General features: G+C 45.9%; 2 protein-coding genes across 6 annotated transcripts; one reads left to right on the top strand and one right to left on the bottom strand.

The window, feature by feature from the left end:
* Positions 1–20,712: 20,712 nt before the first annotated feature.
* LOC147614039 (serine/threonine-protein kinase VIK-like) lies at positions 20,713–59,667 on the bottom strand. 5 transcript variants are annotated; one of them, XM_086780575.1, is made up of 11 exons: positions 59,286–59,667; positions 27,779–27,853; positions 27,123–27,239; positions 26,875–26,969; positions 22,670–22,790; positions 22,447–22,526; positions 22,258–22,317; positions 22,016–22,131; positions 21,726–21,811; positions 21,504–21,619; positions 20,713–21,419 (listed from the first exon to the last, which is right to left on the bottom strand). In XM_086780575.1, the coding sequence occupies exons 1-11, from the start codon at positions 59,613–59,615 to the stop codon at positions 21,263–21,265; spliced, it is 1,353 nt and encodes a 450-aa protein (XP_086636701.1). In that variant the 5' UTR covers positions 59,616–59,667; the 3' UTR covers positions 20,713–21,262. The 5 variants fall into 5 exon arrangements, with proteins under 5 accessions (XP_086636701.1, XP_086636700.1, XP_086636704.1 ...); XM_086780574.1 differs by having other exon boundaries at positions 21,726–21,841; XM_086780576.1 differs by having other exon boundaries at positions 21,251–21,408; positions 21,726–21,841.
* LOC147614040 (uncharacterized) lies at positions 38,403–39,469 on the top strand. The gene has a single exon (XM_086780580.1). It carries the CDS (start codon positions 38,530–38,532, stop codon positions 39,370–39,372), a length of 843 nt encoding a protein of 280 aa, XP_086636706.1. The 5' UTR covers positions 38,403–38,529; the 3' UTR covers positions 39,373–39,469.
* Positions 59,668–69,473: the final 9,806 nt, after the last annotated feature.

Here is a 69,473-nt window from a genome sequence, read left to right on the forward strand (position 1 = left end):
GAAATACTCATTTCTTGTAAAGGTACTTTTTCTTCACACTCATCTCCCTCGCTCCCTGCTAGCTTTCTCCATCTTTCAAGGTGTTTGAGGTCTTGGGACAGAGGGTAACTAAAGCGCATATTGCTTACTTGCATGGTACATGAAGCTTACATCTTCATGCTACCCAAATGGATTAAGGATCGCAAAGTTGTATTGTAAAAAGGAAGAAAGCTCTATAATACAAATTCCTTTGGAGGGGGGATCGGCTCCAAGAGAATCCCGGTCCTCTCTGTGTGTCACGTGCATTGCTATTTTCTTTCTCTTGTCTTGTAAAGTTGTTAGCCTTGTTGTTAAGTATAAGGTTCTTTGTAGACTCCAACCCAGCACTTTGTCTAGCTTAGATAATATAGAAATGAATAAGTTAACTCAACTTTGCCTATTAAAGCAACCAAGAAGTTAACTAATTAGTGTAGCCATAACAATATTGGCCAAGCATGAAAGCCGAGGTGCACCTCTACATCCACGGATGATGCGAGGTTTGCCAAGCCAAATCACCCATTCCTAACGCCATGCTATTCCAAGTTGCTATAGCACCCAAGTGGAGCACGTATATCGTAGAATACTTAACGAATCACACCTTTCCTAAGGATGCGAATAAGGCTCGACAAAGGTCTATTGCAATTGAAGCAAAAGAATACACCATACTTGAAAATCAATTCTACAAGAGAGGCAAGGATACAAACTTACGGCTATGTGCTGCGAAATCAGAATATGTTCCGCTATTAGAGCAAGCACATTTAGGACAGTCGGTGGGAGGCCATTTTTCAGCAGCCACCACTGCTAAGACCATTATTCAATCAGGGATATGGTGGCCCCAATACTGTTCCAAGATGCAAATAAATACGTGAGACGATGCAATGAGTGCCAAAGAACGAAGGCACTAGTGCGGCGAGATAATATGCCACTACGACCTATGATGGGGGCTAGAGCCTTTGTTAAGTGGGGACTAGACTATGTAGGACCCATATACCCACCAGCTGCTAGGACACATGCCCAATACATAATAGTAGCAACATACTATTTGACCAAATGGGTAGAAGCCTCAGCAAACCACCAAGAACGATGCGCGTACGATAGCTATATTCCTCTATGAGCAAGTTTTCACTAGATACGGATTGCCAATCAAACTTGTCAGTGATAGGGGGACCCACTTCATAAACGAGGTCATTGAGCACCTCTTGAGCAAATTCATGGTTATCCACCGAAAGTTGGCCACATATCACCCGCAAGCGAATGGGCAAGCTGAAAGTACAAACAATATCCTTTGTACTATTCTCACAAAGATAGTGAATACAAACCGCTTGAATTGGGACCTAAAATTGCATTCAGCTATATGGGCCTATAGCACCGTGGCTTACAAAACTGCTATTGGTACCAGGCCATACAACATGGTCTATAGTATGAATGCCATCTTACCCATCGAATTCTTGGTTCCTACATTGAGAGTTGCGAAAGAAATCAAGTGGAATGGGAACATCTTCTCTCAACACCTAGAGCAGTTGGAAAAGTTGGAAGAGGTTCGATTAAAGGCCGTAGCAGGCATGTATGCTAAGAGATGCCGACAAAAACAGTTCCATGATTCTCATGTAAAATCCAAAAACTTGAAGCCAAGGGATGAACTGCTTGTGTACACCCTCAAACAACATGCTCTCAAACTCAAAAAAAGGGGAGTCGGACCATTCCTAGTGCACGAGATATCTAGCAGTGGTGTCGTTTGACTGGCTAGTCTAGATGGCGAAGTCATGCCTAACTGGATGAGCGGATGTCGCATAAAAAAATATCAATTGCCGCTAACACATGAAATGCTAGAAAGAGTTCATGCAGCTAAGAACAGGGCTAGAGTAAAGGAACGGACAATCCAAGAGGCATTGGAGGAGTCCAAGAAAAAGAGACGAAGGCTACAACACATGTGCACAATGCAAGGGCCCAACAAATGACAGGAGTTGGAATCCAAGATGGAGAGAGAGGTTTTCTCTCTATTCATCTCATGAGAGCAGTGCACTTCGGTCAGAGAATAGTGATGATGAACTTGATCCATATATATGCATCCACTTGGGAACGAACAACTACCCCACAATTTGCCCTCATTGATTCAGGAGCCCACAAAAACTGCATGAGCTTTTCAGTATACAGCAGCCATCTCAAAGAGGCAGTATTAGTCAAGGAGGAACTCACCTTTGTGGGATTTTCTTCTGAGACAACCACCACGCTAGGCTATGTGTGTGTTCCAGTTGTGATTAACGGCCTAAACTGATTAGACAAGTTCTATGCCTTGCCTCAAAATGTCAAAGGAATGGATCTTGTCTTGGGACAGGTGTGGCAGCGCCCAAATACAATGCCTTCAATGATTGGACACATGATAGGTTGTACTTTGGGACCCAAGTCACAAGAATGTACATCCTATTTGCCAAAATTAACCCCTTAGCAGAAGAAGCGGAAACGTTAGAGGACCAGGACAATGTCACCCAACCCATGGTACAAGAGCTCACCTCTATGGACACCCCACAAGCCAACAAGGAGGACTCCACTCCAATGGATAATTCACCCATGATGAACTATCTCCTAAAAATACCTGCTGGTGCTCAATCGCCAGACCATTCAGTCACATCGAGCCTAAGAAAATCTTGATCGTACAGGATGAACCAGTATTGGCAAAAGGTCTGCAAAGAGGGGCACCTAACTTGGTAAAAACGTAGCCACACATCAAACCACGACCCAAACAGGTATGGGTTCCGAAGGGTTAAAAAACTACGGCCACGACTAATCTAAGTAAGCCAAGGATCAAACAAGTTTGGGTACCAAAAAAGGTGTTGGAGGCTCAGAGAACGAACCAAACCATTTGGATCCCAAAGAGCTCTAGGCCTAGGTCCATGATCCCTCAAGCTAAACCAATCACCACAAACAAGAAATCAAAACCCACCGAACCTACTCTGGTTAGCAAGCCCAAGTTCAAACAAGTTTGGGTACCAAAGAAAGTGATTGAGGCACAAAGGAAGAACAAAGCCATTTGGATCCCAAAAACCGTTCCTAGAACCTCTGATGTGCCGTTCCCCACCCAACCGACAAAAAGCCGTCACACCAACAGCCCTAGGAAGCAAAAATGGGTCCAAAGAAGCCAAAAGGAGGGAAGGATCAATCACTAATCACTCCAAAACTTCTTCCAACCCATCAGTCCAAACAAACATGGCATCGCAAATCCCCACAGGATACTCACGAACAGACATCGTTTGCAGTCACCAGCCAATCCAACTCAACAGATGCCAAGATTGATGATCAATTTTTGTTGGAGCTAACCAAAGGGCTTCAAGCACCACCATGTCAGGTAATCAAGACCTACCAACTGAATCATAAAGATAACATCTCCAGCAAAAGCCATTGAGCACCTCGCTCAAATCCCTCTTGCACAGCATGTTGGTTTTGCATATTTATTGTGATATCATGCGTAGGGCCACCCTACAAGGCCATGCACAGGCACACTTGTTTCTCCCAGGCACATACACAAGCAAGTACCATGTATTCGTCCAGAGGACTCAAACAAGGAAGGGGGGAGGCAATGTTGCAACTTAAATCCAGGCACAACACAAAATATTAAGGGCATCGTTTTGAACGGACCTTATGCTCAATTTTTGAGCACTTGCTCATAAATTTGAGTTTTAATGCCCTTAAATAACTTATAGATTGGGGATACAAGCCATATAAAAAATCCCATAGGTGTGAGTCACCCTGTGTACATAAGTTAAGTACTATATATAGAAAACCTTAAAAAAATAGCCAATTCTAGGCCACTATTGGCTCAACAAGGACCAACCACCCTTAGAAAATCACAAAAAGAAGAAGTACTAGAATCTCCTAGCATTTTACTATTTTTGTATCTTTTTTTAGCAAAATTTTGGCCAATTATAAAATTTTTACGTAATTTTCTTATTTTTTGCCCAAATAATTATTTTTGCCCTCCCAAAAGCCCAAAAAACCCAACGGATATCAAACGTTGCATCAAGGAGTCATCACGTATAGGCAAAAAAAAATTGGTTCCAATCGGAGCAGGTCAAATTTTTAAGCTTAAATGCTTAAATTCGGTAGGTCGACGAGATAAAAAGGTCAAAAAATGGAGTACATGTGTCCAAATTGGATAATCAGCAAACCATGGAGCTTCTAAAGGCCCCTTTGGAAAGGTAGGTATGATCATTTCACTTAGCAAACCGGGCTCGAGGTGAGCTAATAGAGTTCTACGCTATAATGAGCCCCTCATTTGCATTCGAGCCCGAGGAAGAGCACTAGAGAGCGAGTGACAGACTCCTTCTCCTACACGCACATAGGAGCACCACTGACATATGAACTTCAAGGTTAGCTTAATATGATCAACCCTCATCACTCAGGAAGGGCAAGGCCCAAGAAAAACGGGGCGAGGAAGTGCCGGCGAAGGCTACGAAGGAAAAAGGCCCGTGGAGTCCCTGTGGCACAAAATTTCACACAACAAAGCACATTACGGCACTCAAGGCACAAAGGCAACCTCACCAATTGAAGCACTTGCTAAAATGCCAATTGTAAGCCACATCGCAATGTAGCTGCTACATCGCGATGTAGCTACTACATCACGATGTAGCTAGAGAGTTGGCATCAATCATCCTCAAAGCATAAAGAGGATCCAAAGTTATCATTGTAGGTGTATGGACGCTGGCGTTTAGGTTTGGCATCTGCCTTCATAGGAATGGTATGCTGGCATACTTCAGGATCTTCTCCTTTTAAGTCTTTGTATGACCAAGGAAAGACATCCCTATAATCCCTAAGTGTGGCAACAAGCTTAGCTTCTTCTTCTGGTGATAAATCATCTGCTATGTAAGCTAGCTTGGGATCCTCTCCAGGATTTGCTAAATCGATCTTCTTTGCATATTTTGGACCCTCAAATGATTGATTTGGAGCCATTTGCTATCGGATTGGTTGTTGAAGAACAATTTTTTCGTTCTTGGGCTGTGTACTTCTTATAATGAGATGGTACACTAATCCCATCTGCATGTTGTTCTTCTTCACTCATCTTGAATTCTGTGCTCCAATCATGTTGAAGCGTCTTCTTCAACTCTTTATACTTTTGGTTATGCTCCAAACATGACAGTTTTGGAGTGTCTATCTGCTGTGATGTAGATTTCTCACTTAACTCCTCTCGTATGGCTTTAATGGACCTTGTTTTCTGGCATTTGGTTTGAGAGGGTTCTTTGTTTGGCTTAAAGATTCCAGAGATCTTGTCCTTGATGCAGTCATACATCAAGAAGTGAGGTTTTCCCTCAAAATCTGGAGCTTTCGTCTCCTTTTGGTCTTCTTTTGCGAATTACACTCGTTTCTATGCTTATATCGCTGCTTAAGAGGAACTTTTTGATTTGGAAAATCAAAAAATCACTCTGCACCATCTCGTGTGAGAGTAAGCACTTCTTCACAAATTCTATTTTCTCTTCCGCCTCATCTGCTGAGACTTCTCACTTTTCTCATCGTCACCTAAGCTTAGGTCTGAAGAAGGACCTGATGTTCCACAAATGATCTCCTCGTCTATTTCGGTGCTTTTATCATCTCGTATAGAGATTTCATCCTCAGCACGTATCCATAGAACAGGAAGTTCATTGCTTTGCATTCTATCAAGGATAGAACAACTTGGAGTCCTTACTTCTTCTATCTCTTAAGCAGGTGTCTCGGTTGGTTCTAGAAGGTACCTACTACTAATCATCATGACAGGCATGATGTCATAGCCATTCTCATCACAAAACTTTGTGGGTGTTTCCTCTGAAGTGCAGACATCTAATGTAGCTAGGATGTGGCTCCATTCAAGAGGTTCAAACTCATCTTCTGGAAATGGCTCAGGCATGTACGCTTCATGCTCTATTGTGGGCAATTAAACACACATTCATCTAAATGTAGACTTCCCTGGTCAGATGCTCTGCACATTTAAAGAGGTGCTTTAACAGTTTTCCATGAAGGGATGTCTGATGTAGCTTGAGTCCCTGACTCAAAATCTTCTACTAGTGTCTTAGCTACATCTCTATAGGAGAGATCCTTTGTGTTTATTCACGTGGTTACTCCCTCTTGCTGTAGGTAGATATAATCATAGCCCCAATCTTGGATCAACTTAAGTTGTCGCATGAAAGGTCTACCAAGGATTACATCATAAGCAGATTTCTTGCACCGAAATCTACCACACAGCAAAAGTGTGCTCGTATTCAATGCCACATGAAGTGACAACTACACGTTCGAGCAGTCCTAGAGGTCCTTCAATGTAACCGTCTGCCAACTGCAACTTCATTTGCATTTTCCTCAAAGCATGTTTTCCCCACTTGATTCATATCTGCTTGGTGGCTATGGCAACACTTGCTTCGCTATCTAATATGGCCATGGTTTTAACATTACCATATTTGACAGGTAGAAGAGTGTTACCATCTTCTCCCTCGCATTATTCACCAACCTTGTTAATGGGAACTGGTTTGATCTCTTTATGAACGTGTGTATCCAACTCTTTTTTAAGATCTTGGATGTCATTTACCAATCCCATCTTTTCGAGGCTATTACCCACCTCATTCCAATGATTTGGCTTGACTTCTAGCGGCGGCAAAGTGCATTTGACTTGCGTTTCTAGCAACTCTTTCACATTGTTTGTGCCGTGGTGGCCGATGGCGTGGATCTCCATTGAGATGGGAGCTTTCGGATGATTGATGCATTCTCATATTCACCCAAATATGAAGGTAGGGTTCCAAGCATATCATCCTTGGATGGTTCGTAGTCTTCTGACCCTATATCTCCATAGGTGGATATTTGATCCATTTCAAAGCTCTGTGGACTCGCATCAAATTCGTGAAAAGGAGCGGATTCGAGCATTTGACTCTTGTCCTTTGCTTGTCTCACCTCATTCCACAATGTGTGAGGCCATCTATCTTGTACCTTAGGTACCATGGATGGGTTGTCATCCGTAGAGTTTTCTATACGAAGAGGAGTTTGCTTTGAAAGCATGTTTGCTTGTACTTCCTCTTGCATTCAGTGTTCCAACTCATCTACCAAGTCCTTTTGCATACTTGGTTGTTGTACTGTTTGGGGTATTATAGATGGAGGGTTAGTAGAGGTCTTCTCAATCCAAGCTTGGACTGCTTTGATCAATTGTGTGTACATGTCTAACCTCTGCTTTTTGAGAGTCGATTCAAGATATGCTCTCCATCTATCTTCTTGAGTTTGGCCTGGTTTCAATCGAGCTTCAAAGGCCTCGAGCATTGCATTTAATGGCTCAAAAACCTTGTCCACTAAGACTGATCCGCCTAATGTTTCGGTTTCGTCCTTGGATTACTGCACGTTTGGTTCAGGCAATTGAGTCTTGGGCACTTTAGGTGCCTAACTATTTGTCTCAACTGCTGTAGCAATTTTCTCTTTCTCAATGCTGGCTTTTCGTCTACTAGCACGCCTAGATTTCCAAGAACCACATCGGCTTTTAGATGTTTAACTACTATTCTCTCGAGGCTTCTCGTCGGTTGTATCCTTTACTTCCGCTTGCTTTTGAGCTTGTGCCCTCATTATCACATTGATAGGCACCGTTTGCTCACTCTTCGAAGTTTGTGGAGATCGAATCACCCCTATCATATTCAACGACATCTTATTTCTAAGTTCAGGGTGATTAGGGCAATCTGTAAACAGATGTTTGGTACCATAATCGATACAGTACCCCCTTGAGGCATGTTATTCTTTAATGCACAATCTCTAACCCAATGGTCACCATGACACTTGAAGCAACAGATTGGTTGCCGACCCACGTGTAGGCGGTCTAGCCCTTTGACTATTGTTTTGCAAACCTTCGCTTGCTATAAACATGAAGGTTTGATGGTCCATCGTGTACTGCTCTTGCGGCTTGGACCCAATACCTTGCATGTTCTGCGTTTGAGTTTGAGTGGTTGACCATGTTTCATGAGAAAGGTCTTCTTCATAATCAAGATCTTCCTCATAGTACGGCGTTGATGGTACTATGGCCAACTCATTTTCCTCTGCAGGTTGTACATATCTCACCATTGTTTGCTGGTTATTGGGCAACAGAGGTTGTTGACCCGATACCGGTTGCGCTTTATCTAATCTTGGCAAAGTTTGCACTTGCCCGGATTGATACCTAGGTGGTGGAGGCAATTGAAATTGTACTCCAGGCCTTGGATAATTCTGATTTACATTTTGATTTCTTGGTTGATAGTAACAATCTATTGCCTCATGATTTGTATAACACATACAGTTTGAGCACCACTTGCTAACACGGGGTGGTGGTGGATTTTTTTGCGTGGGGTAAGCCGTACATTGGTACATTGAATGCTCACCTCCGCACATGCCACATCTCTGAGGTCTGAGGACTCCTTGTCTCTGAACCGGGGTCTGTTGAGTTCTACTAGACAATCCTAGGTTTTTCAGATAATTTGCTAGCGCCTCAGCATCCATAGGGGGTGTATCTTGGGTTTCACTAGCCTCACTCTTATTGCTTTGGCTCATTGATCCAGATTTCTTACAAGGTTCCTCCTCCTTGTAGATATCATAGTTATCCACCAGATCAACAGTTTCCTTTGTGCAGCTCTCTATTGTAGTAAACCATTTGAGGTAAACATCTTTCTTCAGATGCGCATTTTGGATCAACAGTTCTCTATTGTAGTAAACCTTTTGAGGTAAACATCTTTCTTCATATGCGCATTTTGGAGTCCTTCCAAAAAGAGGGATACTAAGCGTTCTTGTGTGGGTAGCTCAGCTTCTGGACATGTAGTGATATATTTCTTAAACCTGTTGGCTGCATCTTTCACGCTTTCTTTCTCAGCCTGTTTAAAGCTGTGGATCATCCCAACTGTGTTGTGTTTGATTCCACTCTTGGTAAATTCCTCAACAAATTCCTTTGTGAGGTCCTCTATAGGTTGGAATCTATTGCAATCCAAAGTGTTAAACCAAGTTAAGGCTTTGCCTTCTAAGGTCAAGCCAAATCCCTCATATTGGACTTGAAAATACATAACCTGTTTAGCTCTAATTACTTGTATAAATAGGGCTACATGGTTATAGGGATCTCCATTGCCATTATATTTCTTTTTGACCCATTTTTGCACTTGCGAAGGTCTAATCACCCTAGGATAATGTGGCATTGGATAGTGCACATAGGGTGGTAGATACCCCACTACTTGTGGGTTCATATTATGCTCGACAAGTTGTGGTTGAATTAGTCCTGGCATGACCGGATAACCACCACTATAATTTGGCATTATTGGTTGCATGAAAGTGCTCCCTTGAGCCGGATATCCCATGCTTGGCATCATAGGTTGCACAACATTTGGCAAAGCTTGGTGGGTATGTCTGCTCTGCTATGATCCACCCATAGGTCTTGTGGTCGGAGGTATAGCCTGCACTCCCGTCGAATTAGCAAATCTAACTGCGGGTGATCTAGTAGTGGCTACACCTCTAGATTCTGTGGCTCTAAATCTCTCGTCCAGATTACCATACATATCTTGCGAAGCTTGTGTAGCTTGAGATTTTTCCTTTGGTAATGCTTTAATAGCTGGGATATAGTTATATGAATATTTCATTGCTTTGGTCTATGGTATAGCCTCAAAATTTTGTTTGTGTCTATCTTGAAATGTCACATTTGGAATGGGCGAATCATCGGCATACATGTACAAAATTTTGGTATCTGTCAGGGTGATTTCATCAGGATATATGGCTCAATAGAAGACTCTGACATGAGCCTCTTGATCATCCATATAGTAGAGCGCTATGGAGGTATCATCAGTCCTAGCACATTTGACATTTATCGTGTTGTTAAACTTTGAATGCTGACTAATTGGGGTGGGAGGTTCCATAGCCTGGTACATATCTGGTGTTTTCTCATTCATAGGCTGCTTGGATGCCATCCTGCCCAAGTTATCTACCTCGTTAGGTTTTATGGTGGTGACTAAATACATAGCACCATATCTACCAATATATCGATCTCCTTGATAATTGACCAAAGGTTCTAGCTGAAACTCAGTCGGATTATCCTCTATCTTGACACAATGTCTATCTAACGGATCCCCATAAATTTTTGCTCCTTGCACATTGCTATACAGATACGTAAGCGACATCTTGAAAGCCCTAGATCCCTGGAGAGAAGACTCAGCACCACTAGGTCCGAATTCTACGGCATTTTCTACGAACGAGTTAGTGCTGTGTGAAGCCATTTCGGATGAGGTATCCAAGGATTCTACTACAGATTCAAGTACGGTGTCTAATCCACCAAATTGGTGAACACTCTCCTCGGTGGATACTCTACTCTCTGTGTCTCGCTGACTTCTATTGCTTGATCTAATTTCTAAACGAGACCTTAAGTACATGAACACAATGTGAAGTACAGATTCTTACTTGCAAGGTCGATAGTGTGTTCTTCAACTCCAATATGCTTTGCTCCAAGCACACAACATGATTGCACTCTCGCACTCTCGTGCTCCAATCACTTGCACACTCAATACAATTGGTGAGATAGATTTATAAGACAATATGACAATTTCTTTTCCAAAAAATGTATTAAGACGTGTGATAGCGAAGTGAGCATCTCGCTCAGTATGTTTAGGTGCACTTTACAGCAAGTCGTTTGGCCAATCGAGGTGCCCGTAGTCCTTAAAATAGTAGTGTTCTATGTAGAGGAGTGGGGATTGTGACAATTGAAAAGAGAGGAAAAGGATTTTTGCCTTTATCCCATAGAGCTCCCTCCCCCCCAAGCCTCAAGCCTATATATAGAATGTCATAGTTACAGTTCACAATCAGAATAAGGTAAGGTACTGCACGGCATGGCATGGGCCCTTTTTCTTTTCAAATTTTTTTTTCAACAAAAAATTTCCCTCGTAGCTCTCTTTCTTGTTGAAAAAGCTCTCGCGTTGCGACCGCGGCCGAAACTGGAGTTCACGGCCGGATCTCACGTTTTGGTCGCCTCTGCTGATTACGATCGCAATCGAAACTGCTGGTCACGGTCGTTTCTCCTGTTTCGGCCGCCAATTTACGGCCGTGGCCGAAATTGGAGTTCACGTACGTTTTGCCTCTTTTGGCCGCGGCCAGAGCTACTGGTCATGACCAGAACAACTGGCCATGGCCGTTTTGCCTGTTTCGACCGCCAATTTATGGTTGCGATGGTCGGAACTGCTATTTTGGTTGCCTGTTATGGTTGGAAGTGATGTTCACGGCCGGAATTGCTGGTGACCAGTGGCCAAATCTTGTATAGATTTTCCTAACTTCTAAGGGGCTGAAATTTTACCTCCCAAAATGCATTTTGTTGTAAAACTAGTAAATAACATTTTTCATTTTGCATCCAAATCCCATTCTATCCATTACCTATGCTATAAAATCCCATTCTATCCATTACCTATGCTATAAAATCCCATTGAATTGCATCAAAGACTTTCACTATGTCCACCTATATAATGAGGATATCCTGGTGCGTGTTTTTGGAATATTCTATTCCAATATAAGCATTGGCTATATTGTCCATAATTTGCCTTCTTGGGACAAAACCATATTGATTTGGATGAAGACCAGCATGCAATGTACCTTTGATTCCATTCACAATCATCTTACTGACAAAGCTTGTACACCATAGGCATCAGAGAGATGAGACACCAATCCATTAAACCTTCACAAATGTATTTTTTGGGTAGTAATTTAATTAAGACTTCAGTGTATTCTTGTAGGGCTGATTTTTCCTAAGCCACCTACAACCTGGTTTACCCCATATGCCATCTACCGTAATCCTGAATGACAACTTGCATGTGCATCACAAAACTAAACTAAGAAAAATCCAAACCCTCTCTCATGTGGAGTGTAAGAGGATGGATAGAAACATGTACCATCTGTATAAAGAATCATGAGATAGATAACTGTTATTTAGCATCAACAATCTTTTGTCATGTAGAGCATGGTCATAAATGGACATACCCTTATACAGGCCCATGATCAAAAAGCCTTAGTGTATGATCAATCAAAATTTTTCATGTATATGCATTATATTGGGCAGCATAGAGAAGATACTATCTGTCCAGATGAGCCCAATAGTCTGTAAGTGCATTATGATGAAAAGTAAAGCCCAACTATTGAGGCATGAGATGTGTCAAGAGATCGGACGCATCCAAAAGAGTGAGGGTTTGATCCCACATTTGTTTCTCAAAGCACATCATATGAGAGAAACGAGACGAATTATCGGCATAGGCAAGTGAATTGTTAAAATCCCCTGTAAATAAAAGCATTAGACAACCATGGATATGTTTGAAGAGATCACCACAGTGTAACCCTGATGCTGAAGTTTGCAAGGCATAAACACTCGTCACTCGCAAATTCATACAGTTAATTAGTAATCATGCACAAAAATCCATCTGCTACCCATTGAGATCATTATATGCCAAATAAGGTTGAAGTATATCACCGTGAACATTATTTGTATGTAAAAGATTGCTAGAGCCAACATGCACATCGGGGTTTGACACAATGTGTGGAAACAAGGGGTCATCCCTCATAACTACAGCCCTATTCTACCCACACCTGTAACATCACCCGAGATATCAGGCATGCCAAACTTCTGCCCCATTGTGGAGGTTCCTTCAGTCCAATTACGAGATAGTACATGTCTTTGTCTAAGAGAGAAAGTTTTCTTGGGTGTTTGCCATGCATTGGGCTCCTATTTTTCCTTTTCTTTCCCTTTTGTAAAACAAGAGGGCTTGCCAGCCAATTTTTACTTTTCGCTTATCCAATGTAACATTTGGGGGCTACACTACATTTTTCCCTTTTTGTTGTTGTACAGGTACAATAGGGACAACCTCTAAAGGTGGCATTGCTGCTACCGAGGTGGCTGCAAAGAACCAAAGGACATTCCGAGGCCATTTCTATAAGAAAAATAGGAGCCAACAAAATTCCCCCATTTGAGCTTGAAAAAAGCTTCATGTATCTGAAGTCAAGGTAGGTCAATATCCAAAGCCACTCACAAGACTTGGGAGGGCAAACGACTTTGCCCAATGGTTCTACCGGAAAAGGTAAAGCAGGGTCCATATAAACAGGAAGCTCAACAACTTCAACCAACACAGGGCATCTGTGTTTGATGAAGCTTTGATAATCCTTTATAGGTAACCATGGGTATACATGCACCATCTACTGCCCAAAAAAGTGGTGACTTTTCCAAAACAATTTGTTTATGCTGCGGATCAGTAAGTAGAACCTCATAAAAGCCTCGAGCAGCAAAGTAGCAACCCTTAGCAAAGTATCCTCCAAACATGGCTTTAAGCCGTTGCTCAGCATATCAATAGCTACAAGCATCTTTCCAAGGAAAAAAGGATCACAACTCTCTACGCGAGTTTCATCCGTGACAGGGTCTAGTAATACTTGACCAAGAACCCACAAACAAAACTCGAGGATAGGTTCATCCCAAGCTCTCTTGATCTCAGTAAAACTTTCTTCAACAAAAATGCTGAAGATAAGGATTGAAGCAACGAAGAACGTAAAGAGTCTGGTCATGTGTTTCTTCTCTTGGATTCACTAGAGGGATCTATGAATTTGTAAACCTTAGTAGGAGAAGCCATTTGAGAGAAGAAGGTATTACAAAGATAGGCAAAATTAAGAGACACGAGTAAATACAAAGCAAAAAGAAAAGATGGTAGCGAGTAGGAGTAGGAGATAATAAACAAATGCAGGGGCAGCAAAAGTAGTACATACAGTCTCTCTCTCTCACACACACAGAGTTGCACCTAAAAAGATGATAAATGGAAGATTATGAGAGGGAGTACGCGACAAATGGCACGTATCAGGGCTGCAAAAATAGCGACTAACGGAAGTAGGCAAGGTAATCGACGATACAAAAGCAGCAGACAAGAGAAGGGCGACCAACGCTACAACGATGGTGACAAGTGCCCGGTGCTGTAGACATAGCGAAGGATAGCAAGTAGGGCTACACAAGCAGAAGGCGAAGGACAACCGGTAGGGCTACACATACAAAAGGCGAAGGAAATATATACACACTCTCTCTCTCTCTCTCTCTCTGTGCTGCACGCTAGTGGCCCTTGACGCGTTACGGCATGTGTCCCTTCAACGCTGCTCGGTTGTTGCGCCCTTGTTGTGCATGTGCTTACTGTGCTGCGCTACTCTACCCCGCTGACTCTCATGCATCGCACGTTGCCCCTCCGCCTCCCTGTTCCCACACGCACGTCCTTACTGGTTGTGCTGCCCCTCCACCTCCCTATTCCCACACGCAAGAAAGTGTCGGGAAAATAGAAGAAGGTAATCGACAGGGTCTTGAACCCAACATGAAAAATAGTTGGAAGGCCTCCCCAAGGAGACACAGGGCAAGAACAACAAGATTAAAGAATTGGCAGCATAGGTGAACCACGAGGAGGAGGTGATTCAGATGTTGAAAGAGAACAACATGAAATGCCAAAGGTTGCCCTAATGATAAGAGAACTCCAAGCAAAAATGGATGCCTTTAGACCCAGATGCAACAATAGGAAATGCAAGAGGTTGCCCTAATGATAAGAGAACTCCAAGCATAAATGGAAGCCCTAAAGGCTACGGTCAAGGACCACATTAATATACCTTTCTTCCTTTCTCTCTCTCTCTCTCTCTCACTCATTTTAAAAAAAACAAGAATAAAAAGAGAGGGGGTTTTGAATATATATAAAAAGCTAGCAAGGGTTAGTAAAAAGGGATAACTTAGTTACAAAGGCTAAAGTGGAAAGGGGGAAGGAAGGTAAGAATAAAATGGTTCTTCTCTTTCTTTTTTCCCCCTTTTTTTTAAAGATAAAAATCAAATTTAAGGGGGAGGCTAGGTTAAAAATAGAAGGGGAGAAGATTATAAGATACATATGTTTTTTTATTTTTTAAGATGGTTGTGACATAAAAATAAACTTGACTTACAAATGGAATAGGAGTCCACACAACTTAAAGAAATATCAACCTTTTTCAAATAAAAATTTATTTTATAAATTTAATGAATGAAAGGCACTTTTTTTAAATGGACCTTCTTTTGGAACAAATTCTACCATTGCATAAATATGCACATTATTTGATAAGTGCTCAAAAAATATTAGAATACATAACATTATAAGCTCCATAATTTATGAAAAATCCTACAAACATCCTTGAGTCTATTTCTAGACTCAAATAGCAAAGCCTCGAGTATATGCTTACCTTGACGGTTTGCATGACATAATTATTTGATCTATTATTTATAAGTAGGTAGTGGGCGTGATATACAACCAATGCTAAGGGTTTAAAAAGGTCAGCTTATAGGTGTGGAAATGTAGACTTCTATTTATATATATGTAGAAGATGGCAACTATGGAGGCTCTGAGTTAACCTAAGTATGTTAAAAGAGTAGAAAATTGATTTTTTTTTCGACAGGATAATTTTGGGGGGCGACAAATCATATAACCTATGGGTATAAATTTTGACCCAGGTAGGCATTTTTTAATGAAGGAGATGCTTGTTATTCAATATTATGATGGTGGGAAAAAATTGTAGCGTACATCATATATAGATATGTGGTGGTGACAAAAATTCATAGTATGCATATCTTGATGTTTGATCTAGATAGCTTTGTCCATTATTATGAACTTAGGCAATGGTATGCTTATTAAGGGTAGTGAAGAAATGAGCTATTTTTGCAATTATTTAGAGGACATGCAAAGGATTCTAAGATGTGGTATGTCTAAGGGTACTGTAGGAATAAACTCTGTGGTTACATTTATTTAGAGAACATGCAAAGGATGCTGAGAGATGCAATCTTCACTGACGACATTGTCTTTGTGTGCAGAGAGGAAACAAATGAGATTGGGGCTTCTTGAATGGTGGTAGATAGAAACTTGGTGTGAAAGAGAGAAGCTTGGAGATTTCACGATGATGGTAGCTTCAAGGTTCCTATGCGCTGGAGAGCATACTACTACACATAGGCATGGTAGAGTCTAGGCTCACATGCATCCCCCTCCCTAACATAGACGATACCAGCATGCGTATTTACTTGTAGTTCTTCAGCTTTAAAATTGAATTGTTGAACAAAATTCAGGGTTGGCAAATCAATTGACTCATGGTCATCCTAATCAATGGAGTCTTGGATGTCTGAATCAAAACTAATGGATTGTAGGTCATCACGGGTTGCCTCATCTAGCTCTTATGCTATCATGAAGTTTTGGCATCTACTATGCATCAATATTATTTATTGTATAAAGGCTACATGGATACATGAAGAAGTGTATTTTTTTAATGACTTCCTCCCAAATTTGTAGTCAAAGATTGCGACCATGTGTCTTTTTTGATCCTTACCCTCAAACCTATGTCACCTGATCCAATACATATTTTTTCTTTATTCTCTATGAGTTATAAGATTTTTTCTATTTTTTGAGATTTTATTGGCCATCATCTTCTACTATATTAAATGATTTTGTAAAGATTTGTTGGAGATATAAATAAAAAGTTTCTCATAAAAAATCTAAAAATATTTCAAAATTAGGGAAAAAAACCTCCAATGGTTGTTTTTTTCTTCTAAAAGTTGTTGTTCTACATCAAAGTTTATGCAAAACATTGACTTTTAGGCTAAGAGGATGATTTGTATCAAAGTTGATGCAAAACAACTTTACCCCACAAAACTTTATGTTTTGCATAAAGTTTCAAATGCTCCGAAGAAGAAAATTAGAGGATTGAAGGATGATTTTGACAAACGGTTTGATTTTGCAATTGCGTCCGTGCTAGCTTGCTCAGATGACCTGTTCCACAAAACTTGAGTACCAACAAGATCCTCTTTCGGTGGGATTTGCAAATGTTATAGAGTTGTCATGTTGGTGCTCCAAATTTGTGAAACAAGTCATCTGAGCAAGCCTACATGAATGGAAATGATCTCTGCGATCTTGGATGGTGATGTTAGTGTCAGCATGATCACCAAGGATTGTTAGGAGACCTAGGGTAGCCCGCCACTCGTAGGCACAAGCCTCATAGTGAAGCTTGTTGATGGGAATGCAACCAAAGCGATAAGGCACAAGCCTCATAGTGAAGCTTGTTGATGGGAATGCAACCAAACCGATAAGCATCGTGCAAGATGCAAAAATCAAGACCTTCAAATTAAGTTTCCACCAAGTGATGGATTTCCAAAGATGAGGGTCATACACAATAATCCTCGAAAGACCATAGATGATTAAAGTGACGTTGGTTTATGATTGGAAAACCAATCACATCTATATTCACAAAGGCAACAAGTCCTTGAAGATAAACCTAAAAATAGGAAAGACTCATTCCATGGTTCTCGCCAATGACTCTTGACACAAATACCTGGAGTACTTGGTCAACATCTATAAATGTTGCAACAAGTTTTTGGGTAGCGAAGATGAGAACCAAGACTACAAACCGGTCCACGCTCCTCCACGCCTCTCCCTCCAGTCAAGCCTGAGCTCCAACGTCAACTTCACGGCTCTAGGTCCAGCTCCTCCATGCATTTTATTTTTGTTTTTTTAATGTATTTTAGTATGTTTTTAAAATAATATATTTTATTTTATTTTTTAAATAAAATACATATTATTCTATATAGAGAGAGAAAGTGTAGAATAATTTGAGTTTTTAATTAAAAAATAATTTATTTTATTTTAAATTACTCCGAAATTTAAAAAAATATCTCCATTGCTCCAAAATTTAAAAAATTATATTTTATTATATGTCTGTGTGTGTATAAATCAAAACAAAATTTATTTATACATATATATATATATATATATATATATATATATATATATATGTATGTATGTATGTATGTATGTATGTATATAATATTTTATATAGCAATAAAAACCTACATAAATTAAAAAATAATTTATTTTATTTTAAAAAAATAAATAAATTTTTAATTTTTAATTATATATTTATATAGATGTCCTAAATATGTGTGTATACATACATATATATATATATATATATATATATATATATATAATATTTTATTTTATTTTTTAAAAAAATATAAATGAATGATAATATATATATATATATATATATATATATATATATATATATATATATATAGAGAGAGAGAGAGAGAGAGAGAGAGAGAGAGAGAGAGAGAGTAGAATGATTTGGGTTTTTTTATTTTGTTTTAAATAAAATAAATAAAGTTTTTATTTATAATATGTGTATATACATATATACGTTCACACACACACACATACATACATACATACATACATTTATATATATATATATATATATAACGACAATCCCACCTCCCTCCACGTGGGCAAAGGAGGTGGGGCTATTTCAAAATACCCACTCCTTCCGCAAGTGTGAAGTTCACGCTTGCATTTGAAAATACCCACTCCTCCCGCGACGTGACGCTCTTCCCGGGTCCAATCAGTTGCTTGCTATTCGAGTCATCCTGCTGCCGTTCCACTCGTTTCATCACCTCCAGGTCGCCTGCTGTTCCAGTCGTCTCATCACGTCAGGGTCGCCTCGAGCTCTACCTCCACAGGTATCAACTTATCACCTTCGTGTTGCCGTTTCACCTCCACAGGTATCAAGAGGTTTTGCCTCTGAAGCCATGTTGGCAAAGACCCTGTTGATCATGAGGATAGCCCCTTCGATAAGGGCAAGTAGGTTACCGCCCCCAGTTGACAAGGACCCTATTCTCAGCTTTTTGCTCACCCTGATTGTGCAACCTTTGAAGCCATGTTGGCAAGGACCCCGTTGATCATGAGGCCAACCCCTTCAATAAGGGCAAGCATGACACCGTCCCCAGTTGACAAGGACCCTGTTCTCAGCTTTTTGCTCACCCTAATTATATATTTATATAGATGCCCTAAATATGTATGTATATATATACATACATACATACATACATACATACATATATATATATATATATATATATCTATATATATATATATATATAATATTTTATGTAGCAATAAAAACCTACATAAATTTAAAAAAATATTTTATTTTAAATAAAATAAATAAATTTTTTATTTTTAATTATATATTTATATAGATGTCTTAAATATGTGTGTATATACATACATACATACATACATACATACATATATATATATATATATAATATTTTATTTTATTTTTTTAAAAAATATAAATGAATGATAAAAAGGTATCCACATGAATAGATATAGGTTTTTATTGATACATAAAACATTAGGTATCAATAAAAAACCTATATCTATTCATGTGGATATCTTTTTACCATTCATTTATATTTAAAAAAACAAAATAGAGAGAATAAATTTATATATATATATATATATATATATATATATATATATAGAGAGAGAGAGAGAGAGAGAGAGAGAGAGAGTAGAATGATTTGGGTTTGGAGGCGCAACCATCTCTCGTGCAGACCCAAGAGACGCTCTCCCTATTGATCATGAGACCAACCCACACGTGGCGCATTCATATGTCACAGTCCCCATGCAGAAGGCGCCCCGACATCGTCCAAAATCCTTTCCAGCGCAGCCATCTCTCGCGCAGACCAAGGAGGCGCTCCCCCTTGGGCGAGTTCTTCATGCCCTTGATGAGATGGAAGACGGAGCCGCCCACAGCTCCCATGCGCACGAAGGCGCCCCAGACTCCATCTGTCCGGGTGGCAAGGCTCCTGCGCAGCCATCTCTCGCGCAGAGCAGCCCCCTTCTTATTCCCCTCTGCTATACAGAGCTGAACTATGACTGAGAAAGTGGAGCTTTGCAACCTTGCTGAGAGAAATTTAGGACAAAATTACTGAATGAAAGCGTATTTTTCATGTTTCAAAACAAATCATTTTTTATTTTAAAAATCCAAAATCATATACATATATGTGTGTATGTAAATATATATGTCTCTCTCTCTATATATATAGAGAGAGATAGAGAGCTCTCTCTCTCTCTCTCTCTCTATATATATATATATATATATATATATATATGTGTGTGTGTGTGTGTGTGTGTGTGTGTGTGTGTGTGTGTATCAATACCAATAAAACTAAAACTAGAAACTGAAGGACATATATATATATATATATGAAATTGTAAGCCCCTTTTTGTTTAACGCACATGATATTTTTCATCCATCTTTTTAAGATGTGTAGTTATGTGCAGGTCCTTTTGAGATTTGATTCATCATTGTATCGTTTGTGCAAGTCCTTTGCATTCATCGATAGTAGAGCATGTGCAGGATGGATCACCGCTTTACAATAGAGAGCGTATTGTGAGGAGACAAATGAATGATCCTTCTCACAAGAGAAGAATTCAATTTGTTGATTCTGACATTACTGACTGAGAATACGTATTTTGTGATGCATTTTGAGAGTATGTAATATTGGTCCTTTTTTGCATCTTCGTATGCTACATTACTATGATATTTTTGTTTTCGCTATAAATCTACGAGACATGGATGTTATTTTGAAATATGTATATATGAAGTCACTTGAAATAATTTAGTGTTTACTTAAAACATGACCTAAATTGGAGAAACTGAGCCTATTTTTTTTGGAACTCTACCTGCCGCCGCAGCAACGCGCGGGTCCAATACTAGCATAATCTCATTAACATCAGCAAAGACTAATGCACACATGAAATAAAACGCTCTGGTAAGAAACCATGCAATGTGGGAACTCTCACAAAAATTTTGAAATGAAGAGAAACTTGAGATGTGTTAGCATGCATGGTAGCCTCAATATATAGTGACTAACAACACAACCAGTATTATTACCTTATGTTTGTGTACAGTTCAAAACCAACTATCATGCTTTGCTTGAATACCATTGGGAATGCCACTCATACAAACAAAGCCCTACCGTAACCATACTGCTGAAATTGACATGGAGGTTAATGTAGCTTTGTCTAACATCCTACTGCTATTAACATACATACATTAACCTCCAAGGCATGCAGATGACATTACATGTTATACACGCTTATGCAGTCGAATCTGCCCTGTCTTAGCCAAGAACACTGTTCTTACCAAATACACCGGATTGATTCGAAATGCATGACCAGACATGGAGCTTAGAGGTTTTAAAGCATCAAGATTCCCTGCGTGACTCCTCCAGCTCTGGGAATCTGCCATAGTGCTGAAGCAATGGTATGTTCAGTAAAGCAACTATCAAGATCTTAAAACAGAATTGTTTCCACACAAACCCGTCCATTCACTTTCTATCAGGGAGCTGACGATGAGCAGCCATTTAGTACCTTATTTTTACAGCTACTAATGAGTAGGGGCATAAGAACTATTCTTCTCTGATCACACGAGGGCTGTGGTGGAAAAATGATAGAACATGGGACTCGTGTTGAGGAAGCGCAGTCTGGATCTTCTCTAAAGCCTCCACGATGTCAATGAAGGTTGGCCTCAAGTCCTTATCCGAATGCCAACAATCTGTTATTAACCTTGAGCACAAATTGTATCCATTAAGAACAGAGAAGCTGAACTTGTATTCATTTGCATACCCAGAGAGTAAAAAGATGGCATACTTTTTCATCATTGGTGGATATGTCTTTGCATTCAAATCTGGGCGCTTTCTGTTGGAAGCGGCCTTTGCCGCTTCGTAAGGCTCCATACTAGAAAAAGGCCGTGATCCCTCCAACATCTACTCTTTGCAACATGCAGCAAAGCAGCTACTAGTAAAGGTGGAGCATGAAAGATCACAAGAGTATTCACTAACAAAAAAAATCTAAAAATACAAATCTACTTACCTCATATAGTATCATTCCAAATGAGAATACATCAACCTTGGTATCATAGGCTTTGTGCTTGAAGACCTCTGGAGCCATGTACCGGTCTAAGACAATAATAAGAGAGAAATCAAGGCCTGTGAGTACAATTAAAAATGAGAAAATTTAGTGTTGCTATCAAAATTTCCTTGCAAAATCAACATCCAAGGCTATTGCACCATGCAAAGAAAAAAACTGGGGAAAAGACTATTTTGGAGGGATAGGTGTGTGCATGTGGTGTGCACATGGGCATATGACTTAAGAATACTTACAGCTGCCAGTTTCCCCCGTTAGTTTGTATACTTCGTGCAAACTTTTCACCTTAAGTAGCTTGCTTAATCCAAAGTCTCCAACTTTTAGATGTTGATTCTCTACAAGCAAAACATTTCTGCAATAAAGGCCATGAAACAAAAATTGTAAAACTCACAGCAATGAAGACTTGCACTGACTCTTCATATGGGAAAACCAAGAATTTGTATATTATTCCACCAGGCATGGAGTTTAGGTGTCTCACCGAGGCTTCAAATCACGGTGTATTATGACATTTGGTCCATTGTGAAGATACGTCATTCCCCTGCATATGGTCCCAATATGAAAAAGGAAAACAGTTTTAGAAGAACAGAATGGAGGGGTGATATTGTATTAAGAGTGTTACATCATAAGTGTCAAAGAAAAACATAACATCTTTAGGTGTAACACCCACCTAGCAATGTCAAGAGCAAAGTCCACCGCTACTGCTGCCTGTAGAGCCCCCTTTGCTTTCATATAGCCATGCAAATCCCCCTACATCAACAACAAAAAATTTACAAGGGTTTCGCATTATCTTGAAGGCACGTGGTTAGCAAAAAAAAAAAAAAAAGGTCTCATTTGTGCATACCTAAGGGTAAGCATTCCAAAAGATAGAATTGATTACAGTAGCTACCGACCGATTGGAGATACTCGGTGACCAGCATGAGGGGTTTTCGGAGAGTAACAGCACCAAGAAATTGAACTATATTTGGATGTCGTAACTTAACCAGCAGGTCAACTTCGCGCTTGAAATCATCTCTGGCCCGAAGTGAAAAACCATCCAGAAGAGTACCCTCATTCAAACAGCCATATCTTGGGTTCAAAAACTTGGATGAACTGACAAAAAAACTCTTTTGTGATCCCCATACCAAAATTTGCACCCCAGTTGCCTATCCACTGATTTTCTGACAGATTACTAGCACCAGCTTCAGTGCAGCTTTCGGCCCTAGAAGATCACTCTTTTGCTATGTCCGTTGGCACGTTGCAGTCTTGTAATTGGCACGTGGTTGCCCATGAGGACTAAGCGGCATTGCCTTTGGGATTGTCCAAAGGCCTAGTAGGTTGGGTTGAGGATTCTCAGGCTATTTAAATCCTAACCCAAAACTCTCCCCTTCGTTACATGGGGTGCAATTGCATGGGCCATAAAGGTAGGTGCAGCTCTACCATATGAGGAGAATGGCACAGGCCTCGCCTAGCAGCTCACACTCTTTTGATCTCAGCTATTCCTACTTCCTCGATCCTGGTCATCCAATCGACCTGTCATGTGCAGGACATGTGCAGGCTAATTCTAGGACTAATCCTTGACGGGAAACTAGATAAAGAACCAGATTAGGACCAAAGTCAGGAACTGCAGCAGCTAGGTATGGACAGGGAAGACACTAGAGGAAACCAAGGAGCTGTCGGCCAGGATTTATGAAGACTGATCTGCATCGGCTGCAGCAAACGGAGGGGACTTGTCCAGGGATCTGGCCGACAGCAGGTCGGCCAGTTCATAGTGATTTTCCCAGGCTATAAATAGCATTGTGTTGAGTTCTTGTGATTCATTCAGTTCCCAATGAGCTGAGTCATAGATTAGGATGTAGACTAGGTATTTCTACCTTTTTGATGGGGCAGCCAATGGCTAGCCATGATGTACTTCCTTTTTGTACTAAAGAATATATTGAATACTCAGCTCTCTCTCTCCATGATGTACTTCCTTTTTGTACTATAGAATATACTGAATATACTTTCCAGGATCATGGACTTTCCGGATCAAAGATGCCTGGGACTTTTTCTTCTAAAGCTCCACAGACACAGGGAGTCCTTAGTGAGATCCAGATCAGCTGTACTTGCTCAAGGACCAACACAGAGAGCTCTCACCGACTTCTTCCAGACAATATCTAGACCACAAGCTAGTGCAGGAGCTCGGCCGAGAGGTGTGACACTCGACAGAGCCACTAAGTTATGCAAAGCTCGACGCCCAGACCCCATGGTCCTCGCCCATGGCCACACCACCACACAGGAGGATCCGGACCATCATCGCAGGACCTTCTCACGCCGGCACCTTGAGCACCATGTCACAGTGGCCCATGAGGGATATATTAGGGTGATATGAGAGCTCTCTGCTCATGTACCTAGATCAGATTTTATAGTACTAGATTTTTGTTATCTTTCTTTATTAATATTTTGTACCCAGGATGATGTACCTCATGGATATGATGTAACCTTTTGGTCTCATAGGTCATTTTGGCCTTTTAAAGACATTAATACAACTTTCTTTCTTACTCTTCTTTCTATCTTCTATATGCGTTTTGCATCAAGCATGTTCCAGAATGGTATTTAGGGCTGAAAGAAGACTCCCAGAGCTTCTGCATGTGACATTAGTATCAGAGCATCACACTCAACAAGGCTAAACACAAGACCTTTAGCTACATAGGTGGCCAGAGAGTCGTCGTCTTGTTTGCACAATGTGCGCCGATTCATATCCAAACTGCCCAAATGATGGCCCATGCTTCCAAGAAGTACCAGGCTCTCCATGTAAAGTTCCAAAAGATTTTCCTTCAGGACAATCTCCCTCCCCATCTCCCCCCGTCTAGACCAAAGAACCACAAGATAGACCTCCTCCCAAGCTCGGATCCCCTGAGCAAGCTGCCATACCACTGTCAGAATACGCAGCGGAGATGATGACCAGATCTGGGAACACGAGCAAAACGCATGTAGAAAAAAACAGCACAAGAGAGAGAGAGAGATGTAGGCATGTAACTCTGCTCTATATACACAAGAAAATCCCGGGTATGATACACAAGTGGCAAGGGGACTGGGGGCCTATTTATATGCCCCCACATCAGCAGTCGGCCTGCTGTAGGGCAGCCCACGACTGTATCAACAGTCGGCCAGCAGCAAAAGAGGCCCACGACTGCATACATCCAGTCGGCCAGCATCCAGAAGTCCACGACTGATGTCTGGGCAGTCGGCCAGCTCCTGGTCCTCCAGCCGCCTCAGGGCTGCCTCCCAAGCCACAGAAAAAATGGAAAAAATAAGGAAAAAATGCGGAGAGTGGGAAAAAATGATAAAACACCTCATAAGGGCGGGCACACCCACAACAAAGACCCTGGTGTATAAAACTAGACAGGAGATGACTTCTAACACCCCCTCTCAACTCCTGGCTGTGAAACCAACCACCACAGGGAGCTGGGGTGTTGCCTGAGCAAATCCTGAGAGAGAGACTTCATGAAGAGGTCCACCGTACTGTCCTCGGTCGAACAGAACTCTAGCAAGATGTCATCAGCAACGATTTGTTCACGAACAAAGTGCCTCTGGATGACCATGGGTTCCTCCAGTGGAAGCCCAAACCTGCAATGGAACCTCTGCATCCTCACCACCTCACAAGCAGCCTCACAAGCAGCCCGGTACTCTGCCTCTGTCCTCGACAAGGCAAAAGATGACTGCCTCTTACTGCTCCGTAAAACTGCTCCTGGCTCGTGTCCGGATCTCCTCCCCAAACTGAGTCACTCCAACCGTGGAGTCAAACTCCATTCAACAATCCCCCTCCTGTGTACAAGAGTCCATGTGATCCTTCGCATGCCGCAGAAACCACAGGAAACGCAATCTTGCCTCCCAAAGAGTCATCCGCAACCATGAGCTCAACTGCCTCATCAGGAAGCTCCCGTCCAATCTGGTGTCCATCAACCAGATCAATGAACCATACAGCTTCTGAGTCAAAAAGGCATCACACTACTCACAAGGATCAACACCTGTTACGGTGCAAAAACAAGTCTTGGAAACCTTATGAAGACCACGCAAGGCCTTCTGAAACCTGTCAACCACCCCCTCTGAATCCGGAACCACAAAGCCTGGAGAAACCACCTCCTTCTGCAAGTAATCACCTGCCACTTGCCTGGCTTTCCGAAAGATCCCCGTGGAAAGAACATCCTCATCTACTGGAGGTTCTTTGTCCCGAATACGACGAGACATCAGAGCATAAGTGACCTGTTCAGTTTCCTCTGACTGACGAACACAAGAACTACCAACATCAGTACTAGAGAGTTCCTGCCAACTACTGCCATCTACTAGCAAGCTATCCACCATCTGGTCCAGGAAAGCCCGCACCTGCAGCGTATATATAATATATTGAATACTCAGCTCTCTCTCTCTTCTATATATCTTCTGTATGCGTTTTGCATCAAGCATGTTCCAAGATGGTGTTTAGGGCTGAAAGAAGACTCCCAGAGCTTCCGCATGTGACATGACCCCGGAGACTGGAGTGAGCCAGAGATGAGAGCTCATCAGCAACATTTCCGCATGGCTATCTAGCAAGCTAGATAGCAGGGAGGCCATTGATGGCTCCCCCCACCACCCAGGGAGACAATCCTCTCCATATGGACGAACATCATCCACACCCTGCGGGGACAATGGGAGCACCTCATAGGCGACTCAGAGCGGATGTAGCAGCATCACACAGCCTTCTGCGCACACGGAGCCCCACCCACTTCCTCACTAGAGGGGGTGATGGACTAATCTGGCATTACAAGCCCCCAATGTGGCTTATTCCATCCCCTCCACCATTGTAGCCTCCCTCCAAGAGCAGCCAGTGGGAGAGGGAGGCCCCTTTCCATTTGTTTTTTGTATAACTCTCAGGAGGGATTTTTTTGCACTGCTTCAGCCTGTGTGGAGGGTTGTAGTCTGCTTGATGAGACGTTTTCTTTTGACTAATAGAAATATCTTTTATTGGGAAAAAAAGATTCCCCACCAACATGTATGCCTACGATAGCCCGTTCATACCCACATGTACACACACACACAAACATACTTGTCCATAACCACACATATTTTGTAAGAAAAGAAGAAAAGAAAATGCACTCACACGATCAATCTATCATCTGAGAGAGAGGGAAGAACACTCTTGACTGCAACTGGGGTACCGCGCCAAAATGCTTTCCTGACCTCTCCAAAGGAGCCCTTTTTGACCCCACAACATCCGTGCACATACATTCCAAAAAAAACATAAGCATACAAACATACCCAAATGCAACATCTCTACAGAAGTATCTAAGAAATTTCAAAGCTCAATCAATGCAAAGAAGGGATCAGAAGGCTTTTTTGCACCCAAACCTTGCCAATAACATGGCTTTTGTTAAAGTCAATTTCATTTGGATCTATTTCCCAGTCACACCTTTGAGGCAGAGGTGGTGCCACTGTCTTGGGCTCCAGTCGCGAACCGTGGCTTCCCTTTACACACAACAACAAGGGAAAACATCAAATAAATAGCTAGAGTCAGTGTCTTCAAGCTTCATATACTAACGATCATGATAAGCTACATCATATTCTGAAACTTCTCACAAAACCAAGCGTCCAAAAAAGCAAGTTGATTGCATGTGAGACAAATATAAAACCTTAGCAGCTTGTATGCAAAATGAACATGCAAAGCTTCAAACAATACCCCAAGACAAAAAAAACAATGCGAACCAGATGCATATATGCCCAAGAAAACATGTCAAATGTAGTAAGGTCAACATTGTTGTGTATGTGTGAAATGTCCTTAGGTCTACGGTCATGTGTGAAGTAAAGTCATTGCTTGATGATGACATGCTTATGCAAGGATGATGTTGTGATGATGTGATAGTATAAATGCCATGATGATGATGTATGCATGCTTGTGTAAGCAGTGACTTATGAAGCATTCTAGAAGGAAGCCCAATTCCCTCAACACAGCTAGAATCAAGACATTTCAATAAAAACCATGCCTATGAAAAATCCATGGTCCTCACCAATACATGGCCCCCATTTTCCTTTAGAAGCTCTACCACGTCGTGGTGCCGTTCATTCTCTGCATCTGCGAGAGGCTGCAAATGCACAGATTCTCAACATCAATAAAAGAAAGCATTGTAAGTATAGCATACAACAAATTATGTCTAAGGTGACCATGTAACCAAGATAATTTTGTTCTTTTTACAAATGGCCAGTAAGTTGTGCTCCGAGATACATTTAGAAAACTCTCTTGTGCTCCTTCAGTTCAAAGAGATCCATTTATGGCAAAGCGAACGGGGGGCATGCGGGGCCGCGGGGGTGGGGGGGGGTTGGGGGGGGAGACAGTCGGAGAGAGAGAGAGAGAGCAGCTACCTCACATATTTTTCCTAGAAATAAAATCTTTCAATTGGTAAAAAATAATTAATCTGTGTCAGGGGCCCCTTGCCAAGTGGTTATCGCACCATGCTTCCTAGGGAGGCACAAATTTCAACCCTGACACCTAATATATTACTTTATTCCCTGGCCAGAAAAAAGAAAGAAAGAAAGAAACACGTGGTGACTCTATTAAGAGGTAAAAGTTTTTGATGTTGTTTTGTTTGTTGGGGGAAAAGGGGGCGCTTTGCCTCTCTAGAGTCGCCATTAGAGAGATAAGTGAGTGAGTTCCGTATATTGCCCTCGGTCATGGGAGATGTGTATTCTCATTTGAGGAATGAATAGAAGTTCTTATGCCAAGCCACATGCTCCCGTCTTAAGCATGAGGTACGGATTGGGCAAATGACGAAGCGCCAAGCGCAACGGATTTCTCAACGCCTCACCCAACACAAGAAACGGGAGTTCTACGCTCGGAAAGAGAATGGGTTATACCGGTTTTTCTTACGGCTGAACTGCAAAGAGTCCTGGAGGAAACTCCAAGATCATCGCCCCCCCACCCCACACCTATCACCTACCTGAACGCATCGCACTCCTATGCACGCTCCCTCTATCATATCCCCCCTCAGCTACCTCTACCCCCATCACTAGATCCCCGCCCCACCACCTGCACATTCTTCACAAAGGGCAAGGTCCTCAAGGCCATTCGTAGACTACGTGATGGACGAGCCCAGGATCACGAGGGACTCACTGCCGAGTATATCTCACATGTCAATGATACCCTGGCGTCCCTACTACCCTACATGTTCAATAGAGCCCTTTGTGAAGGATTTCCACCCTCTTGGTCCACTAACACTATCACCCCCATCCTCAAAACCGGAGTTCCACCTGATCCTAATAATTACAAGACGATCATGATTGGCCACACATTGGCCAAACTCTATGGATTGGTGCTAGAGGCGGAGCTCGGATCATTTGTAGAGAGACATGGTGAGCCTCACGACACACACGCTTTCGGAGCAACTCTTCCGTGCCATCATCGAGGAGGGTAGAGCATGACATCAAAGGATTTACTACTGCTTTGTGGATTTCCGCAAAGCTTTTGAGACTGTACCCCAAGCCCGCCTCATTACCGTCTACAGGAGATAGGAGTCCCATCTGACATGGTTTGGAGCATCATCTGTAATGCACCCCTTAAGGTGTAAGCACGTATTGGGCACCATATCATGGTTTAGCAACCCTTAAACACTTAATATTTTTAAAGACAGCTAAAGACAGACAATAAAAAAAGTGCTCAACAACACAACGCTGGGGCCAGAATCCCGCACCCCCCCTCAATACCAAGTATATTATTGGAGTATTTTGTTTGTACAATGTTCGACCGGAAGCCAGAATTGCCATAAATGTACCACGAATGAATACAAATACCAAACAAGGCGCTCGGAGAAGAGTTCCCTTCGTAGTCGATATCCCTCAAGAAATCTTACCGCCCTTCACTGGAGTAAACAGTCACTGTACTGGCTTTCTGGGTCCACCCACGATGCTAGTGTGCCCATACTAGCACCTGGACTGGACACTCTCGGTGGGAGAAAACTCATTGAAAGATGACGATGCTGTCCAACCTGTACAGCAGCCGATCATCAGCCAAGAAATCATAATACTGTCCCAGTTTGAAGAGCTTGGAGTATCCAGCAGGTAGACAAGAGGTTTCAGCAGCTGTAGGGGCTGTACAACCAGGTCAAAACAATCGACCAGCAGCATAGCCTGTAGCAAAACGACCAGCTCGGCAGCCTATTGCAAAACGATCAGCTCGGCAACCTGTAGCAATTCGACCAGCAGTATATCCAGCAGCAAATAGACCAGCACAGCTGCCTGTAGCAAGTCGACCAGCAGCGTATCCAGTAGCAATCGACCAACATGGCTGCCTGTAGCAAGTCGCCCAACGTGTGAAGAGCTAGAAGCAAAAACAATGGAATTCCAAGACGGCCTGCTCTTTTTCAGAAACCTTCCTCGATCCCATTCGGCACTGCATGCCTTCGTTTAGTTTTTCCCACCAACCTCCATCACACATGGGAATTACAGTGTATATGTAAAGTGTCCTCTTCACATGCCTAAATCATTTGGCTGCCCAAGGGGGGTGCCCGCTGCACTTATTAACAAATGTGAACCTGCAAAGGTTATAACATTACAAAGCGATTTTAATAAAAATAAGGGCAAACTTACCACCTGTTCACACGTCAGAATACAAGGCACTCGCACGGTTCACGGGTAGGCATCCCAGGCCTGTGAACTGGACATTCATAACAGGTAAACACACGAATACAGATCACGCGAAAACAATGTCATGCATGCGAACATGTGTGCATGTGCACTTGATTTATGGACAAATCTCCCAATCATGGAACATGTACAGCACTGGCGGTTCCGGGCACAAATCTGGCACATCAGAAAGCGCGGAACTGGGACCCAAAACGCTAGGATCCACACACTGGCCACATTTGGGCGTGAGAAATTGGCCACATTTGGGCACGATAAACTTGGAAAAACCATATAAATGGCCAAATGATGACATCATCGCCCTCTATGAGTCTGTCACCGGACAAGTGAGAGCTCCAGGAGGTACATTGCAAGAGATTTCCAACACTATTGGGGTGAAACAAGGCTGCCCTCTATCACCCACTCTTTTTGGCCTCTACATTGATGAGATCTTGAGCTTTCATTGCCGGATTAGGCGGGGCTGGTCCCACACTGGTAGGCATACTGATCCCCATACTACTTTATGCCAATGACATCGCCCTCCTTTCAGATTCAGCCCAAGGGCTTCAGAGACAGTTGAATGCCTTACAAGACTTTTACACTCAGCGGGACCTCTTTGCTAACTTGGATCCTGTGGAGATTGTCTCATCCTATGTCTACCTTGGTGTCACTTTCAATGACCCACGCTTCCCAATGCTTCCCACAGCACATGCTAAGAGTGACACGAGGATATGCAGCCTTGAGCTTACTTGAGTGGCAGAGCTTCCATGCACATTTCCAGGAGCCCACGACGAAGGGTTGGCTTTCTGACACCCTCGTCACACCAGCCTTGATGTATGAAGCAGCCTTGTCAAGGCCAGATTTATTTGATGAGGATTGGCAGTGAGTTGAGAGGCCCCAATTCATGATGTTCTCCCATATGATCCACAGCAAACCATCAGTCCCACACCAGATTATCCATGCAGAGTTTGTTGTAGCCCCGATGGTAGTGGATGCCCTCTTCCAGACAGTCACATACCTCCATCACATCACCACCTCTTCAATACAGTTTGGACTCCCCTTTTATCCAACTCTCTCATGAAGACACCAACCGGGTTATCTGGTTAGATCTTCTCAGCCTCTACACCCACTGCACATGGATCACACCTTTGGAGCTCCCAACCAAGATGCGCTTCTACAGAGATCGCTTCCTCACACTCACTAAGGATAGATTCATCAAGCAGCCGGGCTACCTAAGTGTTCTCATGCCAGGCACATTGTGATTGGCCAGATACGGGTTTCATCCATATTTACAAGGGACGGAAGGGACGGATGCTTGGAAAGTCGGGACGCCGATTCGGGACGGATCAGAAACAGGGACGGCAGGGGATGGTTGAACGTCCCCATGGAGGCATCCCTCACAAGGGACGGGGACGGGGACGGTGACGGTTGCAGGAGACGGGATACTTTGGGGAATGGCACTGTGGGGGGATGGCAGGGAGTCGTTGCGCGCTGTCCCCGCTGTTTTTTTGGCTGTTTCTAGCCATTTATGGCTGTTTGGGGACGCCTTGAAATTTATGGCTGTTTGGGTGGCTGTTTGGGGATGCCTTGAGGCTTGGCCTTTGAGGCTTGGGCCTTGGCCCTTGAGGCTTGGCCCTTGCCTCCGATTTGTTGGGATGACAGAGGATACCCCATACAAGTACTCCAATTTGTCTCATAGGCCGAGTTCGGTCTTTTGGAAGACGTTAATAAAATCTTTCTTTCTTTCTTTCTCTCTCTCTTGCCGTTGCCTCTCTCTCTTGCCTATCTAATATCTATAAAAGAACAAGGCTACAAGGCTTCAAGGACACACACACCCCTTCGACTTTCAAGGCTTCAAGCAACTCTCTCTCTCTCTAGTCTCTTGAGTCTTCAGTCTCCAAGCCTCTCACACAAGGCTCTACTATCTAGACTCTCTCTCTCTCTCTCTCTCTCTCTCTCTCTCTCTCTCTCTTCGAACCTGTCGCCTCCCTCTCCTGCCTACTGCCCCCTCTATCTCTCTCTTTGAACCTGTGTCGCCTCCCTCTCCCGCCTACTGACGCTCTCTCTCTCTCTCTCTCACTACACCCCCACAAGCACTTCTCTTCTCTCTGCTCGCCCCAAAAGGACTCGGCCATCTCTCTCTCTCCTCGTAGCCCCCTCCCACCACTCTCTCTCTCTCTCTCTCTCTCTCTCTCTCTCTCTCTCTCTCTCTCTCTCTCTCTCTCTCTCTTTTTGGTCTCATAGGTCATTTTGGCCTTTTGAAGACGTTAATATATCATTTCATTTCATTTCATTTCTCTCTGCGCCCCCCCTCCCGCTGCCTGCTTGCGCCCCCCTTCACTCTCTCTCCCGCTGCGTCCCCCCCTCCTGCTGCCCGCCTGCGCCCCCCTTCGCTCTCTCCCCACTGCCTGCCCCCCCCCTCCCGCTGCGCCCCCCCCTCCCACTGCCCCCCTTCGCTCTCTCCCGCGCTACCTGCCTGCGCCCCCCCCTCCCGCTGCCTGCCTGCGCCCCCCTTCACTCTCTCCCTCTCCCGTTGCCTGCCCTTCGCCTCTCCCTCCTGCTGCCTGCCTGCCCCCCCCCCTCACGTTGCCTGCCCTTCGCGCTCTATGCTCTCTGCCCTCCCCCCCGTTTCTCTCTCTTGCGCATCTCTCCCTCCCCTCCTCCCCGCCTGCACCCCGCCCTTTGTCCCCTCCATCTCTCTCTCTCTCTCTCTCTCTCTCTCCCCCTTCCTTCATCCTCCCCCCCTCCCTGCCTGTGAACCCTGATCACCATCCCTAGGGCCCTAATGGAGACTTGAACCCCCCACCCTATTTCATCCATTTCTTCTCTTTCTCTCCCACATATTTACCTACTCCTTTCAAATATTCCCTCCCTCTACAATGGGAGGGTCTGTAGATGACAAAATCAGCCAGCTTGATCATATCCTTAGGGATCTTATCAAGGACCAAAAGAAGACATTGGACAGCACCATCACCACCATCAAGAAGGACTTATTGACGCGCATGGGAAAGCTGGAGGCTGAAGCGGAAATATGGAAGAAAGAGAAGCTTACCATGCAAGAGGAGTGGGAGAAGGAAAAGCTCGCCATGCAAGAGGAAATCAACCTTTTGAAGGGCGAAGTTGCATCCTTACGCGATCGTCCACGGGAGGAAGGAGGGACTCTTGAGGTGGACAAAGAGGCAATCAAAGAAGAGATCACCAAAACCCTCACCCACACAATCGAGGGGAAAATGGAGGCAGCCCGCAAAGGATGGGTAGAAGTGATGAAGAAGAACATCAAAAAGGAGGTGCAAGAAGATGTACAAGTGATGAAGAAGAACATCAAGAAGGAGGTACAAGAAGATGTACACATGATGCAGTCTACTCTTGATGAAGAGAAGATGCGACGGATCCGGCGCCTAAACATCCGAGTCACAGGGATACCAGATAGCACGACCTCCACACCCGAGATTGACGAGCGGAACCTATGTACCAAGCTGGGACTAAAGGAGGATGAGCCGCTCCCATTCACTAGAGTATGGAGGACAACCCCAAAGGACTCCACCAAAAGCAAGGCCTTAGTGCTTCAGTTCCCGGACGAGGAGAGTAGGATGAGCTTTATGAGAAGACGGGCTATCTTGAGGAGCTTGCCAGGGGACCCCATCTACTTCGATGATGACCTCACATGGATGCAGCTGGAGCACAGAAGATTATGCATGCCGAAGATCAAGGCGGCACGCAAAGAAGGGAAGAAGGCACATTATAGGGATGGTCACATCTACATTGATGGGAAGAGGGTCGAATAGCGCCATCTGGCCTATGAGACACGGAGGAAACAACATGAAGACAAAGAGATACACATAGCAGTCTGGAACTGTAATGGAGTCCTATGGACACATATCCAGGGAGACTTGAGGAGGTGATGGAGGGCCGGGATATCATCTTGATGACAGAGACACATGAGAGCCCGGAGAGGGGCTTACCACGGGTTGAGGGTTATCAGTGGGAGTTAGCTCACCGACAGGGGATGAGACAAGCCACATCCCGAGGTTCAGGAGGTATTGCAGTGCTTTTCAGACATGGGTTACATGATCCATCGTGATGTTACATTGCCCTTTCTTGGGTGGGTAGCTGCTTTCCTTCTACAAGGCTTCTTGTCTGAACGAGGCTTCTTGTCTGAACGAGATTGAGCAGGGAAAGTAGCTGTTTTAACGAAGCTTTTGGGACCCATTTGTATGTACTTTTTAGCATAGTATACGGAGCTTTGGAGACCACATAGCCTATTTCCACTCTGAGCATGTTCGAGTCGTAGCACGAGACTCAGAGGCGAGATACATGTGGATTAGCTTACGCCTCTCGGAGACCAGATGGATTTATATCGCCCTTTGCTACTTTCCTCCGAAGGGGTCGCGGTTTGCCACCACCGAGCAGCCGGGTGGAGGAGAGGCTAGTGAGTCTCCATACTCTGTCTTATCTGAGGAGATCTTACACTATTCGACACTAGGAGAAGTCTTCTTGATGGGGGACTTCAATGCACGGACTCAAAGCAGACAATGTGAGATCTATGACTTTGAGGATCCCTTGAGACTAGAGCCGCTAGCTACAGAGGATACAGGGACCACTTGGATCTCCGTTGACGGAGGAGCTGACAACACTGGATATGGGCAACATTTGCTGGAGCTTGGGGCCCGACACCATCTCGTTATTTATAACGGGATGACTCAGTGGCCAGATTCAGGTGGGTTGACTTGCTTTCCAGTGGGGGGCGGCAACAGTACAGTGGACTATGTGATGGGATCCCGAGAGGCAGCAGATATGGTGTCTCACTTCACCGTACCACCATGCCCCATTGGGGCGGATCATACATATCTATCCCTCACTTTCAGGAGCTTACTGGAGACCCACCCACCCATCATACAGCCACCACGCACTATTTTCCACTTCACTCAGGACCTAGCCAATGTGTATGACTATCATGTTCATGATCAGCTATTTGCCTTAGACCCATCGGCACCCATGGCTATGCTCAGCCACCTACATCTGGGAGCACGCCCCCAGACCGATGGTATGATGATGAGTGCACAAACCTTTACCGCAGTCTCCGAGTGTAGAGGGCTCGAGGGGAGATCACCCAGATACAGGCAGGCAAGAGGATGCATACTCTCACCCGCCGTAAGCGGCGAGCTTATGAGGAGGCTCAGTACTGGGACACACATCACATGCTCATGAGCAGAGATGCTGCTGCTGCTTGGAGGAGACTCAGAGAGCCCCGTCCTCCCACACCTATTACCGATCCTCAGACCTGGCAGACATATGCAGAGAGACTCTATGATGTGCCTGCACAGCCCCCTATACCACAGCCCACAGAGCCATGCTCCACAGTCTCCACCTTCTTCACCCCACCTACGGTTAGCAGGGCCATATGTCGACTCCAACATGGACGGGCGACAGATCATACAAGATTACAGGGAGAGCATCTCATCTATGCTATTGATACATTGGCACCATGTCTTGCTCATCTCTTCAACAGAGCTCTGTCAGAGGGGTTTCCGGTTGAGTGGATGATGCACACTATTGTGCCGATCCATAAAGCGGGAGATGTACTAGACCCCGGGAACTAAAGGACTATCATGATTGGCCATATATTGGCCAAACTATACGGGGTAGTTTTGGAGGCAGAGCTGAGCACTCATGCAGAGGTTGGGGGATTGAGAGCAACAGGCCAGGTAGGCTTCCGACGAGCCTTCTCGACCATCGACCACATTTTTACATTGAGGTGCCTGATTAATCAAGCCAAGGCACGGAGGCAACGGCTCTATTGTTGCTTTGTAGATTTACGCAAGGCATTTGATACTGTGCCCAGAGAGCGTCTCTTTCGGCGACTACAAACACTAGGCATACCCTCAAACATGATGTGGGGCATATACAGGTTATATGAGCAAGTCTTTGGGAGAGTCCGATGCCCATGAGGCTTGTTCGACACAGTTGCTAGCACCATTGGTGTGAAGCAGGGGTGCCCGCTCTCCCCCAGGCTCTTTGGGCTCTACATTGATGAGGTGGTCGATTACATCACACAGGGAGGAGGCTCTAGGGTTGAGCTATCAGGTATTATTGTCCATGTTATGCTTTATGCTGATGACATCGTCTTGGTATCCGACACGCAGGTTGGGCTTCAAAGACACCTTGTGGCTCTTGATGACTTCTGCGCACAGCAGGGTCTCACAGTGAACCTTGGGAAAACCAAGGTTATGATCTTCCACACCTCACCCGCAGTCAGGAGCCACACTACTCTCACATTAGCAGGAGGGCGGGTTGAGGTAGTGAGCTCTTATGTTTACCTTGGCATCACATTTACTAGCTCAGCTGGACGCTTCTCCATGGCTCAGGCAGTCCGAGACAGAGTGACCCGGGGGTATGCAGCTCTTGCTGGCCTTGAGCATCAGTGTCATCAAGCACATTTTCAGGAACCCTGCACGAAGGGGTGGCTCTTTGATACATTAGTGACACCAGCCTTGATGTATGCAGCAGCGGTTTGGGCACCAGGGCTTGCAGCCTCCACATGGGTACACCTGGAGAGACCACAAATCTTGATGCTCTCGAGGATGATACGCAGCAAACCATCCGTCCCGCACGACATTGTTCGAGCTGAGTTCGCTGCACTACCTATGGCAGTGGAGGCATTGTTCCAGACGATCTCCTTTATATACAGGATGAGGGAGATGCCCACGGAGAGATTATCTCGCCGAGTTTTTGAGGCATCCAAACAGCTGGCTGAGGCTGGACACACTGGATCTTGGTATGCACAGATGCTACAGTGGTTCTCACATCATGGGATAGACATTGAGCGGTTGCCACCTTTTCAATATGATCAGTCTGCTCCACACGGTTACCTCTCTCTCAATGAGAGGAACAGAGTGATGAGACCATATGGCAGCGCTACATACAGGAGACATGGACAGCACCAGAAAGCCCACTACCACCGAAGATGCTGTATTACAGAGACTATGAGCATCTCAGGGGACGGGTTTATACAGCACCCGCGGTATATGGATGTATACATGCCACACAGCTCTCGTGTTGCTATTGGACAGCTACGAGTCTCATCGCATCAGCTAGAGATAGAGACTGGGAGAGCGACACAGATTCCCAAAGCCGAGCGGATATGCAGATTGTGCCACGAGGAGGTGGAGACTGAGGATCACTTTGTATGTAGATGTAGAGCCCACCAGGGGGTCAGAGATAGATATGCAGGATTGTTTGAGGAGCACTCTTCACTACATCAGTTGATGGAGGCCTCGGACCAGCGACGACAGCTTGGCAGACTACTACTAGAGCTTCATAGTTCTCGAGAGAGACTCCTCCAGTCACCCGCTCCCACTAGGGGTGGGAGACAGTCCCAGCTCACAGATTTCTTCCAGAGAGCTATGCCAGTGTCAGCTGATGTACCACGTGGGGTGACCGCACAGAGAGCAGAGGAATTGAGAGCCAGGAGGAGACCTAGACAGACTGGACATGGAGCACCCCGACTCCGTCACCGAGAGATAGCAGCTATCCGGATGAGACACCAGATGGAGACACAGGAGAGGCTAGCTCGCTTTCATTCAAACTCAGGGGACATGTTCACACCATTCACAGCCTTAGCATCGGCGATGTATGATATCTTATATCCCTCTTATGGCACTAGATGGAGTTAGACATAGATCTGCATAGCATGCTTGTACTACCCATTTAGCATATAGAGATGCATCTTGCCTTAGCACTCCATCCACATCCCCACCCCCCTTTATATTGTTTGTATATGGGCTCCACCGATCCATGATGATTCACAGTTGTATCCAGACACATGCACACTTTTCTTTTCTTTCTTTTCTTCCGATGACCGGAAGAACACAGTTGTATTATTTTTTGTCTCATAGGTCGACTTTGGCCTCTCGTAGACATTAATATATCTTTCTCTCTCTCTCTCTCTCTCTCTCTCTCTCTCTCTCTCTCTCTCTCTCTCTCTCTCTCTCCCCCCCGCCTGTTGCCTATCTTTCTCTCTCTTCGCAACAGCCCCCTCTGGCCTCTCTCTCTGTGGGAAGCGCTGCAGACACGCACGGAGCTCTTCCTATGGCCAAGGGTTAATTAATTTTTAACCAGAAACCAGCCTTTTTTAGCCCAAGACAAGATGGAGAGGATCGACATTGAAGACCTGATCAAGGCAGCCATCCAACAACACAAGAAAGAGACGGACAATGCAGTTAATATGGTCAACCGGAGCCTTCTTGACAAAGTCAAGAAGCTTGAAGCACGGATAGCAGCCCAAGATGCAGAGATCGCAATTCTCAAGAAGGAGATAGAAGAAGCACGTGCTCAACATAAGCTCGAGGAAGGTGAAATTCAGCCCGTCATGATGGAGGAGCTGAACACCATCAAGGCCCAAGTGAGAACACTTCAAGAGGGAGAAGAAAAGAAAGCCCGGGAGACCTCCTCGTGGGTGGAGGTGCTCACGAAGACGCAAAAGCAAGTAGATGAAACGGAGAAATGGATAGAAGTGGTCAAGAAAGGTAAGAACAAGGAGGCTGAAAGCACATCTACCTCGAAGATTATCAACCTAACCATTGAGGAGGAACAAAGAAGAAAGACAAGGGAACTTCATGTGCGGATCACGCGTCTTAAGGACAGTGACAATGTAGAGGAGGAAGCCAAAGATTTATACACACGCATGGGCATTTCGAGGCCTACACACACGGGGGCTTGGAGTGTGGGCAAGAAAGACGAGAATGGAGGAGAGAGCTCGCAGGAGAGAGCTCTCATTTTACACTTTCGCACCTTGGAGGCCAAGAAGGATTTCTTGGCCAAGCGCTCTGCCCTTAAGAAAACGGGCATCTTTTTAGGAGATGACCTCACCTTGGCACAGCTAACACATATGAGGGAGTGCATGCCGGAGATTAGGGGAGCCAGAGAAAAAGGGAAGCTAGCATTTTACAGAGGAGGCAGAGTGGTGATACTAGAGAGACGCACCGCTTGACGGTGCGAGACCTATGGGACCAGTCTGAGACTTGCAGTATGGAACTGCAACAGAGCATTGAGACTGGATGTGGGGGCCTTTGAGGACAGCTTCAGAGATAGGGACATCATCTTCTACTTGGAAATGCATCAGGCCCCAGGCAACACATTACCGAGAGTGGCGGGATACAGATGGGAGACGACTTGTAGACAGGAGGCCCGTTCGAAGCATGGTGGTCGCGGATCTAGAGGAGTTGCAGTTCTTTTTAGAGAGGAGCTTCAGCCACTCATCCATGTTATGCGCCGTGATGAGAGCGCGAGGTACATGTGGGTCAGAGTGAAGGCAGATGAGGGTAGACCCCTATACATTGCTATATGTTACTTTCCACCCAGCACATCTCATTATGCAGCGCCCAAGGGGCAATCTCCATATATGATTCTAGATGAGGACATATGGGAGTTCTCCAGGGAGGGAGATGTTATCACACTTGGGGACTTTAATGCTCGAACGGCTCAATACCAGACCTCCTCCTTTGACACTTCGGAGGAGATGTTGAGAGGGATAGATGTGGAGGAGATGTGTTTGACCCAGAGATCACAGGATGAGGTGGAGTGTACTGAGTATGGGAGATACCTCTTGGAGATGGGGACTGCACATGGGCTGGCCATTTTAAATGGCCTAGAGAGGTATCCACTTGCCAGTGGCTTTACTTGCTTTCCACACAGACATGGGGCCAGCACAGTGGATTATGTTTTAGCCTCGCCAACCTTCATCCCGAGTATCCAGGATTTTGCGATTGGCCCCAGGTCCATCGGAGTTACGGTGGATCATGCACTTCTCTCCTTTACGGTGGATTTCCACTACAGTACCCGCCAGGTTGGGCAGTCCTGCTATCGCCCGAGATATACCTTCTGTAGAGAGACTGATGGAGTATACACTGCAGAGATCTACAGCTTGTTGAGTGCAGAGGATCCACAGAGCCCATTAGCAGAGCTCACACAGATCCTAACAGAGGCTTTACATACAGCTGCAGCGACGGCCTTCCCACACACGCGCAGCCCACAGTACGACCACGTCCTGGGAGCATGCCCCAGAATAGTTGGTATGATGATGTGGGGAGGCCTGGAGATTGCTTAGAGAGCACCCCCCGCCTCTGGCCATTACCTCTCCAGATACATGGGGCGAGTATGCAGCCTCCCTGTACATAGTACCAGAGCAGCCACCACTACCGAACCCTCCAGAGCCTTGTCCACCCACTTCTACCTTCTTCACAGCAAAGATGGTGAGGAGGGCCATCAACAGATTGCATACAGGGAGGGCACAGGATCATGAGGGCATTGTAGCCGAGCATTTCATACATGCTAGAGATATGATTGCAGACTTGCTAGCTCTCATGTTTAATAGAGCCATGTGTGAGGGGTTTCCTGGGACTTGGAGTACTTCCACCATTGTACCGGTACTCAAGTCTGGAGATCCGAGCCTACCGACTAACTACCAAACCATTATGATTGGTCAGTCGGCTGGCCAAGCTATATGCCTCTATTCTTGAGCAGGAGTTGAGCAGATGGGCAGAGAGACAAGGGGTCCGAGCTCAGGGACAAGCCGGTTCCAGGAGGAGATTCTTTAGCACATGGGAGGAGGATCTACTGTGGCTTTGTGGATTTCCGCAAGGCCTTTGACACAGTGCCCAGAGCTAGATTGATGCGCAGGCTACAAGACTTGGGGGTTCCATGTAAGCTCATTTGGGGTATTATGGCACTTTATGAGACAGTAGTTGGGCAGGTGCGGACTTCAGAGGGTCTCTCCCAGCCAATACACTCCACTATAGGGGTGAAACAGGGCTGCCCGCTCTCTCCGACTCTATTTGGACTATACATTGATGAGATCTCTGATTATATTGGGACACGAGGGGACAAAGGAGCCCAGTTGGCTGGCACTTGGATACCTCTGCTCTTATATGCTGATGATATTGTGCTTATAGCAGACTCACCAGAGGGTATGCAGAGGCACTTGGATACTTTACATGCTTATGCACAAGACAGTGGGCTCTCAGTTAACCTTGGTAAGACCAAGGTTATGGTGTTTAACACTACAGCTTTGTGTGTCTGGAGATCAGCGCCTATTTTCACATATGGGCAGGAGACAGTGGAGTATGTTGACTCATACACATATCTTGGAGTGGTGTTCATTGGGCCCACATTTTCCATGAGGGGGGCAACAGAGGCCAGATTGACTAGAGGATATGCAGCACTAGGAGGTCTAGAGAGGATGTGCTCATAGGTACAGTTTCAGGAGCCACGCACTAAGCTGTGGCTTTTTGACACGCTGGTCACATCGGCTATGCTATATGGAGTACATATCTGGGTACCTAGCCTAGATTGTCACAGTCGATCAGGTTGCACATACGATGGATGGAGATCGATGGAGAGACCACTTGTGTCCATGATCTCCAGGATGATTCGGGCTAAGGCCTCGGTACCCCATGAGATTATCAGAGCCGAGATGGGAGCACCACCGATCGTAGTCGAGGCTCTTGCCAGATCAGTGTCCTTCATTCATAGCACCTGGGAGCTTCCCCGACACCGGTATGCACGACTTGCTTTAGAGTCCTCTCATCAGCTAGCCATGGAGGAAGACACTTCATGTTGGTGTGGGCAGATAGCATCCTGGTTTGAGCTCCATGGGTTCAGTTTAGACAGACTTCCACCCTTCTAGTACTCTCTGGAGGCACCCTCTCTCACCTTGACACATTCTGAGATTAGTAGAGTCATCAGACAGGACCTCATTCAGTTGGACACTAGGAGGACATGGCTAGAGCCCTCACAGGAGTTGGGGACGAAGATGGCTTTCTATAGAGACCATCTTCTCCGCACCACTAAGGATGGCTTTATACTTAGACCAAGCTACATGGATACCCATCTGTCTCATGGATTGAGGTGCGCCATTGGGCAGATCCGCACCTCTTCACATCAGTTAGAGATAGAGACAGGCAGATAAAGAGGTATACCTCCAGGGGACAGGATTTGTCAGATTTGTTGGATAGAGCCAGAGACGGAGGAGCACTACATCTGTCTCGTTGCACAGCATATTATGAGATTCGAGGGCGCTACCATTGCCTTTTCAGAGAGGGATTTGGACCACTGGCTAGAGTCATGGACTATTGTGATCAGCGATGCTTGAGTTTTTATCTCCTGGAGATCCGCAAGCTCAGAGAGTCCATTATCAGGAGCAGACGCCCGACTGGCAGGGAGTCCACACAGAGACAGATTACTGACTTCTTTAGAGGGACTACCCGGGAGGACACACAGTCGACAGCCCAACAGTGGGCACCCCGTGGGACTCTAGTTGAGAGAGCTATGGCAGATCCAGACGCCCGAGGGCTCGGGATCCTCACATCGGAGACGGTGCCTACACCGGAGTATTCAGAGCATCATTGCGAGGCATCGGGCTCGTCCGACCAGGCATCTCACTACTAGGCCATCCAGCACAGACCCATGCTAGAGCTCCTGGGATGATTACCACTCCAGCCATATACTGTTGTACTCACTGTCACTTTTGTACTCCCCCATATTCATGTATTCATGTATCCATGTACTCATGTACCCCATTTTGACTAGTAGCATTAGCTTCCCACTCTCCCTAGTTGCTGCTTCCGGATGCTCCCTACTGATGTATTGTAGGGCTAGATACTTACCTTCAGTTCTTTCTTTTCTTTTCCAGACAGTGTATCAGATGTCACATGGTTGTAACTTTGGTCTCATAGGTCACTTTGGCCTTTTGAAGACGTTAATATAACATTTTATTTCATTTCTCACCTCTCCCTCAAGCCTCTTGAGTCTTCCAACTTCCAAGCCTCTAGGCCTCTCTCTCTCTCTCTCTCTCTCTCTCTCTCTCTCTCCAAGCTCAAGGCTCAAGCCATCTTCAACCATGGCATCCTCCTCACGTGCCAGGGCTTCCCGTAGAAGGACAACGGGATGGACATGGTGGGAGGAGGTTAACTACACCCCATCATGGAAGCAATTCTCGGCCATGAGCATGCAAGCTTTGCCCGTACGGGCGAACGGAAGAGCCCACCTCTTGCATGAGAGTGGGCATGAGGTGAGGTTTCGCACGAATGTCACGCCCAAGAAGAGACCGGAACTTCTTGACAAGCTTGCCATCTACAAGGCGGTCCAAGCGGCAAGAAGGACACCACGAGTGGCCGTGGATCCCGCGACGATGGGGAGAGGAACTCAAGCCTCTACAATGGAGTCATGTAATGGATCGGGATCATGCACGCCATCACCTTCACCATTGAGTCGGAATGTTGCTCCATCCACGACGCCGGCACCCTCCATCTCCATGGCCTCTCAACCATTACGTGGCCCACGGCGACAATCTACACTTGGGGAGAATTGGAACCCCGAGTTGAAGGAGGAGGTGGATATGGCGGTGGCCCGCTTCTTCTTCCACGACCACATTGCCTTTCAAGCGGCTAGGTAAGTGCAATCGATCATCGCCAATTCATCATTCATGTTTTCATCACCCTAGTCCCCTTCTCATTAGTAAATTGCTTTCTTGAATAGGTCGGAATACTTCAAGGTCATGGTTAAGAAGATTGGGAAGTATGGCTCAACCTATACGTCCCCCCTCATCCGAGATCTTTAGCACTACATTGCTCGAGAAGGAGAAGCACATTGTAGAGCAAGCGGCCGACAACACAAAGTGGCAGTGGGAGAGGAACAGAGTCTCCCTCATTGTGGATGGATGGAGTGACACTCGCAAGAGGAGTATTCATGGCGTGGTTGCATATTCCCACGGAGAGATGTACTTCATCTCATCTCATGATGCATCCGGCACCGGGAAGAGCGCGGATGTGCTTGCGGCGGAGTGGGCTACCACCATGGAGATCATTGGCCCCGAGCATGTAGTGGGCTTTGTTGCGGATGGGGAGCCTTCCAATAGGGCGGCGGAAGATATCCTCCAAGGTATGTATGGACATGTCACGGTGTCCTTTTGTATGGCTCATTGCCTAAACAACCTCCTCAAGGACATAGGGGCATTGCCATGGATCAGTCCGCTCATTGAGGAGGCCAACACCATGGTCTCCTTTGTCCTCAACCACCAAAGACTTCGGCATGAGTTCAACAAGAGGTCCTCTCTCTCTCCCGCCTGTACCCCTGCGCCCCTTTCTCTTCGCTTCTCTCTTCCCACCCGCCTTCTCTCTCTTCGCCCCCTTTCTCTTCGCTTCTCTCTCCCGCCCGTACCCCTGCGCCCCTTTCTCTTTGCTTCTGTCTTCCGACCCGCCTTCTCTCTCTTCGCTTCTCTCTCCCGCCTCTACCTCTGCGTCGCTTTCCCCACCCACCCTTGCTCAGGCTCCCAAGGCAGCAACATAACTCTCCCCTGCACCTGCAGCTGAGCATCTTGTAGGTCGCATTTTCTGAGTCGCCCCCAAAGGGGAGAGGGTACCCTTGAGGGGGGACTCGTTCCACCAACAGCCCTCTCCTTTATCAACAGCAACACATGGAAAGTAAGAAGTCTTTTGCCTCAGTCACCTCTTCACGATTACCGCCCATTCCTCCACCCGTGAGCAAGCCGACACCATGGGAAGCCTACCTCATGCAAGAACTGAAGAAACTCCAGGGAGAATTAGCAGCACTGAAACACGAGACTATCAAGAAAGATGAACAAATCAACGAACTGAAAGTGCAAGTGCAAGCCATGAAGACGAGGCAAGAGGAAGCACGAGAAGGACCCATTCCTACAACACTACAAACAGAAACGACAAACCATGTTTCAAAGGTAAATTCAGTTAACTCACAAGATTTTGTTAAAGAAGTCATATCAGCTGTCAAAGAAAAGGAACGAATGGAAAGTAACAAAAAGGCAATCAGAGTCGGTGGTCTTCCTCAAGGCTGGGATAGGGCAGACATAGCTCAAGAGCTTCGAGAAGACTACATATTAGATACAGATGTACTTACAGCACAACTGAGCAAAGTAGTCCCCTTCGTGGACTTAGGAGACCCTATCTCTATTATAGTAAAGGGTACACAGGCAAAAGTCTCCTATATGGACAACAATGAGAAAATAGCAGTGATGAAGCAAACAAGGTCTCTCCAAGGGACAAAGGTATCTTTCTTTCTTTCTTTCTCTCCTCAAATATTCTGACACCCGGTTTGTCTACAACTTCCTCATGTTGGGCCGGTTGAAGGATTGTAGCAGTGCTTTGAGGGGGCTTTTCCTTAGCGACAAGTTTGTCGACATGCAAGAGTCCCGTACAAACACTGGCCAAGAGTGTAGGTTATGGGCGGATGACGCCTCTTAGTGGGAGCGTGTGAAGACCACGGATGCTATGGTGAGGCCCATAGTCCACCTATTGAGGATTGTAGACGCTATGCAACCATGCATAGGCAAGGTCTACGAGGCCATGGATCGCATGATAGAGAAGTTGAAAGACTTCTTGCCTGAAGACAGATACGAGGAGATCGTGCCTTGTGTCTAGGAAGGTGGAATTCCTACTACTTTCCATTGCATGCAGCAACTTATGTGGTGGACCCAAAATTCCAAGGCAACAAGCAGGGGGGTGACCAGGAGGTGAGCGTTGGATGGAGGATTATCTTGGACCGTCTTGTGTCTGATGCAGGTTAGGCCCAAGATCAGGGACCACCTTTCCATGTACAGGTCATTTCATGGCTCCTATGGCTGTCATGATGCACAAATCGACCGCTCCAAAGTTGGTGCTGCTCTACAATGGGAGGACTTTAGTTCGGATGGACCGGAGCTACAGCAGCTTGCCATCCGCATACTTAGCCAGGCCGTCAGCTCCTTTTGCTTGGAGCAACTTTGGAGCACCTACAGCCACATTGTCTCTAGGAAGAGGAACCGACTCGGGGTAGAGCGTGCCAATGACCTTGTCTTCGTCAACGCGAACTTGCGAATGCTTTGCAAGAGCTTGACCAAGAAGGCAGATTCCTTCACCGAGTGGGAGATGAGTCAACAAGAAGAGCAACAAGAGGATGAGGTGCAGGAGCAACATGCCAGTGAGGATGAGAGTGAGGATGAGCTTGATGCTCCTTTGGCACAAGCTACCCATGACCATGAGGCGAGCACTTCACGTGGATGATCATTCATGGATCATGATTCATGGGCCTTACTACTTAGCTCTAGCCTCTAGCCTCTAGCCTCTAGGCTTTAGCACTTTTTGTCATTGACTCATTTGAGTCCATCCATGTATTCTGCCTCCTTAAGGCTTAGTCTTGACTCTTGAGTCATGACTCATTTTGTATCTACTTAATTATTAATACAATCAACTGTTAACGCCTTCACTCTTTGATTGGCGTATTTTGTTATTATGACTCAAAAGCTTACCATTTTAGTGTAAATTTGTGCTCATTTTGATATACTTTCAAAGTAGAATAAGTGTAGAGTAGAAAAACTTTTTAAAAAAGTATTTTTTGAGTGCCGTTCCCTCCCTCGTCTCCGTTCCCTACTTATGGCCATCCCTCGTCCCCGTCCCCCGTTACCGTCCCCCATCCCTTGTGACTATGGTTTCATCCCACCACCTCAGAGTGGAGCATAGTCACATGAAAACGCGTTTCTGGAGTGAGAAACCCAGAAATGTTTTGAAACGTTTCAGCTCCTTTTTTTTTTGGTTTCTCAAAAAACAAAAAATGTTTCTCAAAATGTTAAAAGTTCCTATTGTTTGGAACTTTAGCAATGCAAAATTACATAGAAAAAAAACCGAAACCTTGGCATTTCTTAGCCGAAGGCCGAAACGTTTTGCCCCGAAACCCCAAAAACCCGGAAACGTTTCTGGTGACTATGGGACTCAGTGGAGATAGGTAGAGCTGAGCGCGTCTTCAGAGCTGGGGAGCTCATACGGAGACCTAGAGAGGAGAGGATCTCCCGATTATGCCACACAAAGGTTGAGGAGCATTACATATGCTGCTGCCCAGTATACTATGAGATCCGCAGGAGCTTTCATTGTCTGTTTCGTGAGGGATTTCGTCCACTCTCTAGGATCATTGACTTCCTGGACCAGCGTTTTTTTTTTTTTTTTTTTCCGAGAAAAGATCCTTTCATTAGTTATGTAAAAACGCCCGTAGGGCTACAAAAGAGATCTCTCCTGCTCCTAACAGAGAGAAGAGCAGTGAATACATCATGGCAGCCCGGGAGACTCTCCCTAGGTGCTGCAAAATACAAGCATCAGTCTAAAGGACTGAGCGGCTAAATCATACAATGGGGGGGGGAAAGAGCCAAACAGGTGGCCTGTAGTGCCAACGGGGGGATCCCGTGTGTAGGGTGTAGAACGGGCCGCAACGCCAAGTGGTATGAAAGGCCTGGCGCCGTAAGATCGCCTCATCCGAGTCTCCCCGGATGCGGTCGTATTGTCCTCGCAGGGTGTGGATCAACTCCTGCCAAATCCCCCGAACAATCTCTGCTGGTGGCTCTAATCTCCCCTCAAAGGCCGTAAAGCACCGGGCCCTCCAGGTGAACCAGATGGTGAGGCTGCTGAGGAGCTCCCATCGTAAATCCCTCTCCTGTGTCCAGCTGGCGGACGAGAAATCCGGTGCCGGAACCAGGCGAGGCTGGCCCCTAATAAATCTGATGGCCTGACTGCCCTGCTCCATCTCATAGCCCATAGCAGGCCCTGTGACGAAGTCGACCAAGCAGCGGCACCCCACGTAAACATACCCTCTGGAGAGAGGGGGGCTAGAATACGCAGCATCCGCAGCCAAATCTGCTGTGCCTGAGGGCAGTCCCAAAGGCAATGTCTCTGTGTCTCCATAGGGTGGCCGCATCTGACGCAGGCCGCCGGAAGACCGCTGTAAACAAGCCAAGTGCCAACTGCTGAGCCCCTGTGGGCGACCAGCCACTGAAAAGCCGAGATCCTGCGGGCCTGTCGACTAGCCCAGAGCCGAGCCCAGAAATCCTCCAGGAACTCCTGTGATAGTCCCTGCAATCGCCAATGCCCCGCTGCCGCTGGAGAAACCGTCCTCCTCGCCGTCAAAATATGCCGTCCCAGCCGAACAGTATACTGGAAAAATGTGATCTCTGTGGCCTCAAGGGATGCATAAGGATCATGCCACTCGTACTCTCCGGGGTCCCACTGTAGCCGGGCCAAGGGGCGCGCTGCATATGCCCATATGCGCCAATCCGGGAGCACGTCAGCAGGGTCGGGGTCAATATGCCACTTCCGAGAAGCGGCAGCCACTACCCGAATCCTCTGAAAGGTGCACTCTGCAACCAAAGGCGACTCCACCTCCACTCTCTGGAGTCTGCCCTCATCCTGAATCTCATAATAGAGACATCTGCCATCCTCAGTGCTAGCTCTGACAGCAATCAGGATCTCCAACTGTGTAAAGGCTCCCATCCACCGTGGGGCCACTGGCTCGAGAGGTGTGAACCACCCCCCCGGGATCCAAGAAAAAATGAGCCAACTCCCAAAGTCGGCCTATCACATCTGTAACCTCCAAATCGCTCATGTGATGAGAAAACTCAACTGCCTGAGTCTTCAACGTGCTGAGAGCGAGCTCTAGAGTCCACTCCCGGTCACAAGGTCCACATAGAGGGAACGAGAAGGCCACCGCTGAGTCTAGTGCCTCCTCCCCGCGGGCCGGAGGTATCACTACATGCACTCGGATGGGTGCTGGCTCATGGGGGCCCTCTGCTCCAAAAAGCCGTGTGAAGGTATAATCAAACGCCTCCGAGCGCTGTCGAATGCCGAGGCGACTCGGCCGACTGCGGATAGATGAAATCCGTGAGGCCCTAATCGGCATAGGTCTCCTCTGTGATGCTCGAGCGAGGTCAGTGCTCAGCGCCGTCCGGACTGCAGGTGAGCGCCAGGGAACTGCCAGGACCTCCCGGGAAGGCGAGGCGGGCGGAGGGGGAGGAGGGGGAGGCGAGGGAGGAGGAGAGGGAGCCGCTGCCGAGACCGGAGCGGGGGCGGGAGGAGGCGATGGTGGAAGCGAGGCGGTGGGAGAAGATGGGTGTGGGGGAGGTGAAGGAGGGGGAGCTGGCATCTCCTGGTCCTCGGTCGCTGCAGGGGTCTCCTCCTGAAGGGGAGCAAATCTGTTCCTCACGGGAACCCAGTGAGGCTGAGACTGTGGCTGCTGCTGCAGCGGTATCTGGGCGTGCTGCTGTGGCTGTCTCCCTCGACGGCGCCCCTGTCCAGGCTGCCACTCCGAGGTCTCTGTGGCCTGAGCAGGTGTCCCTGAGGCAGCCTGCCGAGCCGAATCTGTGGGTGGGCCATCCGTGGCCTGCTGCTGTGGTGAGGGCCGAGGTCTCCTGCGAGGGCAGGCCTTGGCCAAATGACCGACCTGCCTGCAAATGAAGCACTGGTTCGGGAGCCCCGAGAACTCCACTCTCTGATCTATCCACCCCCCCCCTATCCTAGGTAGCTGAATGACCTTAGGAAGGGAGGAGATGTCAGATACCAACACTCTGACCGAAGGTAGCCCAGCTGCTCTGGCCACCACTGAAGCTGCTGAGGGGCCCGTCTCAAGAACCGAGCCCACCAATGCTCCGAGCCTGGAGAGGAGCGGAAGATACTCCCGGCGGAGACCAGGGAAACAAACTGTAATATGGAAGAGGCGCTCTCCCTGCTCCGCCGCAGCTGGGTCAAATCCATGCTGCCAAGGCCTGAAGAAAGCCCGAGCACCCCTGATATCCAGAGGACTCATGGCAAGGACCTTGGCAACGCTCTGGGCGGCCTCGAACTCGATCTGATAATGTCCCCGGCCCAAGAGCTGTACATCCAAGATCTTGCCCACATCTGCAAGAAGGCGAGCCTGAAGTAGATCCCTGATCTCCCCTCTGCTGGGGCGAGTGCCGACTATACAGCAGATGGTGGAGTGAGCCTGAAGGCGTTCCACCTCTGCGGTGAGGCTCGCTTCCTCTTCCGGCGAAAGAGAAAGCCTGATGGGGATGACCTCAGGGGCGGGCGAGGGGGCTGCGGAAGAGTCCCTCTGAGGCGAGGCGGGAGGAGTCTCCATCAGAGTCTGAAGCTCAAGCGAAGGCGAGGCGAAAGCGGAAAACCTGCAAGAAGCGGGCTGCACACCAAGAGGCGGAAGGACGGATGACAATGAGGAAAAAAAACAAAAACCCCCAAGGGGTGAAAAGCAGCACGACAGAGGAGGGAGGGGGGGGGGCGAAAAACGGAGGAGAGGCCCAGAGGGGGGGGCAGCGACAACGCGAGAAGGAGGGGGGCGGGGCGCTGCTGAAGGGAGGCGGGCGTGAAGAGGCGAAGAGGCGGGGGGGCGAACTGGCGGCAGCGGGGAGGGAGGGCGAAAAGGCGGCAGCGGGGAGGGAGGGCGAACTGGCGAAGAGGGGAGGGGGGCGAACTGGCGAAGAGGGGGGGGAGGCGCAGCAGCGAGGAAGGAGGGGGGGGCGGCGCAGCAGCGAGGAAGGAGGGGGGGGGCGCAGCGGCGAGCAGAGGGGAGCAAGCGGGGGGCGGAAGGAAAGAAAAGGCCGCGAGGAGGGGGGGGGGAGCGATGGCGCGCAGAGCAGGGTGGAGGCGGGAGCTTCAGCGAGCTTCCTGGACCAGCGTTGCCTAGGCCTATTCCTGCTTGAGCTCCGCAAACACAAGGACACTTTCTTGAGAGAGCTTCGGCCCCAGCCACCCCAACCCCTCCCTCACCAACCAACCATCACCAATTTCTCCTGGTTTTAGGAGGCGGCCCATACACCCGATCTTGTGGACCCACCTCGCCCGAGAGAAGTTACCTCGGACCATGCCTCCTCATTCTAGCGTGTCCGACGCCCCCGACCCCCGGATGTCGGCCACAATTCCCTCATCCACGACATGCTCCACCACAATCGAGCTACCTTTCCACGTAACGTAGCTAAGGGAGACCTCTCGGCCATACTCATTAGCCCCATGCTTAATACACAACGATTGCATATAAGAGCACGAGCACACTTTGGCACGAGCGATTTGGTCACATCGGATTTGCAGTGCTGAAGTAGATGTAGAAAAAGGGAATGGTAGCTAATTTGCCTGCATTTTCGTAATTACAGGAACCATGTGAGGCTTACATATGATGGGCAAGCAACAATGCAAGGCATTTCTACAAGAAAGCAACAATAGGGCAAAGACTTCTCTATGCTAATATCTATGGTAAGATGTCTACTATTGTATTGGAGGGATCTTCTTACTTCTTGCTGTTACAGTAGGAAGATGTGGGTTTATTTCCAGCACTGATTATTTAGCATAAATCATCCATCAGTAAAAGCAGTTCTCAGCATTCTAAAGCAGTCCAAGTGTGCCTAAAGCCACCGGCTCCCTCGTGCATACTGTCAACAACATTCCCAAGGCTTCCCGAAGAGCACCTTCAGCATTCAACAAGCATATGTTCATCCCTCAGTGTTGGGATTGCATAGTGGTCATTGAAGAGCAATTCAAAGGAGCTTGGAGAGCATCTCAATCAGCCTACATTCGGTCTACTTCATCCTTGCGTTTGGCAATCATCAGTCATCATTCATATTCATTGTAAAAGTTCTCCAAACAAATATAAGCAAATACTCCTGCTTGCAGGGGGGAGCTTCAGTGGGTAAATTCGGACGCAATACTGTGTCAACTATTATCTGCTTTCTCTCTCTTCTCTTCTCTCTCAAATTGGAATTGCATAAACTCACGGGTTAAAGAAGGCTTTGTGTTACAACGATCAACCTATTGCATGCTACATGGATCCTATGGATGAATACCCGCATCTCTTTCCCCTCCACACACCACTCTACCACCAAGCCGCGTATGCCTATGGATCCTATGGATCAACACCCGCATCTCTTTCCCCTCCACACACCACTCTACCACCAAGCCTCATATGCCTACACAACTTACACAATGTAACATGCAGAAGCTCTAGGGGTCTTCTTTTAGCCCTAAACACCTTCCTAGAACATCAAGATGCAAAACGCCAACAAGAGATGGAGAGAAGAGAGAGATAGCTGTATTTTCAATATATTCTATATAGTACAAAAAGGTGTACAATCTAGCTAGCCATAGGCTGCCCCATAAAAGGTTGAAGACCCTAGTCTAAACCTAGTCTAAGGCCTATCACCCCAACAAGGTGAGAGATGCCAATCATGTCGGCAAGATCGACAGGGTTATATTTCTGAACATCAGCACGTAGTGTGGGGTTAAGCCCTTCAACGAAGGCATGAAGTTCGTCCGCTGGGGACAAAGAATCAATCTCCAGTATCAAGTTGGTGAACTGGGAGATATAAGAGGCCAAGGAACCAGTTTGGTCCAAATGGCGTAAGCGAGTACGGGCTTGGAAATCCGCATTGGCAGGTATGAACTGCTTACGGAGGACCCGCTCGAATTTTTCCCACGTTGTAACCGTTTTTCCAGAGTGCTGTCGTCGTTGCCACCATAATAAAGCAGTGTCTTTGAGGAGGGATACCGCAAAAGTCACCTTTTTGGAGTCAGAAAGGGTCATGGTTTCAAAGTATAACTACAGTTTGTAGAGCCATTGGTCTAAGATGCGCTTATTGCGCTGACCACCATAAGAGTAAGGGGGTTTAATTTCCAATTTCTTTGTTTTACTGGCTTGTAAAAGACGATAAAGAGTTTTAAGGTCGTCGCCTTCTACCTCAGAAGTAATGACGTCTTCGTCTGCTGGTACTGTTGCTGAAATATCTGTTGCTGCTGGTACGGAACTTGTGTAGGAGTGGCGATCCGTGTGAAGCTGCTGGATCTGAGAGGCCAAGGATGCCATAGACTCCTGGAGTTGCTGTTGGAACTGCTGTTGGAGTTGCTGCAAAGCTGACTGCCATTCCGGAGGGGCTAGTATGTCAATAGGTTCTGCCATGAGAGGAGATGTTGATGTAGAGGCTTCAAGGTGATGAGGCTCTGGGGGTTTTTGCTGTTGATGACGCCGTTGGGCTCTAGTAAGAACCATCGGCTAGAGGGTGCTGCATCTGTAAATCCCGAGAGGAAAGGCTACGTACTGGTGAAGCGGCTATAGACCATCCAGTATAGTAAGGGCGATCCTCTGGGACTGGGCTCGCACGAGAGTCTGTTACTGGAAAAGAGGGTACAAGAGTAGGGACAGCTACTGGTGTCAAGGGTGTATACTCCGGTGTAGAGAGACGCACCGTGAATGAACATGGATGAATGTCCTCAGAATAAGTGCAATATTCATGAAAAATGATGCTACACTCGGGGAGGATAGCGCCTAGATAAGGATGACGCCTGAGTATAAAACAATAATGATCTAGATCCTGTGCAGAAGTACGAACACGGATCACCCACACGTCGAATTCTCGGAGGTGAGAAGTCGGTGTGGCTATCTGTATGCGGTAATGAGTGGGCTGGAAAAAGGGGGGCACACTCACTGGAACAGGGGCTGGGACTGGTGGAGAAACACGGGTAGGAGAGGGCACTATGGACTGAGAGGGTGTATCCTGTAAATAACTGAAGTCATAGGTTTCCTCTGCCATAAGCCGTCGGAGAAGAGGGTAGTGTGTGTCCACGTGATCCCATAAAAAGGGGTATTGGCCCCGGAGGAGTGGAGAGCCCGCAAAGGAATGAAATGGCGGGTTGCTGATATGTTAATACTCCACTTTATGTGAAATGTGTATACTCAAGAAAATGGAAAGATCACACCTAAAGGAGGTTGCCATAATAAATAGTTTTGCTAGAGAAGAAGCACTAAGGTAGTAACCGTCAAGCCACCGAAAACACCAACATAGACCGCAGGAGCCTAGCAATGAAGAAGGCTGCTTTTGAGGAAGGGAGGCGGCAGCAAGTTGGCGCGCAGAAGACCAAGGCAGGCGCCATTTCGTAGGAACCCGTAAGGTAAGTATATGGTTTTTTTTTTATGCGCTGGTCGACTGGCTGTTGGGTTCTCCTTTTTTTTTTTAATGCGCTGGTCGGCTGGCCGTTGGGTTCTCCTTTTTTTTTTTTTATGCGCTGATCAGGGGCTAGCTGTTGGGTTCTCTTTTTTTTTTTTATGTGCGCTGGTCTTTGCCGGGTTTCCTTGCACTGGCGGGTTGCCGTTCGCTGGTCGGGTGGCCGTTGGGTGCTGGCTGCCAGCTGCTCACGTGGCTGGTGGAAGCCACGAGTATAAAAGGCTTAAGTATAAGCCTTAAATCATAAGGCTTTTTTCTTTTTTTTGTGTGAAACGTCACGTTTAAAAAAAAACGTGAAGAGTCATGGCTTTAGAAAACAAAGGGTGGCGCCCCTTGCTTGTAGAGGTATTGAGCCCGAAAGGAGCGCAATCAAGACCTCCAGTAGAGTACAGGCAGCCTACAAGCACTTAGATGGAACCCTGGTGTGAGTCTCTGCTTCCCACCATTTTTTTTTTTGTTTCAAAAAAATGCTTAATCAAGCAAAATTGGCTAAATCGGGTAAAATTAAATGGGGCATTCTCTCCTGCTCTTCCATTCAACACTTGCTACACCCAATTTTAGGGTTTGGGCGGGCTGATTTTAGGGTTAGGGTTTGGACTGATTTTAGGGTTAGGGTTAGGGTTAGGATTTGGGCATCTCACAAAGCGGAAAAAAGTTTGCTCTGATACCACTGTAAAGCTTTTATAGCTTTATTAACATGATTAAGACTTAATTAACAAACATAAGACAAATGCTGATAGAAAAATTGAGTTGTTTGCATTGAGACAGGGGCCTTTCTTAAATAGAGGCCGAAAGGGTACAAGTGAAGAGACACATCCCTGGAAAGAGGTGTGGCTCTTGAGTCAACGGTTATGTCCTTTGGACTTAGGGGTGTGCCTTTTAATGAATAGACATGTCCTTTGATAGTGACCCATGCGTAAGGGTGTGACCCTTCACAGGTGTCCTTTCAGTTAATAAGGGACTAAGGAGTAATTAAGGAGAGATTAAGAGAGTTAGTCACAATCGTGACAGTTGTATTTCTGAATTTTCAGCAAAGATTGCTGATTTTTCTGACTGGATTGTTGAAGCCCTCTTCTAGGTGCTAAGGACAGGGATCTACAACTTGGAGAGATCTTCCTTCTTCCTCTCCTTTCAGTTTCCCATCCTCCCTCTGTTTCTTCTTGCTGTGCACAACTTGAGAGGAGGATTTGCTGATTTTTTTTTTCAGCCCCTTTCTTTAAGAGAAGGTTTCTTGTCAAAGGACACAACCCCAAGAGATTTCTCTCATGCTGCTCCTTCTATAGTTTCTTCTCCAATGCCTGGATCTCCCACCCACCCTTTCTTCTAGTCTTTCTTGAGGAGGTTTGGATTCTTGGTGGTGATGGCTTCTGGAAACCGTCCCTTTACTTCTACCAACTATTAGATTTGGACTTAGTGGACTGAGTTAACTTTGGAGGCTTCTTGTCTTTGGGTTGTTGTTGCTTCTTCTCAGTTATTGGATCCTGTTTATCAGGGACTTTATGATGCTTCTGCCAGGATGGTTATCATCCAATCTTTGTCACCTTCCATACATGTGGAATTTTTATTTGCTTCGTATGAGCTGTGGCTTGAACTTCAAAGGCGGTATTCGGACTCAGGCATTGCCTCATAACATTAGGAGACTAGAGCCAAAGTGGCCCCCTTGTCAGTTTCCGATTCTCTTTCTCCCTCTCCACAGGACACAATCCTAGTGACCACAGCTATGACTTCTTTAGTAGAGGTTAGGGTCACATCGGGTGAGGTTGAGGATCATCCCCACTGATTCTTCCTCCGTTAACATTGCAGATGATCATGCCTACCCTCTCCATGGTGTTTCTCTGGGTTCCCCTCCTATGCTACAAGATATGCTTTCAGGGGAGGATTCTGCTCTTATGTTCCAAAGGAGGCAATTCTCATTGGTGGTTACTTCCACTATTTTAGAGTCTATTTTTGTTCAGACTTCAACCCTGGCGGATTCAGTTATCCCTCATGATCCTCTTGTGCCACAAGTTACTTCATTTCCTCCTCCTCCAGAGGAGGATTCATCATCTGAAGATCATCTTTCTCCTATTGTTGGAGAATCTTTACCCTAGACAGTATTTTCATCTAGCGTACCTTTGGTGGATTTTGGAGTTGCTACCTCTGCGGTTTCTTCGGTGATTGCTCTATTGGTGGTTGTTCCTAGTCCTTTTCCAGGCATTTTGGTGTCATCGGCTCCTACTTCACCAGTACCTATAGTTGTTCCTTCTTCAGAAGAGGAGGAGTTTACTACCATACCGATACTTGTTGCAGATATAGAGGAGGTACCATTTTCCTTGGAGCTTCCTTAACTGAAGTAGGCTCTTTGCCCCGAATGATACGAGACATACATACTTTACCTATAAATGCTCCTCTGCATGACTTTTGTCACAAACTCTATGCGATCTTCGTGGTCCACTCGGAGGAATACTCCGTCACACAAGACTCCCGAATGGTTTCCAACAACCACTTTGGTACCCGAACAAAATGCAGAGCCGCTTGCTGCTGCTGTGGCAAATCTCCAACCTCGCGATCAACCTCTCCTACTGGCTGAGGCTGGCTAGTTGGAACAATAGCCCGAGACTCATCCTCATACTCATCTGGCTCTCCAAGAAGCGGTGGCTCCTCAACAGTAAAAGCCGGAACATGCTCATCAAAGACATCATCTCTACTGACAACAACCTCATTCCGCTCCGGGTCATATAACCTGTAGCCTTTGAAAAGAGAGTTATATCCCACAAAAACAAGCTTCTTGGACTCGGAGTCAAGCTTCCCTCTCTGCTTCTTCGGAATGTGAACATAGGCATCACTCCCAAAAACACGAAAATGGGACATATCCGTAAAAACTTAAAAAGTATACTATATAGTGTACATATATATGCAGAAAAATGAATGAAACCGCTCCTCCTAGTCCAAGACCATCAACACAAGCTCCTCCCAAGTAATGGTGTTGGACCTCTCGCTAGCGATCGTAGAGGAATAGAAAGTTGAGTACCGAGAGGACAGATGAAACAGCAGGGTGATGGCCATGTCCTCTCATGATATCTCCTTCCTAGCCTGAAGAACCTCCTATTGAAGAGCCTGGAGTTTGTTGATGTGCTCCCGCATCTTCGAATCGCACTTCCAGGGAAACTCTCTTCATGGGTGATACTCGATTGTACAGAGAGACCAAGTGTTACCAAATCCCTCAAGCCAACGTCATGTGTTTGATATGATTTATCACTTGGGGTGTGCAATTGAGGAAGATGAAAGAGCACAAATGGGCATTAACACAATCCCACAACTGTGCCTGGGCCCCGCTCTTTCTTGACTAACAGTGAAATTTCCTCCTCCTCCTAATCTGGCCTTGGAACTCCAACCGTGATGAAGTCAGCCAAATCATAAGATTCCAAAACAAACTCCATCATCACCTTCCAAATGCCATAGTTGTTCATGTCCTATTGTCGGTCCACTGGGAACATCGGGAGGGTGGGGATCTTCACAGGTTTCCCCACCGGCTCAAGCAAATCTGCCATCTCACGGGTTCATGTGGTCTTGTGAAGGGAGGGTGCATGGGAAAAAAAATTTGAGGAAGAGGCTGCACTTTCTTGCAAGGTGGTTGTCCAGCAATGACGCACGCCTTTTACCCGCTTCTCCATGTCCCGTACAGCCCGAACACTCTCCAATCAGCACCAGACACAGCAGCCCCGCAAGCTCTCGCTGTCTCCAAAGCTTCAAGCAACCTTGAGCTCTGATACCCTGTCAGAATGTGCAGCGGAAATGAGACTGAAAACTGAGCAAAATATGCAGAAGTGCAAGAGAAGAGATGTGCTCTGAAACTCTAATATACACACACTGAAACCAGTACCACGTGTGGGGAGGGCAAGGTGCCCCCATATATAGGGACTAGGGGCAGCCAGTCAGCCTATATAAAAAGGCCGACAGCCCCTACAGGGGCCCCACGACCAGGCATGGCCTGGTCGGCTAGCCTCTAGGTGGGCACCGCCTCCTATAGGCCGACCAAAGAAGAAAACAGCCCCCCACTGCACGCCTACAAAATTGGGATAAATGGGAAGAAAATATGGACATAATCGGGGACTCCTCCCGCAGGCGGGCACACCCACATCACAGGCCCTCACTCCCTAAAATACAGTATGGTACAAACAGGAGATAAATGCTGTCAGCTTTGATATCTAATGTTGATTTGAACTGCAGATCTTGGACAAAAATATATTTGGTGATCGGCACTCCATCGGGTGCTTGGCACCTCTCTTTGTGCTCGTCAGAGGATGGAAACCCATGGTGCCAATACTTGTTTGATCTATATCAGGTGGTGAACCCTAACTGGGCAAGGAAAGGGCATTGCCAAAAAGACTAGGATCTACGGATTCTGTTCACTAGAGGTCAAGACCGAGAAGCACTATCTTTTCACATGCCCATGGGCCATGAGATTCGAGGAAGGTTTTATCGCCTCCTCAAGGAGGGATTTGACCCATTGTCTTGGGTCATTGATTTTCCAGACCAGCAATGCCTTGGACTCTACTTGATGGAGCTGCATGCCACAAATATCAGCTATCAGCTATGCAGAGGCACAAATGCCGACTTCGCAGATCCTACCCAAGATGACAGCCCCCCCTAAGTGCAGCAAGCTAGATGCTCATGACACCCACTAGTCCAAGGAGATGCCCCACCCGACAGCTTCGAATCCGAGAGATCCTCCAAAGACATAAGAGTGCCCCTCCACAGGCAATGGACATACAGAGCCTCTATACGATCATAGATGTCGAGGACCCACTTTGATCCCCTCACATTGTATCGGTAGCATTGTGCCACTAGCACTTACATGGTTGTTTTTTCTTTCAGCTTTAGTTGAGTTTTGTATTCTTTTTTCCATGATTCAGTCTTCATGGACACATTGTAGCACTTTTGGTCTCATAGACCCTTTTTTTTTGTAGACGTTAATAGAACAAAGACGGAAAAAATAACTGATTGTTTGTGTGTGTGTGTGTGTGTGTGTGTGTGTGTGTGTGTGTGTGAGAGAGAGAGAGAGAGAGAGAGAGAGAGAGAGAGAGAGAGAAGTAGGGCGGGGACTGGGAATGACCTACCGAGTTGCCCCAGCGGTCCTGAGCATTGACGGGAGCGTGATGGTCGAGAAGGAGCCGAGCAACGTTGATACAGCCGAAGAACGCGGCCACGTGAAGGGCAGTACGTCCGTCGTAGTCCTGGACCTGCAGGAGGTGGGGATCTTGGCAGAGGAGGCGGGCGACGGCGGCAGCGTCATCGTTGCGAGTGTGCCAGAAGAGATGCGAGGTGAGCGAGAGACGTGCCCGGATGTCGTCCGGCGATTCCTCACCGCTACCATCGTCATCGGAGTGCGCGGGAGAGGGGCCTGTCGGAGATCTGATCGGAGATCGCGGGCAGCACGAAGACGCCATTTGGTCTCACTGAGCTTTGCGTACAGCACAGAAAGGAAGCCGCCAAGTGTGTGTGCTGTCATAAATTAATCTTTTTCTTTACTTTATGGTAATAATAATAATAATAATTTATCCATCTATTAACTGAAGGTTCCATGTGGTTGACAAGCTAATAGGAGGAGGAGCGAGAATTTTGAAGGAGAAACTACTTTATGTGTGTAAAAACACATAAATTGAACGTGATATATATGTCATTCCAAACAATGTCGCAGCATCACGCGGATCTCGTACTAGTCTATATTATGCACAGGTTTTGGTCGGTGCCGCATCACCAACTCGACTTGTCGTGTGTCACCACCTCGCCTGCCCTTACGCTCAAATCAAACTCAACTTGTCGCATGTCACCATCACCACACCTGGCTTGGATGACGCTTCGATTCAGTAGAGAAGGCTCGACATTGCATTGCTTCTAGCTACGCCCTTAAGCCAACAAGTTGTTTGGTGGCAATAGAGAAGGCCCGACGCTGCGCTACTTTTATCGAGCTCCTTTGAATAATCACATCAGTTGAATAAAAATTTAAAAAAGTGTTCAGTCGAGTACACAACTCAAATGATGTAATAGTTTGCTTGATTTCTTCAATGAAGTACATGCACCTTTATAGGTTACAAAGGTAGATATTATTTGATACCCCTCTAAGAGGTGGTTCACACACACACACACACACACAAAAGCGATACCTTGATCCCAATAAACCCTCCCTCAAGGAATTGCCTATCGTGTGTCACCACATCACCACCTCGCCTGCCCTTACAATCAAATCAAACTCAACTTGCCACATGTCACCATCACCACCTGGCTACCCTCGTGCTTGGATGACGCTTCAATTTAGTAGAGAAAGCTCGACATTGCATTCCTTCTAGCTACGCCCTTAAGCCAACCAGTTGTTTGGTGGCAGTAGAGAAGGCCCGACGCTGCGCTACTTTTATCGCGCTCCTTTGAATAATCACATTCAGTTAAATAAAAATTTAAAAAATTATTCCTCCTTCACACTTAGCATGTTGTTGAATGTCCTAATCTATGGAGGTTGAAAGATCTTCATGACATGGAAGTGTGTGTTCAAAAAGATAGAGAGAGAACAAAGCTCTTAGAGAGAGAGAGTCAGTACACAACTCAAATGATGTAATGGTTTACTTGATTTCTTCAATGAAGTACATGCACCTTTATAGGCTACAAAGGTAGATATTATTTGATACCCCTCTAAGAGGTGGTTCACACACACACACACACACACACACACAAAAGCAATACCTTGATTCCAATAAACCCTCCCTCAAGGAATTGCCTATCGTGTGTCACCACATCACCACCTCGCCCGCCCTTACGATCAAATCAAACTCAACTTGCCGCATGTCACCATCACCACCTGGCTACCCTCACGCTTGGATGACGCTTCAATTCAGTAGAGAAAGCTCGGCATTGCATTGCTTCTAGCTACACCCTTAAGCCAACCAGTTGTTTGGTGGCAGTAGAGAAGGCCCGACGCTGCGCTACTTTTATCGCGCTCCTTCGAATAATCACATTCAATTGAATAAAAATTTAAAAAATTATTCCTCCTTCACACTTAGCATGTTGTTGAATGTCCTAATCTATGGAGGTTGAAAGATCTTCATGACATGGAAGTGTGTGTTCAAAAAGATAGACAGAGAACAAAGCTCAGAGAGAGAGAGAGAGTCGAGTACACAACTCAAATTATGTAATAGTTTGCTTGATTTCTTCAATGAAGTACATGCACCTTTATAGGTTACAAAGGTAGATATTATTTGATACCCCTCTACAAGGTGGTTCACACACACACACACACACAAGCGATACCTTGATCCCAATAAACCCTCCCTCAAGGAATTGCCTATACTGTGTCAAGGATAAATCTAGGCTCATGGTCTCTCATGCTAGTTTTTCTGGTCGAGGATAAATCACATGGCTCTCGTTTTATATGCCAATTATGGGGACCCAAGGTCAAGGACATACAAGAGATCAAGTCACACAAAAGAATGGACTTAAACACACAATCATTAATACAACGAACTAGCCTCCTGTCTCCCTCCTGTATGAAAGGCTCTTCAACAATATTAGCAATGTTTTTCTTTGAAGAGCAATCTTTTTCAAGGTGATTGCTTTTCCCACATAATCTGCAAGCTTTACCTTAGGCTAGTCCTCTGTATAAGCCTTTGGTCTTTACAGCAAAACCTTGTAGCTTCTATTGACTTCTGTTTCTTCTTTCTTTCTTCTTCATGTAAAGAACTAATGATTCCCTCCAAGATAGGATTAGGAATGTTCTTCAAGGTGATCACTAGGTTGTCATACTCCTCATGCATGCTTTTGAGAAGCACTCCCATAACATCAGCTTGAGAAGGTGATCACTAGGTTGTCATACTCCTCATGCATGCTTTTGAGAAGCACTCCCATAACATCAGCTTGAGTTTACTTGAATTAGGTGAGTCATAAGACTCCTCATTTTGTCGATATGTGTAACAAGAGATTCTCTAGTCTAGTTGCAACTCAAAGAAAGTGATTTTCAAAGGTAACTTTTAGTTTTTAGCATTGGCTCTGAAAAGCAAATCAAGTTTTGACCAAGCTTTAGCTAGTGATTCTAGATCACAAATGTGATGCAAATAATCATCACCCAACCTAGTGATCAAGGTGATCACTAGGTTGTCATACTCCTCATGCATGCTTTTGAGAAGCACTCCCATAACATCAGCTTGAGTTTACTTGAATTAGGTGAGTCATAAGACTCCTCATTTTGTCGATATGTGTAACAAGAGATTCTCTAGTCTAGTTGCAACTCAAAGAAAGTGATTTTCAAAGGTAACTTTTAGTTTTTAGCATTGGCTCCGAAAAGTAAAAGTTTTGACCAAGCTTTAGCTAGTGATTCTAGATCACAAATGTGATGCAAATAATCATCACCCAAGCCAAGAGCAATGATGGCATATGCCCTCTCTGCTCTAAATAGATCTTCTTATGTTCAGGGATCTTCTTCATTGGTTGTATCAGCATTGGAGGAAGAGGTTCCATTGGTAGGGCTCTTCACCAAACCCCATAGGTTTTCTTTCATCAAATGAAACTTTATCTTCATTTGCCAGATGTGGAAATCTTGGCCATTAAACTTGTCTATGGGCAAACATATGGTAAGGGTGATCACTTTCGTGCACCCTCAAGGGAAATAGAATATCGATGCAAGAAGCAAAAGTCATGGGCCCCGTGGGTATCTTGATCTATGAACATCACTCATAGCTTAGCATGTGTCCCTAGAGCCAATAGCCTAATATCTTAATCGAGATCATAACTACCACCATGCTAGTAGCCTTGGAAGGGCTAATGTATCTCAATCAGGGTCCATGTCACTAAAACACATCATTGCCACTTGGATACCACTTGGATATCTCAATCAAGATACTTAGCCAAATTGGAATCTCAATCGACATACACATAACTACCGACTCAGATGTACATTGAGTATGTACTGTGATACCATGCAATAATGCAGCCATGCCCCTCATGACCTTGACTCTTAAAATATCTCGACGAGATACTTTATTGTGATCTCGATCATCCATGTATCTCAAACGAGATATGGAAACGTGATCTTGTTGACCAGAGTGAGTATTCCCACATGTCATGCAAGTGACCCGGGTTCAATCCCTGGCATCGACGCCAAAGATGTTAAACCTAACATACTACCTTGCACACGAGAGAGAGAGAGAGAGAGAGAGAGAGAGAGAGAGAGAGAGAGAGAGAGAGAGAGAGAGAGAGAGAGAGAAGAAGAAGAAGAAGAAGAAGAGAAACAACATGCAAGGGTCAAGTCCGGAGAGGTACACATAGGCAACCCTAATGAGGGTTGACTCCTCGATGTAAAGCCGCTAGGGGCTCACTCCACCTTAGCTTGTGTCACCCAAGTAAAGATTCAATAGAGGTAGAGAGCAAGAAAGAGGGAGCTATGGAAAGCTCAACCTTCACTCCATGCCACATGCATGCAAGAGGGACTTGGTAGAGAGCAAAGAGAGGCGAGAGAAGGAGAGAAGCTAGAGCATCACCATCCCTATAAGCACACACCTACAATCAAGCATGCAAGCACAAGCAAGCACACAACCACAAGCTCATGAGAGAGAGAGAGAGAGAGAGAGAGAGAGAGGCAAGACTCAAATGAGACTAATGGGATTGTCCCTTTTTATATTTCATCAAATGTCTTATATACAAGAGCTCGTAGTTTACAATGGCTGACCGCCCATTTACAATTTGGGGCCCAAAACTGGTCTTCCTAGCTCAATGTACAATTCTTTCCTATGATCGACATTACACAAGCCATAAGCTTAGTCATTCTATGTCTCTTTTACATTAAGCACTTTGTGCAGTTACAAAAGATGAATACAAAAAGCGTAGCCATGCTTAAAATGTAATGTTAACCAGAGTGGGTAACATACCCCCCTCCCTAATTCAGGTCCCCGTCCTCGGATCTAGCGGTAGTAGATCAAATAAGTGCGAATGAAGTTGCGGCACAAGGTGGGAGTAGGGGGGCCTCGAAGACTCTATAGCTGGTCCAAAATGTTGTCTCCATCATATCTTCAAAAGTCTATAGTCGCCAGCAGGCGGGCATCCACATGATGTGCTCATAGTAGCCAAAAATCTGTTTGAGCATTGGTCCTTTGTTGATGTCGAAGGCAAAGCCCTGCACGCCTTCGTGGTAGTGGTCCCAATCAAAGAAGGCCTCTAGCAGCATGATGATTAAGTTGAAGAATTTGATCATCGCTATCACGACTTGGTCTTAGACTTGATTGTATCAGTGGTGGATGAACTCATGGAAGCACTTGATCATGGTAGCTTCGGTGCATGGCTACTATGCCATCGGAGGAGCGAACCATACCAAGTTAAACTGTAGCTTCGAGTTCTTTTGTTGCTCCTCATGGAATGAAGAAACTCCCATGGCGAGGTTGGCATCGAGGAGTAGTGATGAATTTGTTGAGGTGGAAGGGAGATCTCAGAATGCGGTGTGCATTCCTAAATTTAAGGACAAAGAGGGCAGTGAGGGTGGGGTTGGTGAGGGAGGTGGGGTAGGAAAATGAATGGGGGAAGAGGGGTAGTGTTGAGGAACCAGATGGGGGTGGGAGTGGTGGTGGTGTTGGGTGGGTGCTGGAGCTTGGGTGGTGAGAGGAACTGGGGGGTGGAGGTTGATGTGGGGGAGATGAGGGTGGTGGGGGTGGAGGTGGGAGTCCTCCTTGTTAGCTGTCATCACACCTCCGTCATGCCCATCATGGTCATGAGCTTCGTCTTCAAAGTCAACTAGGCCATGTGAGGTGTGAAGTCCATGGGGAAGGCCACGTGGGAGTCATTGAACTGACAAATGCTCGTGGCTTCCATGACTTCCATCTGTACGTGGCACCTGTGGGTAGAGGATGAGTATCCCAGCCGCGGAGTATGGAGGAAGTTTGTTGCTTCTACGGAGGGAGCAATATGCGGCATCAACCATGTGCCAACCCCTACTATGGAGATGTTGCAAAGCGTCAGTGCCTATTCAATGGGAGGAGTAGGGGTATGAACGCAGGCCTTCGGGGATAGAGAGGTCGATAGGATCAGTTGGGTCTGCTGGTTGGCCAAATCAAAGTAGATGGCACCAGCTGCTGATAAGAGTTACTTGGAGAGGGTGGGGAGGTAGCTCATAAAAGGTGTGGGGGTGGGTGAAAGAAATGAGCCCCTGTAAGAAAAAATGGGGAATCGAGATGATGGTGGCGAGGGGGATATTTGTGAGGATATAGGTATAGGTTTGGTGAGAGGTGGGCTCATCCAAAAAAACGTTGTGCTAGAGCAGGCTGAGCCAGACACTCCTATAGTGGAGGTCGAGAAGTTGGAAGGGGTTTTGTGGGGGGAGGCGAGTAGGGGTAGCTTCATGGCCGTATCCATGATGAGCACGTCCACTTTATGTTCTGTGGCGTTGGAGGAAGGAGCAAAGGTTGTCATTGGCGAGGCTATGTGGCTTTGGCTTCTGTTGTATCCAACTGTTCCTCCATTGGAGGGTGTCCTTTGAGACCTCCCTGTATCTGTGGAAATCGGTTTGTTTCTTTGTATAAGGGCCTCTTCCGCATCATGAGATCTATTCTAAGAGTCTCTGGAAAGAGCCTCTGCTAAAGATAAATCCCAATGTGCCCGTTGTGTGGCTTCGTGAGCTTGCTGGAGTTCTGTGATAGTTTTGATTGCCTGCCCGAGTGGGGCTACAGTGTCATTGTGAAGCTTCTGCTTCCCCTTGCCCAAGGCAGTCTTTGTGGTAGATGCCACCTTAGATTTCCATTGAAAGATCGGTGACGGCGGCAGAGTGTCATTTTGTGAAGCTTCTGCTTCCCCTTGTCCTGGGTAGTCTTTGTGAACGGATGCCACCTTGGATTTCCATTGAAAGGTCGATGACTGCGGAGTGACACAAGGTGGGAGTTGGGGTGATTTGGGTATCCAAATGTTGCGATTGCTCTCATAGAAGTGTTGGGCTTATAGGAGAGGTTTGAGGATCCACTTGGTGGTTGGTTTTGGGCATGGCTTAGGGTTTGATTGAGGATAGGGGGCCATGGAGAGCGTTTGGGCCAGCGTCATCTGTCCTGTACCCTGTAGGCTTGTGGTTGGCGAATTGGTTACCTGCGAGGGCGTTGAGGAGCTCTGGGTGCCAATGTATGAGGGTGAGAGTTGGCATTGTGGATCGTTGGGGGATCCACAATGTAGATGTGCCCTCATAATAGCCTTGTGCGGTTAGGAGCTTCTTAGGCACCTAATGGGGAGAAGGCATGCCTTGTGTGTGTGTGTGTGTGTGTGTGTGTGTGTGTGTGTGTGTGGTTAGAAGTATTAGTATGGTTAGTTTTCTGTGGTGGATCAAGAGCTTGTGTGATTGTTGAGATGGTGGAGTGGGTTGCTGCCGAGTGTGGTGGTGGGTGAGGATGTGAGAGGAAATGATGTGTTTGGAAGGGTGAGTGGCCTCTTCGTGAGAGTGGAATGGATTTGTGGGAATTTGAGGATGAAATGATGATGGGGAGTGGAGAGATGACTTCTTGGCATGGGGAGCAGTACGTACGGGCTCTGCATCCATCATGAGGATAGTAACTTGTTGACCGGAGGCCACCTGTAAGGTCGCTGTCCGTGCATCCCAATCGATGTTGCACCTGTTGTGTCCCATCCAACCCCTTCCAAGGAGTATTTCTTCACGCATAGTGCTTGCAGAGTAGGCATCACATAGAACTTCCCTTTCAAGGAATTATTTCCAATGTGGAACAATAGTGTGATAGTGCCTAAGCAGTAAACATCCTGAGATGCCACTTTGGTAACTATTGGCAGGGGTATCTTTAAGTGAAGGTTCCCCGAGGGAACGCCATGTTTCATGAGACATTAAATTGTAATTAGCCCCTATATCGACAAGAGCTAATTTTTGGACAAAGCTTGTCATGGTGGTCATTCCTAACCACAACCGAGGGAACGCCATGTTTCATGAGACATTAAATTGTAATTAGCCCCTATATCGACAAGAGCTAATTTTTGGACAAAGCTTGTCATGGTGGTCATTCCTAACCACAACCGAGCATGCTTCACCTCCCATTCTTCCTCTTCGAGGTCGATCACTTGGGCCATGTTGACCATGACTTGTATCTGCCGAAGCTTGGCTTGCCTTGCTTTGGCCTCTTGTTTCATATCCTTATAATCATTCTTTCATTGTTTCTTGTCGTGGATGGCTCTTTAGGTGTCTTCAGTGAGTGGGCCATTGTAGCATTTTAATTTGCTACCATTGAAATAACCAGCCATTTCGACACCATCAAGTGTCTCGATGCGCACAACACCTTGTGGGGTTATCTCAATGACTAGGAAGGGTCCTAAGCTCTAAGCTTTGAGTTTCTTTTTGTGCATCTTTGTGGTGAATAGGAGGACCATGTCACCCTCATTCATTTGTGCATCTTTGTGGTGAATAGGAATAGGAGGACCATGTTGCCCTCATTCATTTGTTTATCTTTTAGGTGGTCGTCGAACCATTGTTGACACCTTAACTTTTTGACAATCATGCTGTATTAGCTAGAAGGCATCGAGCTTTTCAAGCTCAAAAAGGCGATAGCCTAAGACATTTCCTATGAGCTTCTCTTGTACTGTGATGCATAAACTAGGAACCAAGAACTCCATTAGCATGACCACTTTAGTACCATAGGTTAAACTAAAGGGGGTGGCATTTGTTGCTACCTTGTAGGAAGTTCTATTAGACCAGAGTGCTACCGACAACTTTTGTTCCCAAAATTGTTGCGCGGTTGGCCTCCATAATTTTAGTTAGAATGGCACACAAAATCTTGTTCATGCTCTTAGCTTAGCTATTCACTTGGGGGTAATAGGGGGGAGGACTTTCTATGAGTGACAAGGAACTCTTGTAAGAGGAATTGGATCACCTCATTAATGAAATGTATCCCATTGTCATTCACAAGCTCTAGGGGGAAATTGAAGCATGTGATTCATAAAGGCATTCGATCGTGCATCAGGGTAGCCCGAGCTTCAACCCATTTAGTGCAATAGTCCGTGGAGCAATTATATATTTGGCTCGAGTGTATCTGGTTGCTGGATTGATGGGTCCAATGAAATTGATGCCCCATTTTTCAAATGGTTGCAAGGACACTACAAGATTTAGGGGAATGTTGTCCTTAAAAAGCGGGGAATTGCCACACGTTAGCACTCATCACACCGCTTGACATATTATGCTACATCCGCCATTAGGGTGGGCCACCATAACTTGGCTGTGAGGACTTTATGTGGAGTGATATCTACTGCAAAGTGCCACCAGCATAGGCAAAGTGAGCCTGTTCTAGAAGGAAAACATATTCGTCTTCACATTACGAACACAATGTCTAAGAATCTTGTCTTTTCCCTGCCTATAGAGTTATCCTATAATGAGTTGGTAGGGGGCTGCCTGTTTAATTAGGCGACGGGAACGGTCCTTGTTTGGGAGGGGGTCCACTGGTAAGCCGTTAGCTAGAAAGTGTGCTACCTCCTTGCCCCACTTAGAAATTAAGCATAGTTGAAATAGGGTGGCATCTGGTAAATCATCTTCTACTCCCACGGGCGGCTCACCGCCGTTAGGGATCCTTGACATGTGGTTTGCCAAAACATGCTGAGAGCCTTTCCTCACCATGATGGTGAAGTCAAACTCAAGCAATATAAGCAGCCACCTGGTGATTCTACTTGTTATACAGGGCTTGTTTACCAGGTGTACAGAAGAGCTTGATGGTCTACGAAGAAAATGAATTTAGTCACCACAGAAGATAATGGTGAAACTCCTTAACTATGTAGACCATGGCTAACCCGTCTCTTTTGATTGTGGTATAATTTCTCTCAGCTTCATTGAGTTGGCCGCGGCTGGCAAAACTAATGGGGAAATCCATCTTGTGTTCACTCAGTTGGTGGGCCAGCACACATCCAATAGCAATCATTCCTCTTTGGATCAAAACATGATATGAGCTCATCTTCAAGAATGTTTATTAAATACATGCAAAGAGTCTCTGAAAGGTGTTTTCGTTGAGGCCTATTAATTGACTCGACCATGATCTACAAAATGTAAAAGATTTAAATTAATCACATGATAAACTTTAAACATTAATTTCATCACATGATTTTTTTCCAAGCAACATTGTATGTAATTTTATCGCACAACATAAAAATTATAGATGATGTACAATTGATCACATGACACAACCTGTAAATCTAAACTATAGGTCAACACACACTAATCTTAAAGTGGGCATACCTAACCTTACAGTGGACACAATAAGGGATCCTATATAGTGAACTTAAAGTGGACACAAGTGGTCAGTAAAGACCAG

The sequence above is a fragment of the Cibotium barometz genome, chromosome 42 (assembly GCF_041138505.1).
Source record: "Cibotium barometz isolate CiBa-2024 chromosome 42, ASM4113850v1, whole genome shotgun sequence".
Taxonomy (NCBI): Eukaryota; Viridiplantae; Streptophyta; class Polypodiopsida; order Cyatheales; family Cibotiaceae; genus Cibotium; species Cibotium barometz.

Bases quoted from the DNA above. Each gene is read 5' to 3' on its own strand.
- LOC147614040 (XM_086780580.1), top strand. From the start codon at position 38,530: ATGGAGAGGATCGACATTGAAGACCTGATCAAGGCAGCCATCCAACAA.
- LOC147614039 (XM_086780574.1), bottom strand. From the start codon at position 59,615: ATGGCGTCTTCGTGCTGCCCGCGATCTCCGATCAGATCTCCGACAGGC. The intron at 27,854-59,285 runs GTAGGTCATTCC...GTGCATTTGCAG, and splicing joins AGGACCGCTGGGGCAACTCG to CCTCTCGCAGATGCAGAGAA. The intron at 22,791-26,874 runs GTGAGTGCATTT...ACTTCGGGCCAG, and splicing joins TCAGATGATAGATTGATCGT to AGATGATTTCAAGCGCGAAG.